Source organism: Populus nigra, chromosome 1 (genome assembly GCF_951802175.1).
Source record: "Populus nigra chromosome 1, ddPopNigr1.1, whole genome shotgun sequence".
Lineage (NCBI taxonomy): Eukaryota > Viridiplantae > Streptophyta > Magnoliopsida > Malpighiales > Salicaceae > Populus > Populus nigra.
In genome coordinates, this window is record NC_084852.1 from 20,509,881 (window position 1) to 20,570,828 (window position 60,948).

The 60,948-nt window shown below is 34.5% G+C and overlaps 8 protein-coding genes across 10 annotated transcripts in view; 4 read left to right on the top strand and 4 right to left on the bottom strand.

Annotated features, from left to right (window-relative positions):
• LOC133669159 (proline iminopeptidase) overlaps window positions 1-2,050 on the bottom strand; it is a 5,516-nt gene extending 3,466 nt beyond the window's left edge. The window contains exons 1-6 of the mRNA XM_062089203.1: window positions 1,895-2,050; window positions 1,598-1,806; window positions 1,175-1,273; window positions 975-1,085; window positions 812-874; window positions 578-671 (exon numbers count right to left, since the gene is read on the bottom strand). Coding sequence (XP_061945187.1) covers window positions 578-671; window positions 812-874; window positions 975-1,085; window positions 1,175-1,273; window positions 1,598-1,806; window positions 1,895-2,009 — 691 coding nt within the window. The 5' untranslated portion in view covers window positions 2,010-2,050. The remainder of the gene's footprint in view (window positions 1-577; window positions 672-811; window positions 875-974; window positions 1,086-1,174; window positions 1,274-1,597; window positions 1,807-1,894) is intronic.
• Window positions 2,051-9,621: 7,571 nt separating this feature from the next.
• Window positions 9,622-15,751, top strand: LOC133686152 (uncharacterized). The gene is made up of 5 exons (XM_062106953.1): window positions 9,622-9,787; window positions 10,465-10,634; window positions 10,781-10,938; window positions 11,027-11,093; window positions 15,529-15,751. The coding sequence occupies exons 2-5, from the start codon at window positions 10,497-10,499 to the stop codon at window positions 15,625-15,627; spliced, it is 462 nt and encodes a 153-aa protein (XP_061962937.1). The 5' UTR covers window positions 9,622-9,787; window positions 10,465-10,496; the 3' UTR covers window positions 15,628-15,751.
• A 3,057-nt stretch (window positions 15,752-18,808) lies between these two features.
• On the top strand, window positions 18,809-21,817 carry LOC133672924 (malate dehydrogenase, glyoxysomal-like). Its single transcript, XM_062093502.1, has 9 exons — window positions 18,809-18,993; window positions 19,128-19,343; window positions 19,567-19,881; window positions 20,019-20,108; window positions 20,213-20,296; window positions 21,105-21,140; window positions 21,273-21,362; window positions 21,448-21,542; window positions 21,638-21,817. The coding sequence occupies exons 1-9, from the start codon at window positions 18,922-18,924 to the stop codon at window positions 21,708-21,710; spliced, it is 1,071 nt and encodes a 356-aa protein (XP_061949486.1). The 5' UTR covers window positions 18,809-18,921; the 3' UTR covers window positions 21,711-21,817.
• A 652-nt stretch (window positions 21,818-22,469) lies between these two features.
• LOC133674839 (protein TUNICAMYCIN INDUCED 1-like) lies at window positions 22,470-24,367 on the bottom strand. The gene is made up of 3 exons (XM_062096150.1): window positions 24,301-24,367; window positions 23,753-23,874; window positions 22,470-23,504 (listed from the first exon to the last, which is right to left on the bottom strand). The coding sequence occupies exons 1-3, from the start codon at window positions 24,365-24,367 to the stop codon at window positions 22,635-22,637; spliced, it is 1,059 nt and encodes a 352-aa protein (XP_061952134.1). The 3' UTR covers window positions 22,470-22,634.
• A 12,151-nt stretch (window positions 24,368-36,518) lies between these two features.
• Window positions 36,519-38,836, bottom strand: LOC133699238 (transcription factor bHLH18-like). 3 transcript variants are annotated; one of them, XM_062122428.1, is made up of 5 exons: window positions 38,734-38,836; window positions 38,326-38,376; window positions 37,697-38,206; window positions 37,214-37,588; window positions 36,519-37,105 (listed from the first exon to the last, which is right to left on the bottom strand). In XM_062122428.1, the coding sequence occupies exons 2-5, from the start codon at window positions 38,359-38,361 to the stop codon at window positions 37,031-37,033; spliced, it is 996 nt and encodes a 331-aa protein (XP_061978412.1). In that variant the 5' UTR covers window positions 38,362-38,376; window positions 38,734-38,836; the 3' UTR covers window positions 36,519-37,030. The 3 variants fall into 3 exon arrangements, with proteins under 3 accessions (XP_061978412.1, XP_061978404.1, XP_061978393.1); XM_062122420.1 differs by having other exon boundaries at window positions 38,660-38,828; XM_062122409.1 differs by having other exon boundaries at window positions 38,326-38,828.
• A 3,600-nt stretch (window positions 38,837-42,436) lies between these two features.
• On the top strand, window positions 42,437-45,229 carry LOC133680934 (L-galactose dehydrogenase-like). The gene is made up of 5 exons (XM_062103983.1): window positions 42,437-42,723; window positions 42,843-43,071; window positions 43,220-43,519; window positions 44,180-44,308; window positions 44,740-45,229. The coding sequence occupies exons 1-5, from the start codon at window positions 42,539-42,541 to the stop codon at window positions 44,869-44,871; spliced, it is 975 nt and encodes a 324-aa protein (XP_061959967.1). The 5' UTR covers window positions 42,437-42,538; the 3' UTR covers window positions 44,872-45,229.
• Window positions 45,230-48,333: 3,104 nt separating this feature from the next.
• Window positions 48,334-54,668, bottom strand: LOC133692198 (probable protein S-acyltransferase 23). The gene is made up of 13 exons (XM_062113001.1): window positions 54,244-54,668; window positions 53,966-54,106; window positions 53,724-53,836; window positions 53,331-53,410; window positions 52,364-52,527; window positions 51,178-51,316; window positions 50,994-51,093; window positions 50,460-50,517; window positions 50,111-50,188; window positions 49,916-50,014; window positions 49,359-49,437; window positions 49,062-49,210; window positions 48,334-48,747 (listed from the first exon to the last, which is right to left on the bottom strand). Exons 1-13 carry the CDS (start codon window positions 54,475-54,477, stop codon window positions 48,559-48,561), a joined length of 1,623 nt encoding a protein of 540 aa, XP_061968985.1. The 5' UTR covers window positions 54,478-54,668; the 3' UTR covers window positions 48,334-48,558.
• A 1,897-nt stretch (window positions 54,669-56,565) lies between these two features.
• Window positions 56,566-59,861, top strand: LOC133699670 (soluble inorganic pyrophosphatase 6, chloroplastic-like). The gene is made up of 6 exons (XM_062123028.1): window positions 56,566-56,947; window positions 57,500-57,660; window positions 57,854-57,954; window positions 58,069-58,250; window positions 58,819-58,917; window positions 59,481-59,861. Exons 1-6 carry the CDS (start codon window positions 56,693-56,695, stop codon window positions 59,571-59,573), a joined length of 891 nt encoding a protein of 296 aa, XP_061979012.1. The 5' UTR covers window positions 56,566-56,692; the 3' UTR covers window positions 59,574-59,861.
• Window positions 59,862-60,948: the final 1,087 nt, after the last annotated feature.

Sequence of the window (60,948 nt, forward strand, 5' to 3'; positions counted from 1 at the left end):
ATGCTCAATAAAAAGAACCAGAGTTTTAAATTACTGGGCACAAATCAACAAAGCATTTCAAAGCAAGCTAATAAACATTCTTGTGCATGGTTTCTGAAACAAAGACCAGCCACAGCAGTTCCACAGTCCTCCTAATAATCATTGAAATTACCTTAAATTATAAAATATAGTATCTAAGAATTGGAGGAATGCAATCACAACCTCCCTGCATGTACTGTAGGATGGAATAATAAGAGAAATAATCATCATAATGACAAGTATTTAAAAAAAAAATCATGAATTAGGCTATCTACGAATTTAATAACATTATCTACATCTCAAAGCATACAGAGATGGAAATGCCAGCTTAAATTACTTATAGCATCTGAGCATGGTCATTTTTTTATAAGAATGTGAAAGCTTATTAATGCCAGCGAAAAACTGCTGGCGCACTTTTTCTTGAACACCACAATCCTCTTGCCCTTTGCTACCGCCAGCTAGCCCTTGGGCCTTTTTATTATCTCAACCAATCTATAATGCATATGTTTATGGTTTATCTTGTTATAATAGATCATATATAGAATAGTATCTAGCATACCATCAGGAAATATAGCAGCAGCACCACCTTCATAAAACCAGTCAATCTCTTTCTTTCGCAAAAGAAAAATCCCTCGAAGGACCAGTCCAGTAACCTTAAAAAAAACACAGAAAAAAATATCAAAATATGAATCAGTTCTGCTCCAAACAAAAGTTTATGAAATTTCAATGCCTGGTTCCTGTTGTTTACGAGTTCCCACCAAAGAAACAGTGTCAGGTTAAAGTAATTATGCACCTTTTCAGGATGTGATTGGCTGTACGCAAGTGCCAGTGTACTTCCCCATGATCCACCAAAAACCTGCACAGTAAGAGAATATAAACATCCAGTTCAACAATTTCACCCCCATTATAGAAAATAGAGTTTTCTTTCCGGATCAACAACTGGACAAAATTTTGACCTGCCATTCCGGAATTTTCAAGTGTTCCCTTAGCTTTTCAATGTCAGCAATGAGATCCCAAGTGGTATTTTCCTCCAAGCAAGCATGGGGTGTGCTCTTTCCGGCACCTCGCTAAGGAAACAAAACGAGAAATTAAATTTCAAATTGTAGAGATTAAATGGAGGCTCATAATTTATCATAGTGGATACTAGAATAACAACCTGATCAAACAAAATGATTCTGTAAAATTCAGGATCAAAAAATCTTCGGTTACTCGGTGCAGTTCCTCCTCCTGGGCCCCCATGAAGAAAGACAACAGGCTGCAAAAGGGTAAGGAAATTCCTTTGTTCAAATATTCAGATACCTTTTCATCTACAATTTCTTAAGAGAAACATAGACTCATTCAACCGACTTTTAATAAACTGATCAACTACAACACTACGGAAAAGACTCAAACATATTGCAAAAACTAACATTAGGACAAGGGAAAGACTGCTACTTTCAACATGCATATTCAGCCATGCTAGTGTGTACAGTTTCAATTATCAAAACCCAACAAACGAAAAAACCCAGATCCAAAAAAATACATGAACATGAGAGTTGTATGAATAAAAGAGTAAATTTTAGAGACCACGGCTACTTACATGCCCAGAGGGACTTCCTGATTGTTCATAGTAGATTGAGTGAAGATCAGAGACCTTCAAAAAACCAGTCTCATAAGGCTCTATATTTGCATAAAGATTCCTATTTAATTCCACTGACTCCTTGACTGGTTCCATGTACAACCCACTTGCCTGTGATTCACACTTGTAACCAAGATTTCTCACACTAAACAGTAAAGGATTCCTTCTTCCTGCAAAGTTGCACGAAACATTACTAGGATTACAGGTGTTTTCTGTATATAAAAAGTAAAACCTAACGCACACAGAGAGAGTACTTACTGATGGAAAGACAGGAGAGTGAAGGGAGAAGAGGAGTGAGGGAAGGAAGGGGAGGAGGAGGTGCGAAAGAGACGAGTGAACTAGTGAAGCCTAATAAACTCATGATATTGGGCATATAATAGCAGCGTGGGTTTTTTGGATTAGCTTTAGCTTACAAAGGTATCATGTTCAGATTCCAAGCCCAATTTTTTAAATGAAATATGCCCTCTCTTATTTTAACTCTTTCGGTGATTCTTTTATTATTATATTATTATTATTATTTTAAGTTTAATGTAGATACCCGAGCTAGCTTACGCGCACCTCAACTAATCCCATGGATCCTGAAGTTAACGACCATGTAAGCCTCTAGTGGCCATCATATGAGCAACCACAAGGCTCGAACCTAAGACCATAAAGAAAACAAATCTCTTAATCTCAAACTCTTCTCACTAGTTAACCATCTAGATAGTTTTCTTTTACATCTTATAAGAGGAATCCCAAGTAAAATGTTATTTTATATTTTTTTTATAAAAAAAGTTATTCCCATGGATCTTGTAAAAATACTATTTATTATAATAATATTTTTTTCATTAACTTTTTTTCTTTGATTTTTCTAAAATTTATGTTTTTTTATTTGTTTTTTATAAGATTATTCTGATCTTATAACTCATATCATGAGTTTGACGAGTTTACCCGGGTTGACTTGGATAATTTTTTTAATTAATATTTTTTCAATTACTTCATTTAATAATTGGTTAATTAAGAATCGTCTTGGTTACTTTTAAACCCGTCAAGTCAATCAGGTTATATTAAGTTGTTAAAATAGTTGTGTATCAAATATATTAAAATACATTTAACCCTTTTAAATGACTTTTTACTATTAAAGTGCACATTAAAAAAAACATGTTTACATTATTTAAAAAACCATATTATTAAATTAACTCTTCTAAACAGCATCTCCTTTAGAGATGCTCTAACACCCTGCATATGTCTTTTCTTCTTGTTATTATTCTTATTCTTAGTTTTGATCTTTTGTATGAAAAGACTATTAGGCATCTTCAAGGAAAGAGTTAGAAGAAAAGCTCAAAGAAAAGAAAAATAAATTTTGGCTTTCATCTTTTATTTTTATAGCTCTAAGGGAATAGCTGTATTAAAGAGTCAAAATAACATTTATAAATTAGAGAGTTATTCCTACTTGTTGATCAAAAGAGTTAAAAGTTTATTTAATATATTTTTATATATAGATAAAAAGTTTTGATTAGATTTGTATTAATTAGTTACTATTAATAAATAGCTTTATAAATATCAAATTTATTAAAATACAATTAGTTTTTCTAAATGATTTTTTTTTATTGAAGTGCATATATTAAAAAAATGTTATATTAACACTATTTAAAAAGCTATATTACCAATTTAGTTCATCCAAATGACTTCTCACCTTGAATTCTCACCTTGAATAAGCTTTACTATACCAAAGAAAATTTAATTGTAGTTGTCACTGCTATTGTGATGGTTCAAATGCTTGAACTCTGGACCTTCAAACCACAATATTAAACCATGAGATTCAAAAGTAACATTGGTCTAATAGTATAACTAGCTTAGAGGCCCACACCATGCTATGGATTTGATCAAAAAAATTAAACATGAAAAAAAAATATCTAAATCACATGAAACTAATCAGTATTATTATTTAATTTATCGAATAGATTAACCTTGAAATTTTTCAATTCGTCTACTTGTTTGGCTTATATTTAGTGGTCGTTTGGTAACGTGGCTACGGGTGAGGTTCACCCGCAGCCACACCAAATGTCGTTTAGTTAAGAAGAAAAAATTGATTTCTGATGGTAGGACCCACCAAAATCGAAAGTCGGACCGCATGTTTTGGAGAAGCAGCATTTGCTGCTTCTCGTGGGGGAAAAAGCAGAACAGTGGAGCATGTCATACTCCACTGTTCAGCACTATTCACCAAAGTGAACAATTTTTTTTTTTTTGAAAAACAGTTTGAAAATTTTAGTCTTTTTTTTCTTCGAAAAACCAGTGCAGTTAATTGATTTCACTCGCATTGTTCATGTGGCCATGAACAATATTGTTTTTTTTAAAAAAATTAGTTTAAGGTGAATTAAATTTACTCGTACTGTAATCTCAATTTTATTCCTGATAATATTTTACCTAATTTTATTGCACGCTAAAAAAAAATGGATGAAACTGTAGTTCTTGTCGAATGACTTTTGTACACAATGAAATTGTAAATTTTTTAATAAAATTGTGTTTTACTTGAAAAACTAGTATTTAATATTATTTAATAACACTACATAAATTAGAAAGATATCGCATGATGACGTAGTATTTGTGGAATTTGATCGCAATTTCAATTATGTTCTTACCGGGTCCGACCCAGTTTATAAAAAATTCAATTTTTATTTTTATTTTAATTGTGTTTTATTCAAAAAATTAAAAGGAGATCGCTTGATAACGTAACAAAAAATTCAGTTTTTGTTGTTACGCGCTTAAAAAACCATAGAAAATATAGTTATTGTTTGATAGATTTCGTATGTGATGACATTGCACATAGTTTAATGGAATAATAAAAAATATTTAATATCAATATTATTTATTTCATGATGTAATAACAATAGTTAAATCTACAATATTTAAATTAAAAATCATTAATATATATATATATATATATATATATATATATATATATATATATATATAATTTTATAACCTCAATTTAAAAAGCATTTTTTTAACCGAACACATTAAACTACTTTTTATTCAACCTCAATTTCAACCACAGTTTTAACCAAATATATATTTTTCCAAACCAACTTCAACTAAAAGTACTTTTTATAAAACAACTTTTTTAAAACCACAACCACAACAGCAACCTCAATACCAAACACACTCTTAAAATTAATTGATATAAAAGTTATTTTGACATGACTAAGTCAACTTGATGGATCTAAAAACAACCTAAATAATTAGTAAGAAATGGTTCGACTTTTTAAAAAAACCAAGATGACATTTTTTTTTAATTTTAATATTAAAATATAGCATATCAAATCAACTTGAGTTTCGCTACTTAACTTGTTAAACCGCAACCTAGATCATGGACTCGATTGGGTCTGACAACTTTATTTTTTAAACTATTTTTTTATTTAATGATATGATAACAAAAATAGACACTCGTGAAATTAAATACTAATGAAACACTGGGACATTTATTTGAGAATGTGATAACTTCAAAAAAAAACAAACTAAACAAATTACAAAGACCAATTCAAAATGAAGTTGAATGATGTTAATGGAAAACGAAAACACAATAAAGGATTCGATCAAAATGAAAGATGGAATTTAAAAAGAAAAAAGGACAAAAAAAAAAAGACCCCAACCCAGTAGGTCGAGCTTGAAATCTCTCAATCCATTTCATTACTTAACATGAGTTTAAAATTAACTCATGTTAGAGTTGCTGATAATATGACGTAATTGACTTGCAAGGTTTAAAGACAACTTGGACAATTGTTAAAAAACACAATTTAACTAAAAAAAATAAGATGATATTTTTTTTAATATTAAAATGATGACATATTGAATCGATTCAGGTTTTGTTATTTGGCATGTAAAACATGTCATCCAAATCTGGATGCCCTGGGTTTAACAACTCTATTTTTTTTAACTATCTTTTACTTAATAATATGATAACAAAAATAGATACTCACAAAATTAAATATAAATAAAATACTAGGATGTTTATTTGAGTATGTGATAAGAAGCCAACATAATATTGAATTATGTTTAAGAACTTTGATTCTATATTTTTACTTAATTATATGATAACAAACATAGGTGCTCACAAATTAAGTATCAACCAAATATCGAGATATTTATTTGAAATTGTGATAACCTCATAAAAACAATCATAAATAAATTATGAAGACCAATTCAAAATCAACATATTATTAAAGGATAAGATTAAAAAAAATAAAAGAATTAAATTAAAAAAAAATTAAAAGATATATTTTTTGTAAAGAAAAATGGGGGTAACATGAGTTAGGGTTTATCCCAATTTGTTTAGTATAGTAGATAATAATGTTATTGTCCATGTTACGCTACTTGTTTCTATCTTAGTCTATTAAGTATTACTCTAAAGCATGAGTTTTTCACTATGCAAGGCTCTACTGTTCATCATTTCAAACATTATTGTGGATAGTTTGTGTAAAATTTTAAGTTTTTTCAATTTGGTCCTTAAATATTTTTTTGATGATTTGGTCCTAATTAAAGACCAATTGATTTTGATTTCTCATGAAAAGGTGAGATTAAAAGTAAAGTGACCAAAATGAAAAAGATACCAAACATGGATGTCATGCTATAAGTTTTCTAAAATATGCGCTTTGATCCTTAAAACTTTTAAAATCACGCAAATTATACAATTTTAGTACCTCAATATTTTTCCAATTTAATTTTGATATAAAATTTTATTTTTGTTTTTTTAGTCCCTAATTGAGAGAGAATAGAGAGAGGTTACTGGATTTTATTGGTAGATAAAGAAAAATATCATTGACATAGATTTAGACCACCAAAACAGATGATATGTGTGTCAAATCGTTTCATTTGATGAAAAGAGTTCATATTAAGTATTTTTTTTATCCTTAAAGTTCATGAAAAAACATATGTGAACTCGGGTTGATTTTGGTTTTTGAGGCGGTTTTATAGGTTTTTTAAAGTCATAGATAGATTTATCACAGTTTCTACAATGTTTTTAGGTGTTTTAGGTCAAAAATAGATTGAAAATGAGTGTTTTGGGTAAAACAATTTAAACCCTAATTTTTTAGCCACCATAGTGGCCGGAATTAGGATAAATCAAACAACAAGTTATTTGATTTTTTTCAAAAAATTTAAGTGTTGGAAAAAGAAATTAAGGGCCCAATCGCGCGGGTCTTGACAAAATGGCTCAGGCAACCAAGTCCAACAACGCCTGCCTTTTGCTACTTTTTTTTTTCTAATTCTTTTTTTTATATATATAAAAAATTCATGATTTTTTATGGCTTTTTCTCTATTTTTTAAATTTATATTTAAATTAGTATCCTTTTTCTCTTTCATTTTATTTAAAGAACATTTCTAAATGGCTATTATTTTTTTAGTTACACATTTAAATTTGAAGAGTTTTTCAGATTCATCTATAATTTTTTTTATCTTTTAAATAGATGAACTCTATTTTTTAAAAATATTTTTTTATTCTCAAATAATATTTCTAATATGTACAACTTTGCATAATATTTTTTTCTTCTATTATCATCATTTGTTTAAATAAAAAAAATTTAATAAACAAATTTAGCTAATATAATCGGGTAAAAGTCCCGTCTTTCAAGATTAAATATATTGATTTGTACATGTCTCTCGGTTTTTGAAATTTTATTTTTAGATATCGCTAATGTTTTTTTATTTTTTATTCACATACATAGTTCTTGATTTATTTAATTACATGTATGCATAAATTTTTTAATTTTTAATTAGATTTTTAAACTATAGAAATGTTTTGAAAAAACCTATATATATAATTGTTTTTATAAAAAATAAAAATATCAGGCCCATAATAAAGCGTGCATCATATAACTAGTGAATATATAGAAGAAGTAGATGAAAAAAATGATATATATTTTTTTAATTTAGATTTTTTTATCGGAAAAAAATTGATGTATGTGTATTTTTTTTTACTTTATTTACTTGGAAAGTTAATTACAGTACATAATGACAATTTCTTTTATGACAGAGTAAGGAAGAAAACATCTTTCACATAAAAAGACCTTTGTTTTTAATAAACTATCGAGACATCATTATGTCAGACAATTTTGTTTTTTGTTTTTTTTTTATTTTCTAAAATTCTATCTAGTAAAAAACACCTTTCCTTGTTTATGTATTTTTTTTATTAAAAAAATACCCTTTTTACTCATAATATGATTTTTTGAATACAAATTTATAATGATTTGAAAAACAATTCTTAATAAAAAAGAAAAAAAACATGTCTTGATAAGTTTTATGTTACAATGTGAGAAAATAATGAATAATTAAATTGAGAGAATTGTAATAAACATCACAATTAAAAATAAAAAATAAATATTTTATTCTAATTGAATATTCATGAATCTTTTTTTAATACACATATTGAATTCATATATGATATCATTATATGACTATTAAAATATCATTATAAATATTTTATTTAAAAATAATTTAATTTTAAAATATAAAAAATAAAACAATTATAAGAGGGAAGGCCAAGAGAGTCCAGCCAAGCCCTACATAGAATTAAAAGGACGGATCAGGCACGCTTAGCTTTGCAAACTTCGAGTCCCTTAATTGAGAAAATTATAAAGATAAGCTCATCTTTTAACAGAAGTTTGCTGGAAATCTATGAAAAGAGAAAATTATTCTCTTAATCATAATTTTTAAACCCGACCCGATGGTCGATCCGGTATAATGACCGGGTTACAGATCAGATAGGTTGACCCGGATCAAACCAAAAAAAGGCTTAGATTATAACCTTTACTTCCCAGTAGTTTTGTCTCCGCCTTTTTTTAACAAATTGAATAATGAAGAAATTAACTTCAACTTCAATCGTCCTATTTTTCCTTCCTTCCCCTGTCCTGATTTCCCTTTCTTTTCCTCTCTCCCTTTTCTTCTAAAGCCAAACTCAATGGTCCTTGACATAAAAACTTTCGAAACCATAATCCCCTCTTGTTTCCTCTCTTTCACAATCCTCAACCTTGTACCACCAACTCACCTCCTCCGAGTTGCCGTCCTCGACTCTCCAATCCAACTCACCAAGTCTCCTCAAATCGCGGCTCTCTTTGTCTCTCAAACCCGTGAACCAGACTGGATTTTCTCAACCGAATCAGGTCACCTCCAGCTCCTCTTATTCTCTCCTGGAATCTCACAGCTCATATTAATTGGCAACAATCGAATCAACGGCTCTGATTCATCTCCATTGACTTACCACAAAAGAGACGATGCCAAGTATGTAAAAAGTCTTGAAAATAGTTTAAAGCCTTTGTTTTTTGCTTTATCTCCTAAAGTTAGTGTTAAAGATGCGATTTTTGATGGCTCTGTTTTGGACGATGCTTTGATTCATCTTCATTGAAGATAATTTGATTGTAGTGTGGTTTTAATCGTAAACGACGCCGTTACATATATATATATATATAAATCAGCCGGGTCTCACCAGGGTTTGACCGGGTGGACCGGGTCCCGGGTCGACCGGGTTTCGCCGGGCCAATTCCCAAACGGGTTTTTGCCTCCACCCGGACCGGTCCCAGGCCCGGGTCGACCCGCCGGGCCGGTCCGGGTTTTAAAACTCTGCTCTTAATGACTAAAAACACACCAACAAATCTCTCTCTCTAAATATATAAAATTAATTATAATTTATGAAATTTTATATTATTATCAACTTCAAAACCCGTAAAATTAATTAAAACACTTTATTATTTTCACTTATATTGTTTTTTTTTTCATACAATATAAATAAAATAATTTTCAAACTACTTTCAAATACAAATAAGTTATAAAAAATAAAAATTATTCAAGGAATTTTTTCATGTGTTTTATGCAAAATATTTTTAAGAAAATCACTTATTTTCAACAAAACAATTGAAACTTTAAACTTTGGGCCCCTTTACTTAAGAAAATTATTTTCTATGAACATATTTTCATACAGAAATTAGTTTACAGTAGACATGAAAATATTTGAGAAAATTATTTTCTACTGACATGTTTATAAGAAACACATGGGATGTGATTGTCTCCTCCCTCTCTGCTCACTCGATCTCCCCCGCCCGCTGCCCACCCTCCCTCTCCGACTCTCTGATACCAGTTCTCTACTCTATCTGCTCTCTCCCGCAGCTGTCCCTCTCTCAGGCAAGTCTCTATTTCTCTCTCTTCTATTTTTTTATCGCACTGGATGCATGTGCACGGGTCTGTTTGTTTGAGCTACTGTTTTTAGTTTCGATACCTTTTGCTTTATTTTCTTATATCCCTCTCTATTATTCCTCCGTTTCCAAAAAAGACCGTTGGTTAGGGTTTCGAATTTCTCGACTTTTGTTTGCAGCATTGTTACTCCTTTAGTGACATATAGGGTTTAATTGTTTTATTGTATTTGGATTATTAGGTTTTAATAAATACATTTATTAAGATTTTCACATGGACTAGAGTGGAAAACTTGTAATTATTTAATGAGTTTTGGCTTCCGAAGAAGCTGTTAGCAATTCATGATTTAGCACTGCTTTGTGTGTGTGGTGAAGTTGCAATCTTGTTAGTTTTTAATTTAACTTAGAGTGCTGATTGATCACACCGTGAGTATTTTGCTTATGCTGAATTAGATGGATTCCTAGAATTGGGGAAAGTAGATCCCTGCAAGAATTGGGCTCCATATAATGCATTTTTTTCTATGACGAGGAGTGTGTTTCCAGCTGAATGCATTCTGTTTTTTCAAGATTGTTTCTTGTACAATATCATTATTAAATTTCTAGCCTCAATGAAAACCATGGATAATAGGATTGTTAGTCAAAGTTTTGATTCTTTGGATGTTCATACAGCGTATTTTCCTTTGACCCATCAATAAAGAAAGATGAGTGATTACCTATCAACAACGCTGCTTACAAAGAAGAAAGAGATCGACTGCGTTATCAGAGATGCCATCGACAAGGTCCTTGTCCTCCGCTTCGGCCGCGCCTCTGATCCCGTTTGTCTCCATCTCGATGACATTGTATGATCCCCCTCTCCCTTGCTTTCAGCACTCCGCTCTCTCTCTCTCTCTCTCTCTCTCACACACACACACACACACACACACACACACACACACACACACACACACACACACACACAAATTAAACTATTGTTTCCAAGTTGCAGTTATCGAAATCAGCTCGTGAGGTTTCAAAATTCGCAACAATAGCCTTGGTAGACATTGATTCGGAGGATGTTCAAGTTTATGTCAACTATTTTGACATAACTTTGGTTCCTTCTACTGTTTTCTTCTTCAACGCTCATCATATGAAAATGGATTCTGGGTACAATTTCCCCCCTCCCTATAAGGGAAATTTAATTTTTCATTTCCATTTTGTAATGATAATTAGTGTATCTGCATCGTTGATTCAGGACTGCAGATCACACTAAATGGGTTGGTGCTTTTCACAGAAAACAAGATTTTATTGATGTAGTTGAGGTATGCTTGTTTTCTTATTTAATTTCCCTTTATTTTTTCACCACTTTGAGTTTGTGTATCCAACATGCACTTGTGAGAACTGAAAGTCACGCACCGGTATAAATATTTTGATTTAAACGAATAATGAAATAGCTGATTTAATCTCTACTTGAGGACATACCATGGAATTTGATTTACCTTTCAGTTGCGTTCACTAGTTTCTTGTATTGGATCTTTTGATTATTATAGGTTATATATTATGATTGATAATTGCCACTTGGTACTGGACTAGGTTAGGGGCAAACCGGCAAGGTGCTAATTGTTCCCACCTGGTTGTAACCCATTTACAGCTGCACAATTTTTACCCTTTGGCAAAAGTTGTGAATTTCTTACTGTGTGAAAAAGGATACTAATTGATTTCTACAAGGACTTTGTCGCTGTTGGACATAATTGCTTGCTCGTTAGACATAGAAGACTAGGGTTGAATGAAGCGTTTTCGAGGAAAAAAAAAGGCAAGACAGTGTCAGCAATGGCTACTGGATAAAAAAATGAAGATGCAGACAGAATCTCGTCAAGAAATCGAGTTAGGACCCTTAGCCTAAAGCTATGATACCATATTGAAATATAGAATTAGGTTGGATGATTTTTTTTTCATATCACTAAGGGGTCTTTATACAATATACATATCACTCATTTAGATAAGTCAACTATACAATTGAATAGGCTACAATCTAGGAGCTAAAAGTTAGGCAAAAAATCAACTAACTAATTGACAGCTATATACAACTAATATATGTCAACTCAACTAACACTCTTTAGCTCTTTATCCTCAAATCAATAGATGAACTGAAGTTGTTAATTGAAGCCTTGGAATTCTATTACGAGGCCTAATTATGATCATCTAGCATCATGAGACAGAATCCTACGACGAGCTGGATTTGATTTTAATAGCTCCTTTAACTGCTTTACTAGAAGAACAACTGAGGTTATGAATTGGTAGAAACCAAGACAGCCTATACACCTTCTTTGCCTACATTTTCTCCTATTAGTGAAGACGGTGACTCCTTTGCTAAGCACATTCAAGAGATACATGCTGATGTGTGGAAAAGGATACAAGACAACAATGAAAGGTATAAAATGGCAGTTGATTTGCGTAGAAGATTTGTTGAATTTAAAGAGTGATTTAGTTATGGTTTCGCCAAGGGGTGCATATCAATAGCTTCATTTGAGAAAGCCGAGGGCATTTCAAGTATTTAAGTAGTCAGGTGAGAATGTTTATCTCTTGGATCTTCCCTTGGAATTACACATCAATCCTATATTCCATTTTTTGTGGATCTAAGTATTTATGATGGACATCAAGATGGTGGTGGTGAAACTTCTAATCATTTATCTTCAAGAAATTGAGCGTGTTATTCAAGACCAGCATGTACATGGGGGATACCAAAAATACTTGTTTAAATGGAGAGGTATACAGGTATTTTGAAGCATTTGGTTTACTGCTCAAGAATTCCAAAAGATGAATTGAGTACTATGCACAATGCACCAATCAACGAACATGTTGGAGCTGAGTTTTTCAAAGTCAAGTGGAATTGATGAAGAAGAGTCCCTTTACAGGTGTATTTCTGTCATTTTACAGAGCAAAGATTTTTAGCAGTAGTTATTGATTAGTAGTCTTTTCCTTGATAGTTTAGGAGTTCACTTTAGTTTTTCTTGTGCTAGTTGGTTTTCCTTCTTAGATTAGGATTTCTCTAAAGTTTATAGATATAAGCATTGTCATACCTGGATCATATTTGTGAATAGCTTTGTTAAATATTCTTTTCAGGACCATTCCTATTATAAAGGTATTAAGCTTGATGGTAGGCGCTTTTGTGGAGAACAATCCTAAGGTGTTTCTTGATAGTTTATCTGGTCTGGAAAGTTTCTTTAAATGGTATCACTTGAGGGATGGGCAATTTTTTTTTTTGTGGAGCTAAAGGAACAACTAATGTTTGGTGGGAAATATTTCAACTGTTGTGTAATTGACACGCACACTAACATTTTTTTCTGCCTAACAAGGTTAGAACTTCAACTGGAATGAAGATGTCATGATTTCTATTGTATCTAGAAGGGCAATATTTCACAAATTCCTTCAGTTTAGCTGCTTGTAGGCTTTTATTCAATGGCTGATGCAGCTCAAGTTGCTTTTAAGATTGAGGAAGAAGACTTCCATGAGATTCCAGCCACGTCCCCTGGTAGGAATGAAAAGTTAGCTATTGGCTTCATTACGGAGAATTCTGTTGATAAATCTCAAGGAATTTCCCACTCTATTCACAAGTCCACTCACCCTAATACTCCTTATTCATCTCAAGGAAGCAGTTGATCAAATTCCAAGGGAAAGAAAGAAGTGTAAAATACCGTTTTCTATTGCCTTAAGGCATCAAAAATAGAAACGAATCTGGTTGATGTTTCAAGTGTAGGGGCTTCGGCAGCTTTTCTTTTGAATGTCCTAGTAAGGCACTTTCACTTCCTAATAAAGGACAAGCCTTAGAAGCCATCAATGAGGAAGAATTTGAAGAAGTTATTTGTTGAGATGGATGCAGATAAACATTCAAAATTGGAAATCAGATTCCAATGTTGAAGAAGATACAATCAAAGTTGGAAATTGGATTCCAATGTTTAGTGTTTTTACCCATGCTTGCAACTTATGAGGTTGTTGAAGATAATGACAATTGGAGACATATTTCTATATTCAACTTGAGAGTTAACACTATGATCATATGGATTGGGGTACTTGTGCAAACATCATATCTGAAGAGGCTGTCAAGAAGTTATAGGTTTGAAGACAGAACCTCACCCTCAACCATATAAAGTTGCATATGTCGCTTGGGTGGATAACACTAATTGGAAAATTGAAGAAAGATGCTTAGTTACTCATAAACCTGGTGGATTAGTCAATGAAGTGCAATGTGATGTCTTTCCTCTTAGGGTTTGCCATATTCTTTTGGGTCGTCCATGGTTATTTGATTGAAGGATGCAGCATGATTCCTTACTAAATCAAAAGAAATTTAAGCTCAGGCCACAGAATGATCTTTAGTTGTCAAAGTTGAAGAGGTTGCCAGGTCATTCATTCTTCATCAAGCGCGTTGATTAATGGGTGATGTATTCCTAGGTCCTGCTCCAAACTCAACAGAGTTGAGGTTTTCAAAGAGAACTGTGGAGCAGCTATGCTATGCTTAGAGAAACACTCCACTTTTGAAACTCAACATTAAGTGATTTTTAATTAAACAAGAAGTCTTTTTGGTTAAAAAATTAAGTGTCCTTGTGGATTTTTAATGTTTGGGTTTTATAGCTTTGAGTCATCAGTTATTTTGTAAGCAGGATTACTCAAAGTCTATTCTTATTTAGGAAGTTGGTGTTTTAGTTTTTAATAGTTTATTTCTGTTTTTCTTTCCAATTCAAGGATTAGTAATCCTAGTTTTTTAAGGAGTCCTAATCTCTACATAGAAATGCTATTGTTTTTAGCATAGTTGAGTTATTATGAAATAAATTGAGAATTTGAAGGCTTGTTGCCTACGGTTTGTCAGTTTCTTCTCCTCTCTCTTGCTTATCTATTTTCTCATAATTCTTCTCCATTGCTTTGAAGTTCTGCCGCTACAGTGCTGCAACTTACACAATTCACAGCTTGATTTCTCGTTATTTCTTTCTAAACAAGCTCTATTCTACTCTAATTTTACAAATAACAAACCATAGCCACCACCATGAATCCTTTGTAGGACGCAAATACCAAATCTGTCCTACATTATTAGGTTATGATATATTAAGAATAATAGGTAACTTAGTTACCAAATCAAAAGACCAATAAAGTTAATGCAATGCAACTAGCAGGAAGGAAAAAAAAACTCAGAGTGGCCGAGGTTTCTTCAGGGTTTGTGTAGTTGTCTTCCCAAATTTTAAGAACCTTTCACGTGAAGAGTACTGAGAACCAATATTATTTTCTCAGGTTTTGTTATTCAATTCCTTGGTTTTAATTTGGTGTGAAGTGATGCAAATATTAGATGTTTTACTTGGATGATCTAGCAGCTATTTTTGACAAGACTCTTTTAATTAACGATGCTCTCTCCTCCTTGGATGTGTCAGAGTTTGTTAATTGATGGGAGACTGTTTTTAAGTATTGAAACTTTGAGGAATAAATGTTCCGTTACAGAGGAGACCTACATAATGAAATTACAATGGAGGCAACGGACTAGTCCCCAAACTTGGTTATTGTCGAGCTATACTGCAATTGCACCGTGTCGGCTGCAGTGTGCTGTATTCATTTTTATGTCTGTACAAGTTCTTCTGCAGTTGGTCACACATGAAACCGGTTTCTTTTTTCAGAAATGATATTTGATCTATAAATCTTTTCTTGTATATGATGGGATCAGTTGCAGACTGTACTTGATATTATCTTATAAAAACTTGTTTCCTGCTCATACAGGCCATATTCAGAGCAGCCATGAAAGGCAAGCTGATCGCGAATTGCCCCCTGCCACCAGAGCGGATACCAAAATATGAGTTGTTGTACAAAAACTTGTAAAGGTGGCCTCTTTAGGTCTTGTATAATTTCTATACTCTTACTATCCTGCCACTCTAGTGTTTTAACAGCCAGTGAAATGCTGTCAATGATAGTAGGCTTTTATCATGGAAGGATTTTTCTACTATTCGCTGTTCACTGTCCTCTATTTCTCATCTAGCTCCCTTGACAATAAAGGTGACCTTCAGGCCAAAGGACTTCGAACTGTACGAGGAAAGCTACCTATAAAATAGAGTAACCTTCTTTTGAACCGAGAATCATGAACCTCAACTGCTTGTCTGAAAAACTGTCAAATAACAACGTAGAGGAAGTTATTAAAAGATGAAAACCAATCATCTGCAGATGTGGTACAGCTGGTCAGCACACTCAACCAAGTAATTATTTATGGCTCCAATTTGACAAAGTGAAAACCATCGTCGAAAATAACTTAAGAAGCGACAATTTGAGGGGTTTTCAAGTAAAGACACCAAGAAAAGCAGAAACTGAAACTATTGTACTCACGGGAGTGGTTAGCGTTTCAGTTTGTCATCATCACGACTACCATTTTTATTCCCACTTTTGTTAGTAACCAAATACCAGCATGTTTCTATCATAGTAAGCATCTAGTCCAAATTGCAGAAACGCAGTTCTCCAATGGGGTTGCTTAAAAGTCTGCCACATCATAGCAATACCGCAGGTCACCCATCAAATAATTACAACTTGGAGGATTAGGGATTGCTTCGGTTGATCCCCAAAAATGGATTGGGATGCAAGAGCATGAGAGCATGTTTTAGCTTGGAAGATGGGATCGATGCAGCACTTTTTAAGAGCAGCTTGCACACACACCTGAAGGAAGCATCACTGACTTGTTTTTTCATTAACCTATCTCTGTTACAGAACTCAATTCAGCATGAGTTACGTTGTTTGTACCCCCAGAATTCCTTTTTGTAGAACAGGACAGGAAGCGGATTCCTTTTTCTTTAAGCACGCAAGAATTATTTTTTTTTCATTTATCATCACATTTATTTGATGAGGAAGTTAACAAAAATCTTATGATATAATCTAGATAAATAATGGTTCCCTTCCTAAAACTGAAGGATCAAATTGACTATTTTTATGTCATTGAATTTGAATAAAATAGTAAAAAGAGATTTAATGGATTCAAATCCAATGGCCATCAAAACACAGGCAATGCACAGATGCAGAAAAAAACAAAAAGGGTAGGGCAGCAACCCTGAAATTGCGAGCGAAGTTGAGCAGAGTGACATCAAGCTGAATCTGATGCCTTGTTGCTTAGGTGAAGTCTTCAAACGTCAGCATGTATCATTATCCGAATGTGTGGAACAGCTAGAAAGTCTTAAAATCCCTGGAGTTTTAGTCAGATTCTAGCTTTACAGATAGAAAAAAAAGAGAGGGGAATATGATTCCTCACCATCACATCATTTTGAAAATCCCAGAAAGTTGTTTGTCTTTCTAATTGATAGGAATCTTTGGTTGTAATGCCCCCCATCAAATAATCTAACAAGCACAGCTGATTTTCACACTAGATCACAGGGATGGGCTCTAAATATTATTATTTGCAGACCAAAATAAAGTGCTTCGGGCCCTAGATTTCTCCTCCATATTCCAGTTTATGCTAAAATAAAATCCAAGCCCTTCAGCCCCCCTGAATTACAGTTGCATCAAGATATTTTCACTCATATCTCTGAACAGAAAGAAACCATATTCTTCATTTGGTATCTTTCACCATGGAAAGGAATAGCAGTAGCTACCCCAAGGATGTGTGTGAAAAAATCTACAAAGTACTTTCTGTCTCTCCAGCTTTCCGAGCAATTCGCCGTGTCTCAACTCGCCCACAAGATCCTAGGCCTGCTAGACCTGCTCCAAATTCCTCACAACCACCCTCTCGTTCTAAGAAAATCATTGATACCCAATCCCAAACATATTCTCCAAGAAAACATCGCAAGTCTGCAGAGGGTGCCAAAAGCCATGATACTCTTAGGAATAGAGAAGCAGCAGAAATGGTTCCTGTCATCTTCGATTTTTCAAGCCAGGGTGTTCCAGCAAATGGTAAATCCAAGTTAGCTACTACTCCACTTCCTTCCATTCCAAAGAACACCCAAGTTGCTTCCAGGATGGAACCTGGAGCTAAAGCATCAAGCATGGCTGTGCTGCAAAGTCCTAGCCAAGGAAACAAAGCCAATAATCCCAAGGTTGAATCACCTCAGCATAACAAGTTGGAAGAAGGTAGCAACAAGCTAGGGATGCACATTGAAGATATATTCACTGACTACATCAATCGTACAAAGATTAAGCTTAGGAGGACTTTGTAAGGTGCTGGACATGAAAACCAACATGCTAGCTCAGGAAAAGATAAGTTTACGGATTACATTGACTGTGCCAAGGTTAAGCTTAGAACTACTTCAAGTATTGGCGGTGGAAAGTCTTAAACTCCTTTCAAGTGAAGATCAAGAGGGAACTTGGGCAACTCGACTTTCGTTTAAAAGTATAATTTGGATGAATAAATGCAATTGCTTTTCGTCATTGTGAGAGACCTATATATGTTGTGGAGCTTCTTTTTTTTTTTGCATATTTATCCTATGTATGCCATGTTTATTATTTATTTTACAATTAAAGACTCAATTTTTCATTAACTTCTTGTTTCTCCTTTCTTTGTCCCCAAGAATTGATGGAATCCCCAACAGTGCTTGGTGGCTTCGGGAACCTAATTTCTTGTGTGTTGGAAGCATTAATGGAAGTATAACATACAATGATCGGTTCTCTGAGATTTCCACACAACGTTACAATAAAGAGGGATCTCATAAAAAAAAACCATAATAGAAAATATCTCGTGAACTGTTCACTAGTAGTGGATATATTTTTTTCCCATCACATTAAGCAATTAGCCAGTTTGAAACAATAGAATTCAGAATTTAGTAATATTTTATCACAAACCATCACCAAGAGAAAATTGAATGCATTCTCTGGTCATAAGAAATAATGATCTATTCAATAAATCTTTCAACACTTAGAAAATAAAAAAAGAAGAAAAATATTACAGCCACAGGCAGACAATCTGAGACATCCAGAGGATAAGGGTCCAAAAACTTGTTTCTACGAATACAATAGCATTTAAAACAAAAAACATGTCACCTTCTTGCCTCCCTTTCCTCAAAAATTATATCTGCCAATTATGACATTATCTCCAAAAATTAATTTATTGGAGTTATAAATCCATTCATTGATCATATAGGTAGTGTGTCCTGTGACGCCAAAACAACTCCTGACCTCCCAGTCTTGCAAAACACGCTGATAGCTATGGAGTCCATCAGAGAGGCTAGCCAAAGGATTGCAAGGATATCAGCTCATCTCCAACCTCCAAATTCCCAGGTCCTTCTTTTTGTTTCATCTTTTCACTTGTTTTATAGTTAATATAATTGTTATATGTGCATATCCCTATATATGATTTTCAAGAAAGTTAGATATTTTTTTTTGAGAAATATTTGTGGTTTGTGTTTCGATAGACGGAGGAAAGCTGTGTTTTGAAGAGAGCTGATTGCAGAGCGAAAGGAGGGGCACCAGGGTTCAAAGTCGCTATCTTGGGTGCTGCTGGAGGAATTGGCCAGCCTCTTGCGATGCTTATGAAGATGAATCCTTTGGTCTCTGTTCTTCATCTTTATGATGTTGTCAATACTCCTGGTGTCACTGCTGATATTGGTCACATGGACACTGGCGCTGTGGTAATTTATTAACGCATCATTAACTATGTTTTTCATTTTTTTATCTTGCATATGTGTAGTCATGTCTAATTGTGAAGTAAGGTAATCCTTGTATCTCTGAATTGTAATGTTCTTGATTTGGAATTGGGATTCATTATTAACAGATGTTTTATTCATGAATTCAAACTTCATCATGTAGGCTAGAAAGTATTTGATAGTTACAGTCCACTATTTGGTTTTCTAGGTTCGGGGTTTCCTAGGGCAGCCGCAGCTTGAGAATGCTCTTACAGGGATGGACCTTGTGATCATACCTGCTGGCGTGCCAAGGAAGCCTGGAATGACTAGAGATGATCTATTCAACATCAATGCTGGGATCGTCAGAACTCTTTGCGAAGGAATTGCAAAGTGCTGCCCGAATGCAATTGTCAACTTGATCAGTAATCCGGTCAATTCTACAGTTCCAATTGCAGCAGAGGTTTTCAAGAAAGCTGGAACTTATGATCCAAAGCGACTTCTAGGAGTTACAATGCTTGATGTTGTGAGAGCAAACACATTCGTGGTATCCAATCTGAAAATTGGACTAACTAATAGTTTCTTGCACATATAGTCCTGCTGGAAAAGCGCCAGGTGGAGCTTTTGTGCTTTCTATTACAGTCATTTATAAGTTTTCTACTTTCTCCTGTGATTTCCTCGCAGGCAGAAGTTCTGGGACTTCATCCTAAGGAAGTTGATGTTCCAGTTGTTGGAGGCCATGCTGGAGTCACAATTTTGCCTCTTCTGTCACAGGTTTCGTAGATTGTTTTGCCAAACATTTCGATGTAAATTAGATGTTTAAAGCTACTGCTAAAAAATGTGGCACATTTTGAAATGAATTGATTCATTCTTTGCAGGTTAAGCCTCCTTCCTCCTTCACCCCTGAAGAAACTGAATACCTGACCAAACGAATTCAAGATGGTGGAACAGAGGTTGTTCAGGTAATTTTTTTTCTTCCTTTCCTTTTCTTGGAGCACGTGGGATTGCAATACTGGGTGTTATGAGACCACCCTTCCAAGCGTTTTGTTGAAGTCATCTGCTTGGACAAAGAAAGAGAATCAGCCAATGTTTAAGATACAAATTGTTACCACCTTTCTGGTAACATTTCGGTGATCTGATATAGATAAGCATGTCCTATAGCAGCTTGTTATTGTAGATTGAGCGTAAAATCCCAGGAGGGACATGGACAAGGATGGTGGTTTCTTTAATTGAACTTGCTAGAATTAATATTTTTATTGAAGAACAGTTTTGTTAATTTCATCTATTGCATCGTTTCTGATCAAGAAGTCCAATGCTTCCAAACTTCACCATTTCATTCTCCTTTCATTAACTGCTAAACATTTTGAAGTACATTCCTAGATGGCATCCAATCTCACAGCTGCACATTTTTGCGAATTTTTAAAGCTATAATTGTACTTCGCAATATCATTCTCAGCAATGATTTCTCTGCTTTTTTTTAGATTTTGATTTCTTATATGGCACTGCATGTTTTTGTCATGATGTTCGCTAAATCATGATTTCCAACTCAATGCAAAGTGCCACAGTGTCTGTGCAGGAATTGAGTTCTCTTTTTCATGCTGACACGTGTATCATCTCTCTGCATCCTATTTTCACCAATTTTTTAATGCAATTGCTCTTAAGTTCATGGTTCCCAACATACAAGTTCCTCAAACATCTTGTATGCTTCCTTTCCATTTGGATTTAATAGATTGGTTAAACTACATTAAACAATGTCCCTGTTATTGGCAGGCGAAAGCTGGGGCTGGCTCTGCAACACTGTCAATGGTTAGCCAATCTATCTCCTCCTTTCTTTTCTTTTTTTATTCTGCAACTTTGATTACAAAAGTGAATTATAAAATTCCAAACCTAGTGGACTTATTGAACCAAAAATTTGACAAGGGATATGCAATTGTACAGGCGTATGCAGCTGTTAAATTTGCAGATGCCTGCCTTCGTGGCTTGAGGGGAGATGCTGGTGTTGTCGAATGTGCATTTGTAGCTTCTGAGGTATTTTTTTGGAAGCCTTTCTTTGTAAGAATCTTCACACTTGCTATTTTAACCTTTCAATAATGAAGCATATTGTTTATAATAGGTGACAGAACTCCCATTCTTCGCAACCAAGGTACGACTTGGCCGCAGAGGAGCCGAGGAAGTCTATCAACTTGGTCCCCTAAACGAATATGAGAGGTATGAAGAAAGCATTTTACCACTCGACTGGCTTTCCTTTGTTGGTAAAAGACAATCAACAAAAATATTCACCGTTTTAACTATATTTTTAACAGGGTGGGGTTGGAAAGGGCTAAAAAAGAGTTGGCAGAGAGCATTCAGAAGGGGGTTTCCTTCATCAGGAAATAGTTTCAATCCAAGTAAAGCAAATTACGCAGAGTTAAATTAGTTTCTTGTATCCGGACCAGTTGGAAATCAACTCTACTGAAAAATGATATTAGCCGATACGAAACCCACCAAGAGTCATCATTTTTTTACATCTTTTATGGCTTGAGAGAGTACTTGCAATTATGCCGTCAAGTCTGAGTTCAGTATTTTGAACACCCAGAATCGATCTTTTACCACAGAGACATGTCATCTGACCAATCTATTGCCCAAAATAACATACCCGTCTCTCCACAAAAGTGGTTATAAAGGGGTAAACTGACTCCACCGGCTTGTTTGAAGAACCGACAACAAATGGCATTGTTTCCCCATAACACGAAAGCTTCATCTTAAATCCCGTCCAGCTGTTTTATTCCACGCATGGGGAAAGCAACAGATGGCTGGATTTAGTGCTCAAATGCCTTAATCCTCACATTAATTCGATTGGTAAAGATTGTTTTGTCTACTGCAATGGTTTCCATCTTGATACTGCCTTAAAAATAATGAATTTCACCGGAAAAAAGTATGATCGGCTCGTTCTCTCTTGACCTGATATATAACCTACACTTTCTGAATTGATTTTACAGCAGATATTTCCAGAAAGTTATCAGAAATGACTAGCTATAAATGATAGTTATTTGTAACCTGTTGGACTAGCTCCTGAAAAAGATTTCCAGGTGCTGCCAAGAAAATGTTGGCAACACAAATAATTAATAAGAAACACCAAAAGATTGAAGGCTATCATTTTATCACTCATAGAACAGACAATATGAACCTTTTCATCATATCTTCTTCGTTCAATAGTTTTTACAACGTCCATCTCTACTATCTCATTACGTGTAACTGGAAAAAAAGAAAATATGTACAGCTTCTCCAGCAACTTTGACAAAATTAGTCCCCACCAAGGATTTACAAGGTGAAGGGATTGGAAGGAGGGTGGACAACAGGAGTTCTGGACGTGCTCACATTCCCTGCAAGCACATGAGGAGCCACTGTATCCTCCACGATCACAGGGTTAGCCTGCACCACTCTCTCCGGTACTATCTTCTGGCCATCAACCTTAGCCAATACCTCAAAATGCATCCTCACACTCACAGGCTTTGGCCTCCATTTAGGAATAGCCTCCAGACCAAGCCCATCTACTTCTTTCAATTTCTTCTCAACGCCAAACCCTATCTTAACAAATGTCTGAGCTGGCACATCTGCCTTCAACAACTTGAAGGAACCTTTCTTATTAGCCTTGGGACCCAACATAGAGGTAAACAATTTCTCAAAACCAACCAAGTTCGAGTTTGAGCCATTCACAGAAGCGAATGGCCACATTGTAGTGAAATGTTTAGGAGTTAGAACAGTAGTAGCTTGTTCCAAATCAACGGTGGAGAGGGCATCAACAGGTTGAGATTTTGCAGACAAGGATAGCTCCACAAGTCCAGGAGCAAGGTCCTCCAGCTTGAGTCTGTTATTAGAAGAAGGTGATGATGATGGAGATGTGAGCGAGGTGGGCCCAACAATCCTCGGAGAGAGGAGCGGAGCCCCTTCAGAACGAACAGCATGACGCAGCTGTTCAGCTAAGGTTAGAAGCCCAGAAGCAAAACCAGATCGAGTTCGATTTAGAGGCAATGGAAGATCAATCGGGTGACGCAGACTAACTGATCTCGCACCCTTCACCGGGACAACAGCACCATCTGCTAAAATGACTTTCTTCAAGACACCAGCATCCACATCATGCTGCAGATTAAAAAATAACAATAAAATCTTTTCAGATCCCGAAGAAATTTCCTATGGTAAACTAGGGGTGAAAATGTAGCCGAAATCATGGTAGCAAAAATAAATTCTACCATTGAAAAGAACCCGGAATGAATTAGAATGAACCGATTAAAATGGAAATCAATCACATTCCGGCAATGAAAAGCGCATATCTTTGGCATCCTGAACCCATATCTCGATGGGCCCAGCAAGATGAAACGGAGCTAAAACAGGCAACCCATTACCATCCTTTTTTTGTTCCATCAACCCGTTTTCATCACCGGGTGTAACAGGGTCTCAACTCTAAAAATAGGCAAATCAACAAACTCCCAGCGTTTCACGTCCTCCAATAACATGAACGGAACCACCTTATTATCAACCTCCACATCAAATTCATAAGCCACTGAATGACTCACGAGTGTTTTAAGCTATCAGCTTAACAAGAGAAGAGTTATAGGATTAAAGAGAAGAGTTATAGAAGAAAAGTAGAGAAAAGAAGAATTACTGTATTTGCTATTGTTATTTCTTACCCTTTACGTTTCCAGTACACCAACTTATATTCTAGTGTTTTCCCTTTCCAGTTACAATTGTTCCTACTACTTTATTCCAACTATTAACGGTTAACTACCTTAAAAACTAACTACCTCAGAACTAACTTATCTCACATGATCAAATCAGCAAGTTGTACAACTATTTTCTTCACATGCCTTCCACATTCTGCACATGCTTAAATCTCCATCCTTTTTTTATTGAAGACTGGTAACAATTCCCCCTTCTTAAAATGATTCTTGCCCTCAAGAATCTTGACAGAAGCCTGAAAACTGCTTACTAAGCTCATCTAAATCTTCCCAGATAGCGTTTTCATCGAACAGATTAGACCACTGCACCATCCCCATTTTGGCGGCCGTGTTACCTTTCTTCATTAGCTTTCGTTCTAGAATTTTCTACTAGAGTCACCTTAATCTTCCCATATCCATCCATTGCAGGTAATGTAGTTGATACCGCCACATTACTTCCCACCTTCTTATTAAGTACTGAGACGTTGAAGATTGAATAAATTAAAACTCCTTCTGGAAGTTGTAATTTATAAGCTAGCTACAGCACTAATCTTCTAGATCACTTTATAAGGACCATAAAATCTAGGGTTAAGCTTGAAGTCTTTCCTCAAAGCCAAACTTTTCTGTCTATATGTTTGTAGTTTAAGGTAGAAGAATTAAATCTCGCACGCTGAACTCTCTCTTAGTCCTTCCCCTGCCAGCCACATGTTTCATCCTGTCTCTTACCATTCCTAACTACTGTCTTTGAAGAACCTGATCCATGCATGTCCAACCTTAACTGCAACATAGCATCCACTGCAACCACTAGAGATATATGTCTTGTGGCACTATTCCCCTACTGGGAGGTTGGTATCCATACAGTGGCTGAAAGGGGCACATTTTAATGGATGAATGATAGCTGGTGTTATACAATCATTGGACCAAGGACAACCGTAAAAGCCATTTCTTAGGATTATACATCGTCATACTTCTTCAGCACTTTTCCAAACACCGATTCACCCTCTCAGATTGTCCATCTGTGTGGGGGTGATATATTGAGCTCAAGTAACTTAAATCCCAACTTTTTAAATAATTCCCTCCAGAACAAACTTGTTAGTGAAAACTGAAGCTGGAGGTCCATGAAACTTACAGAAATGATCTAAGAATATTGGAGCAACATCCTGAGCTGTAAAAGGATGGGACGGTGTAATGAAATGAGCATATTTGATGAATCTATCATTTATCACCATAATTGTATTATTTCCCTTAGATTTAGGTAGAGGTTCAATTAACCATTTGTTTCGCTGCATGCCAATAGAAAAATGCCTTCAACCTTTTATAAGAGTTCTGAACCCCAGCATGTCCTCTTGTGTAGGAATCACGTGCAGCACCCACCAATCTGTTTCTTAAGTCATCATTATTCTCAATCACAATTATGTTTTTGTATTTTAATACTCCATGGGAAAGATTGTAGTCGGGCCAACAAGCAGCTTTGATTAGTTACTCAGCCACAACATTTCTCCATTTTGGGATCATTGTTGTCATGACCAATGTTTGGGTTATTCCCTAAATTTTTATTTTTTTTATTTTTAAAATAAAAAAATAAAAAATAAAATAATAATAGTAAAGAGACCAGTGATGTTTAAAAAGCTGGAAAGAAATGATTTTAAATATAGAAAAATCAAGTTGTAATTTTAAACGGAATTAGAAATATAATTGTACCTCATTATATCTAAAACTGGAGAAACAATGCAGATTCAAGATTAAATTAAATAATTATTGGAAGAATCTGCAAAAAAAATTAATTTCAGGAATATAATTCAATTTTTAATAGGTCAATTTGATTTAATCATGAATCAAATTAAAAGTTTAATTATGTTCAAGAATTAATTTGGATCCAATTAAAGGATTTAATTAGGTGCAAAGACTTAATTATACTTTAAATGGGTCAAATTAATGTTATTAGGGGCTTAATTGGTGAAAAAATAAGTTTGGAAGCCTAATTTGGACTTAATTAAGAAGATTGAAATTTTAGAAGACCAAACTTAATTTTCACAAAGTCATTTGGTTCAAATCAGGGGTAAAATCACAGTAAATCAAAGTTTTGGGGTCAATTAAGAGCTAAATTAAAAAAATTCACAATCAATGATCATTTTAAAAAAGACGCCAAATTATAAGGGTTCAATTGATTAAAATCATGAGTGAAATTAAAAAAAATTAAAATTTTAATGGTCAATTGAAGGTAAAATTAAAGAAATCCATGAACAAAATACAAAAATGAAAAAGCTGTTAAAATCCAAGGCTGACATTGAAGTTCACCAGGGGCAAAATTATATAAAATTAGAAGTTGAGGATCGATTAGGGGTGTAATTGATAGAAATTACAAATCGAAGGACTAAATTGAACTTTACCAAAACAATTTCGTTTTGGTTACTGTTCATCTTTTTCTTTTTCTTCATTTTTCAATGAAAAGACTGCTCAGGAGGTACTTTTCAGGAGCATTACTTCACCTCTCCACCAAATATAACAAAACTTGCACAAAAATGATCACTTGACATTTGACTACACTCTGGTACGACCTTTTTTTGATCGATTAACACCACAACAATCATGGCGCCAACCCAAAGAGGCTAACTCAAACAGCCTTCATTTGACAATTCATGATACCCACTTTAAGCCAATTGTTGGGATCCTTCGAGGCTAAATCAAGGGCCAAGATTTGGTATCATTAAAGAAAAAATATCTATCTTCTACTCCCTATAAATAAGGGTGGATTTCATGGCCTGAGCATGAAGAAAATCAGGTGCAAAGTTGACAAAAAATCAGTCTCCCTCCCTAGTTTTTTTTTATGTCGCCAATTTTCTCTATTCCCTCTATCTCCACAGTGATCTCAGCCACTCTAACCTCACCCACACCGTGACCAATGGTGACTCAACCTTCTCTACTAACTCATCCTCTCACCAATAATAGTAACAGTCGCCGCCACCACCCATTTCTTCTTTTTTTTCCATCGTCGGCTTCTTCTTCCTCCCACAGCTAATACTGGCCACCATTTCTTCCACTAACGCCTCTTGAGCCACCTGCTAGACCTCCTAATCACAGTTGAAACTCTTGCGCCGGGTGAGCTTCTTCTTCTTCCATCCCTCATTTCCCCCTGAAACCTTTTTAGTTGCATGCAGAATGTGAATATTGATTCATATTTTGCAAAATAATTAAATCTTGAGATGGGTTGGATCTGCTTCAGCCCAACCTATATGGCTATGTCGATTCTAGCCCAACCCAAAAGAAGAAGAAGAAGATGGGTCTGTTGGCTCGATAGGTGGCCCAACCCAACTGAGTCAGGTGAGACCAATTTCGGTTCAGCCCAATATATATATATATATATATATATATATATATATATATATATATATATATAATTCCAATGGTCATTTCAAAATATTTGTGATTTTCTCGTATGTTTTTTCAATAATTTTGCATAATATCGAGTTGTAGACTTCACTGTAAGATATAAATCTGGTATTAAAAATACCCAGTTTTCTCCAAAACTTTTCTTAAAAAAATTGAAAATTAATTTCCTTTTACAAAAAAAATGTTTTGCTTTCGTGCATACAGTAAAATTCTAAAAATTTTCCAAACATATTTTCTAAAAATTAGAACATTTTTATCATGCCTTGTTTTTTTAAGAAAAAACGAATATCATAACCAGTTAATGATTATTCATTAGGGTTTGGCCAAAATACAAAAAACTCATAACAATTATTCTATTCGGAATGTTAAGAATTAGTTATATTTAGAAAATAAATGTGATGCTATAATTTGGACTTTTGAACGGTTAGGATTTCACCCAACATGGTAGAGATTCTCTCATGAAAGGAGATTTGCCTTGGACTTTAAAAAAAGACCAATGGATAGAGACACAACTTAGAAAAATAATAGAATAACAATGCAACTTACCTTAGGTAGGGTGCACTAAGGGTGATGCATCTTTCCCTTGCACAACTAGTTCCTTACTTAGACTCTCACAACCATAGGTTTCCTAGTAATCATAATATTATGTGGGGACTCTTGAACCTTATAATCATAATTTTATGATTTTATGATTATACTCAAACCCCTTTCCTTTCCCAATACCTCTCACGAGGTTACCAACATCATTTGACGTCGCCCCATGATAATTGTTATAGGAGTAATTGATTTCCATATACTAAGATGGAACCACTACTGCCACACCATAATTCCTACCTTGTTGGTCCTCACTTAACTCTTTTGAATTCAAGATTAAGTCAACCTTCCTTGACAAGGTATTAGCCATAATATTTTTCCTTCCCTTCCTGTATTATATGACATATCCCAGCTCAATCAATTTAGTTTCTCCTTTTCTCTATAATGAAATGTGTTTCTTCTACTCTAGCAGGTATTTCAAATTTGCATGATTAGTTTTGATGAGGTATTGGTCACGTTCCAAATAATGTCTCCATCTTTCTGCAACCATCAAAATAATCGTGATTTCCTTCTTATAAATCGATAATCCCATATGCTTCACACTTAATGCCTTACTAATACAGGTTATAGGTCATCCTTTTTGGCTTAATACATCTCCCAACCTCGTAGTACATGCATTAGTCTCCAAGATGAACATCTTATGAAAATTTGATAAGGCCAAAACAAGAGTTTGATACGAAGCCCTTTTGAGTTGTTCAAATATTTTTTGAGCATTAACATTCCATTTGAAACTATTCTTTTTTAGCAAGTCAGTGAGTGGTTTGCTAATGATGCCAAAGTTCTTAATAAATTTTCTATAATAGTTTGCTAGTCCCAATAAGCCTTTTAATCCTTTTAAATTTTTTTTGGAACAAGCCAGTTTTTCATATCTTTAGTATTTCTTGGATAAGTTCCAACTTATTTAGAACAAATAATGTGTCAAAGATACTTTACTTTGTCTTCACAAAATGTGCACTTAGATCATTTGACAAACAATTAATTATTATGTAATGCTTCCAAAACAATTCTATGATGAGTAATGTGTAAGTCTAATGTTGAATTATAGATCAATATGTCATAAAAAAATAATCTTCATAAATAAGTTTCCAATATATTATTCATTAAAGCTTGAAAAGTAGCAAGGGTATTTGTTAAACTGAAATGCATTAACTTTAACTCATAATGTTCATAATGAGTTTTAAAGATTGTTTTCTCTACATATTCATCACACATCCTTAACATGAGATAGCTTGACCTCAAGTCCAATTTTAAGAACTTTGATCCATTCAACTCGTCCATCAATTCATCAATGAGAGGTATTTGAATTTTTTTTTTGTATTATGATGTTGTTCAGCTGCTTGTAATCCATGTGGAACCTCTATGTTCCATCCTTCCTTTTAACCAGTATAACTGGTGATGTAAAAGGGCATTAATTGTGCTAGATAATGCCATTTGACAATATTTCCTTTACCAACCTCAATTTCCTCTTTATGAATGAAAGAACTCTTGTAAGGTTTGATGTTAACTAGTTACACCCTTGGAACAAGAGGAATTTTATGATCTAGTCTCTTTACTGATGGTAATTGCTTAGGTTCATCGAAGATAGACTGAAATTCTTTCGACAATGCCTTTACTTTTGTATTTTCAATCTTCTTGTTTGGTTTTTTTGAGACTGTTATTGAAAACAATTGTTAAACAAAACCAAACAAAGCTTTATTTAAATTTTTATGAACATTAATTGTTTTATCATCTTTAATATAGCTTCTTCCACTATCCCTTTTAACTCTATTGGTCTTCTTTCTTTTCTAAAAGAGATCTTCATCTTGATAAAATCTAATAAAATAGAAGAATACCTTCTTAATTGATCTACTTCTATTATCATGTCACACCTTCCACTATAATAACTTCAAATAAGCTTGAAGTTGATATCCTTGCATGAACCATGATTGTATTTGCTATTGTTATTTCTTTCACTTTATATTTCCAATACACCAGTTTATATTCTAATGTTTTCCCTCCAATTACAATTGTTATAACTATTGTATTCCAACTACGAACGACTAACCACCTTAATAATTAACTATCTCACAACTAACTAATCTCACACGATCAAATTAGCTAGTTTGTTACAACTATTATCTTCACATGTCTTTCATATTCTGCACAAGTTTAAATCTCCATCCTTTTTTTTTTTATTGAAGATTGGTAATAGAGTGTCTCTCAAATCAAAACTCAAAATCTTAAAATCACCTGTTTGAAACCTTAAACCCTTCACTATTGCTTCCTTTAAATCCTACAACATGAAAAAAATTATTATTTAAAATAAGGGAAGGAAAGATGCGGCTAGAGGAATTAACAGTTTATGAAGTTAATTACAGACCAAGATCACTTTTGAATGGAAAGGGGAATTGATGTCTAGTATGGAGATCAAAGCTTCAGTTAGGTATAAAATTGTAAATATTAGTGATATTAGGGTTAGGTATCGGTTTGATGATTTCATAGTCACTAATATGCGTACCAGATGAGGGGATCAAACTAAGAGGGGAAATCAATATATTGAGAATTGGATTTTAGAGAGGAGGATTTCTTAATTTTCAAGGTTTATAAAAGGGAGAAGGTTTTAGATTAATAGAGGGTTTATGAAATGGTGACATGGAATAAAAAGGGCTAATGAGAAGATAGAAAATGATACAAAGATGAAAGATGATTGGTTAAGATCTGTTGGTGTTCAGAGAAGGAATAAGCTTTATATTGACGTGGAAGAAATGGAGGAGGGTGGGGTACAAAGATATTTACAGTTGTTTTTGCATTGAATGTTCGGTTGATGTTAAATAAATGACTTGTCATTAAAAGAAGTAAGTGGAAGGTCGAATCAAAACCAAGGATCTTTCCATACATTATAGCCAAATACAGCATGACACGACACTTTATAGCAAATTTGAATTCAAAAATAACATTCTCAAACCATGATACTTTCTGTTAATGTAAATGATTAAGAGGATAAACATAATAACATCACCGACCAGTAACTATATGTTTAATATGAAGCAATAAGGTTTAATATGAAACATGTCCCATGAATTTGGTTCTCTAAAAAACAGAAGGAAATAAAGTTAAATGTGTGATTTCAACAATACTATAAACAATAAGTAAAAATTTTTTTTACTGTAAAGACTCACAATAATAAGAAAAATCAAGAAAACAATCTTGTACTCACAGAGTCTTGACCCATTCCTTTTCCCTCGTTGCTTGATTAACCAGGTTTAGAAACCCTTAATAGCATCAGTTGCTAACGATATCAGAGGTTTTTTTTTTCCAAAGAAAACGCTGTTGTAAATTGGAAAGGATAAGTTAGTTATGTTAAATTAATTTTTGGAAAGACTCGCGAGGGTTTGTTCATTTGTTTGTATAGCATTACTTAGTGTAATTTTAGTTTAGCAGGTCTCACGCCACTCATTAGATGAATTTAGAGACTTAATAGGTAACTTCATGATGTCTTAAAAAATCCAAATAGTCTAGGACAAGGGATCCCGGGTTGGTTAATCAGTTAATCAATTAGTCATAGCAATCTCATCCACTCTTTTTAACCAAGGTAGTTGATAACTTATACTTAATACTTGGTAGACTAAGGTGCTTGTGGCTGGTACCTGCAAAAGATCCCTTTTAATGAAGGTGGAGACTCTCCGACGCTTAAATAAATATCTTTACAGAGAAATAAAATACAATGATATTCTAGAGAGAAGTGCTTTGAAAATATATATGTAGTAGAGAATGAAGATTATAAATCTCTATTCTGAAGGTCTCATAGTATATTTATAACTTATGAGTTTTGTCCTTTTATAAAGATGAGTGACTAGATTATAATTTCATCTTTGTGATATTTTAGTTGTATTCCACTTATTTTATCCAACAAAAAGATGTCAGAGACATGACGAGCCATAAAAGATTTTAATACACCTAATGGTGTTGACGAAATGTAGATTTGTTTAATTAAGCTTATTTGTTGAGAAATAAATTCTCTAAGATTTTAGGAAAAAATCTATGGAATTAATGGTGTTAGATTCATGTATTATGTTTGAATCTGTGGGTGTAGCGAGTTTGGCCATGCTCGGGCTATGACAACAAAAATCTTCAGGCTCGACACTTTCAGAAAACACGTGTCAGACCCATTCTATTGGCCTAAAAGTGCATCAAGCTAAGCTACTAGGCTTGGCAACACCTATTGGACCCAAGAGTTAGGTTTAGCAGGCGTCAGACTTAGGTTGTGTCTGGGTCTAGTGTACTACTAGACCTAAATGTTGGGTCTGGCGCCATCTACCATACCCAAGTGTTGGGTTTGATAGATGTTGTCACACCCAAACATGAAATTGGTGTTGTCAGTCTCTAATATGAGTTTAGCATTGGTTAAACCCGGTGTTTTAGGGACTTAATACACTGTCAAGCCTAAACATGACTAGGTTTGGCTAGTGCCAAATTTAACATGTTTGAGCTTGACATATTGTTAAGTCTGGCATTTGCCAAACCCAATATGCTCAAAGTTTAATACACTGTCAAATTTAATCATGAGTAAGTTTAGTTAGCACCAGACACCATCAGTTATTGAATCTGATTTTGGTCAGATTTTTAAACGTGTCTCTGTTAGAGTATGTTTATATTCACGCATGCTAGTTCATTGCACCAGTAATTCAAAAAAATTATATCCATATATTTTTTTTATTCGATATTTTTTAATAAAAATATATAAAGATAAAGACAAAATCTTGTTTCATCGTAACGCAGCCGGTCGGTAAGAATACCTTTTCCCAAAAAGTAAAAGATAACAACTTTATCACTTAATTTTTCAAAGGAATGAAGCGGTGGCCGCTAGCACTGTACTTTTCTTAGCTTCTTCTTACTATTAATTTGACGCGCTTTCAGGGTTAAGACCACCACGATCACAATCGAAGGGGTACAGGGCCACATCCACACGTCCGGTAAAACATTCCAGAACCCATCATAATTGTCGGTGCCAATATTTGCCACCTTCATGGCATTTGGAATGGCTGCATTCAGTCTCTTGTCCCCCATTTCTCCGTGTGTAAACAGGTGGACTCTCATATTCATCCTCGCTTCCAATAAATCCGGCATGTAGAATTCTAGTTTCAAGCGATCAACCTGATCGGAAAAAAGGGGTTTGAAAACAATCTTTTTTCTTGAACTATCAATGGCTATTACTTCATGAGAATATATATATATGAAATTGTAGCAGAACTGAATATTCAAAAGTGAGAATTTGTTGGCCTCTGAAAAGTGGGTTGGGTTCCTCGAGTCAATCTAGGTACATTAGTTGGTCCAGCCTGTCCGTACTCCGCACAGTGGCAAGCGATGAAGATGGTTCCGAGATGCTGAAAAATATGAAAAGGATTTATGATTTCCAAGATTCCAGGAGATGGGTTGAAATTTTGTAGTCGGGACGCCCACTTGTGCTTCATATGTTTTTAATTCCTTGTATATCGCTTTATGGAATGAAGATAGGCTTCCCCAATGCGGAAGTAGCATATAATTTTTTTTTTGGTTAAGAAGTAGCATATAATTAATTGAGGTTGTCGATTAAGAAAGAGGTGTCTGTCTCTCAGTACTGATTATAATAATTGAGTAAAAAATTATCAACCAATCACCTCTTCACGGCCCTTTACGTTACATCAGCTTTTCTTTAGTCGTATTCAGAACTCGCATTTCCTCTGTAAGATTCTGGGGGGGGGGGGGGGGGGGGGGAACACGCACCGGCACTCAATGTTTCTCCATCTTCAAGAGGTTTCAAGCTCGAGCTTCCTCGCTATTATCCATCTCGAAGTCAGCAATATTTGCAAGTTAATGATGAATTGCAGAGAATACCTTCTATGTTTATGATAATAAATAGTTTGAAATAACCACCTAACTATACATTGAACATGAACCGGAGCTTGATTTCATTGAGAAGGAGCCTTTCTCAGAGGAAACTCACCGGTATAATCCTTGTAAGAGTAGATTTTCAAAGCCTAGTACGCAGTATAGCTTATCTGTCATCTGTATTTTCCTGGCTATCAAATGAACACCTTTAGACCAAATATCAAACGATAATTCATATCAGGTGATAGTCAGGTCATGGTATTTAATTATCATTGTACTGTGAGATGTGAAATCTTGTCGATAGGTTTGTCACCTTTTTCTTTTCTTTTTGATCGACATGGTCTGTCACTTTTGGACACTGATCGATTTTGCAAGCGATGTTTTGCAAGCGATGTTTCTCCATTTTGATGTGCGTATCTGCTGCTTGATTTTCATTTTCTTCTTTTATTTTTTAATGGGAACAATTAATCCATAGCTATCTTCAATGTGACAGAGAGAGAGAGAGAGAGAGAGAGATGAAAGTCATTGCAAGATCACAATCTTTTGTGGGGACTAAGGTTATAATGATTCCTTTCAATAATTCAATTAATATTAGATTAGTCAGATTCATGTCTTGGACGACACTTTTATTACTGTCTACACGATCCACTGTGATGCGAAAACTTTTGCGGACTGTCAATTCTTGGAAGTCATCATTAAGCACCAAAAAAGCTCGTCGGTTATGGAGCTACATCAATCATGCGCTCCATAGCCATTTAATTAGTGTAACGTCCTCGATCCTGCAAAACTTGACAAGGGATGGGAGCTTTCCTTGATTTCAACGCTGCCCTGCCTTATCTCCTGGTGAGACTGCAACAATGGCGATATTAAAATTAATCTTATGCCGATTTTTTGTTCTGATTCTGATTTTTGGAGAATCTTGAGGGTTATATACAAATGTTAACGTCCAAGTAGCGACTTTCTATGATCATGGATTCATGATGGAGGTAATTCAATTTTGAAGTGTGCTCAATTGAACCAAATATAATAAATTAAATATACGATACCATCTTTTTTATATCTCTTGAGCTTTAACATAATCTTCTAAAATCTCCAATAAAGATTGTTATTGTGTTTGCGTGCGACACATTCTCACGTCTAGATTTAAATCGGACTAGTTATATATCCCGTGCGATGCCGCGGATCAATTATTTTTTATATTTCAAAAAAAGCTAAGATTTAAAAATATTAGGTTTTTTTGCAAAGTTATACCTAAAAATCTTAGGTTTGGTTGCAACGCCTAATCCAAGAGTAATATTTATAATATTAATAATAATATTAAACTTGGGTTAACCCTTAGTATAAAAGTGTCTGGACTGCAATACCAGACCCAATAGCATTGGACGTGGGTCTGACTGCAAGGTCGTGTCATAAAAGTGTGATAATTAAATAGATTAGTTAAAAAGAAAAAAACAAAGAAAAAAACCAACAGGAAGAAAAAAACTAATGAAGAAAAAGAAAAAAAATATGAATTAATTGGGTTAACCTGTCATACCTTGAATTCGCATCGTGAAAGTTTGATAATTAAAAATAAAAAAACAAATTAATGGGTTAATCCAGAATTAACTGAGCTAACTCGTTAAACCAGGTTAACCTGTCAAACCTGGAATCCGTGTCATAAAAGTTTGATAACTAAATAGAAAAAAAATTTAACATCAACAATTTAAATTAAACGAAAAAAATTAATTTAAAAGAAAAAAAAGCAAAAAAAAAATTCAGGTTAACTTGTCAAACCAAGTTAACTCGTTAAACCTCGGATCCGTGTCATGAATGTCTGGCAACTAAATAAAAAAAAAGTGAACATTAACAAACTGAACTAAATGAAAAAAATTAATTAAAAAGAAAAAATAAAAAACAAATTCGGGTTAACTCGTCAAACCATGTTAACCTGTTAAACGCAGGATTTGTGTCATGAAAGTTTGATAACTAAATAAAAAAAATTGACATTAACAAACTAAATTAAACAAAAAAATTTATAAAAAAAAAATAAAAAAAAAAATTGACGGGTCAACCCAGAATTAATTGGGTTTATAAAACATTAATAAACTAAATTAAAGAAAAAAAATTTGCTAAAAAAAACAAAAAAAAAGCAAAAAATAATTTTCCAAAAGGCATAAAAAAACAGCCAAAAGAAACAACAACAAAAAAAACAGTAAAACAGCAAGGACAATAAATCAGTGTTTTACCGTGGACTCTTTTAGCTATTTATAATACTGCGCTAAATTCCCAACTCACTTTCCGGGAAGCTTAACATGGTTGTTGGCACTGTATCGGTTCCACAAGCCATTCCCAGCAATCAAGTAACTCTAGGGAACAGAAAGAGCATCTGATTAAAATTACATTTCCTTTTAAGTTAGAAGGGAAAACTTTCCTTGGAACCAATTTAAGCCAGAGTCAGGCATGAGAAGGTGATTTTCCATGCAATAGGGGCTGATCATCCAATCTGATCATGACTTATAACCCATTTGGCTCCATGATATGTAGCTGCTGAAAATCCATATGGTGATTTCAAGGTACATGAGAAGCGTACCAGCGACACCCATTCAGGCGCGCCATTCCGTAGGTAATCGTGTTTATGGGCGGATAGAGATTTTTTGTAGTAATTATTATTCAATTGGTGTGAACGAAATTGTTACAAATCATTATTAGAACATTACAAAGAGAAAAGAGGACACAGACTGCCTCTTAAAACATTGACCAAACAAACTACAACAACAAAGCATGTTGTCTACACACCTAAAAAACCATCTTCCCTATTCAACCACCTTAGTAGGTAAGAAAGGGACTGAACATGTTCAGTTGAATAATCAACCTCACAGTAAAAAAAAAGGCCTGAACAAGCATGAGATCACTCTTTCGATACAGATGGGTCTTGAACATAGCTTAGGATTTAATAAGCATGCAAAAACTGATTAGAAAAAACCCTCCTGCAAAATGAACATCGCAGCAAATAAGCTTATATGTAAGGATAGAAGGTGGTGGTGCCTTCCAAGCCTTGTCTACTTTTGGAAAGATGGCTTTGAGCTGTGTGTGTGTCTATATATTCTGATTATTTATGGTGTCTTCAAAGTTTCCACCAGCAGCAAAGAAACTAATGGGACCACCGTATGAACTGAAGTCGGAGCTTATTTTTCACATGAAATACTGGAAAGCTGAGCGTAAAGTCTTCACTAGATCCTTCACTGACATGTTGAAGTCTATATCCATCTGCAAAATTTGAATATGTTTTTTTATTAGCATTTGACAAAAGAGAAGACGCATACATAAACATGTTAAACTGGATGTTTAAAAGGAATGGTTGAGGACAGAACTTACCTGTGCAATAATAGTAACATCAAGAGCACAAGTCCCAAATGTAAGGACACTGCTATTGATAACTGATAGGTGGAGTTTCTCAACTTCAGCCACTGTTTTCTCCAAAACTCCTTTGTTTTTCTTGCAGTGAATTCTTATGAGGACATGTTTGTCGCAGAATCTTGCTTCAAGTTCTGGCAATGTCTCATGAATAGGTCCTTTAGACACATCTGATGAAGAGTTTTCACTACCCTCATCAACATAGACATGAGATTTCTTCACAATAACCACTGATTCCATGGTTTTCCTTTTTGTTTGTTCCTCAAGTGTCTTAACTCTCTCTTGCAATTGTTTCAAGTACTTGATAGCATCTCCTAGAACAGAAGCTTTATCCATCTAAAGACAAACATGCTCCCATATATAAGTTACCGCAGACGCCAAGATTGGAAATCATAAAGTTATCAGGAATGGTAAATAAAGGATTATCTAAAATAAATTTGATACCTTTTTTAGTCCAGGAACTACAGCAGATAAAGCTATGAATCGTTGACTGAGCTTCTCCCGCCGCTTCCTTTCTGCTATAATGTGATCTTGACTTTGAGAAAGTCTAGTACCGTTCGCGCTAATCATCTTAGGTCCTTGGGAGGCCTTGAATGCATAGTTTTGGTTCCCAAAGGAATCTTGAGAAACTACCATGTCAGAAGGGAGATTGTTGATGCTCTTAGAACACACTGCCTCCTCTTTAGGCTTCATCAATCCCAATTGATTTGCGTGGTTGGAATTGACAAAGGAAAGAATGTTAGGAGAAAAAGCAGGTTGTGGGTTTGACAAATGATCAGTTCTCAGTTGTTTTGTTGGTCTAACACTATCCATGGAGGTTTTGAGGTTGAAGTTTTGGTGAGAGAAAGAGTGATGTATGTTCTCTCCAAATGCAGCAGCAAATGGTAGTAAGCTGGTATCATCAAGAGAGTTCATGAACCACTGGTGGTTGGTGAAGCTTGAATCCTCCATTCCCTATGGGCCAATATTATTTAAATTTCAGAATCTGAAGAAATTCCTGAATTACTAACAAAAAGCTTCCAAATTCCTATACCTGATAATTAAAGTTCAACAGTCATCACAAGTGCTCTTACCAGTTCACATAAAGCTGTAATTGATGAAGTCTCCATGGAAGAAGCTCCTTTCTGATGATGGGAAGAGAACAGGAGAAAATCAATACTGGTGTGGTGGGGCGGTCACCGAAACAGCTGAATTAATTCGATCTAATGAATTATACACAAATCCAAAACTATGCAAATCAACAAACATAAATCGCACTCACACAGGCAAAAGGAGGAGAGGACAACAGTTTCGAATAAAAATATAAGTGTTAATTACAGCCTGTACTTATAAGATACAATTACTTCAGAACTATGATTATATGAGCATTATAAAACCCTGAAGGCTTTATCAGATAAAGATACATACAGAGACCAAAAAACCAGGAATTGGAACAAATGTACAGTCGCATGAACTGTCAGCCTTCGATAGGAAGTGCTCACCAAGCTTTCTATGTCAAACCTCCACTAAAGCAGGAGAGATCCTGCCCTCTTAACTCAACTTTTATAGCTTGTCCACCTCGTGTGTAATAAGCGATGTGAAAAAGGCCTTGGGGTTTTGATCACTTTAGGCTGTATTAATTTAATAATTCGATGGCTACATCATCGCAAATTGGAATATTTTAACTTAGTGGGTCGTTTTTGCTGACAAACCAATCAGCCTCTATGAAATCATTTTTGTTGTTTTGCAGACTTTATGAGATTGATTACCAACTAGCCGTTGAAATTTTCATTCAGGGTTTGCTAATTAGAAATCATTGATCCAAAAGGAATGTGGCCCTCTTTGATATTATAATAATAGATATATTATTTAAAAAGTATATTAAAATAATATATTTTTTATTTGTTAAAATTTATATGTGATATCAATATCAATCTAAAAATATAAAATAATATTAATTTGAAACAAAAAAATAAAAAAAATAATTTTTTTAAAAAATACTTTTAAAACTGAAAATCAAACAGGCTTCATATTTTAATAAAACCAGATAAGTCGATGTTGATTTTTTAAAAAATTTTAGAACAAAGCCAATATTTTTTTTATTGATCCATACATATAATTTTTTAAATGCAATTAAACATTAATTAATTAGCCTGATTTTTATTTTTAGAGTTATTAAAGAAGTGGACTTCCATTGCATTTAAAATATCAACAGTTTATTATATGGTTTTCAGAAGATGCTTATAAATATGTAGCCATATTAAATTCACGAAAAAAAATGTGTAACTTTAATAAAACCTAGAAAAAAAAAATAGTCTTTGGATATTTACTTACGAAATGATCCAAGTAAGCGACCATGCAAACAGTTAGAAACCCGTGTGAAGGAAACGTGCAAGTATTTGCTTAAAAATGTCATAAATGGTAGGTAGGTTCCGCTTGGAACTTTCCTTTGACTTTTTTATTGATTTATTTTTAAGCCAATAAGACAACGACGCCTGTTGCCATATTGGGCCTGTGAAAAAACGACCCCCAAAGAGGTAGGCTCATGATTACGAGTGAGGACCCCTAACGATGTGCCGTAAAGTACTGAGAGTTTTTGACTGGTGACTGTTTGCTGCACGAAACGCTGTGGGGTTAAAATTTAAATATATATTTTATAAAATATTATTTAAATATATATCTAAATAAAAAATACTTTTAAAAACAATTCCCGTAGAAAAAACAAACAGCTATGGTGTATGAACTTAAAGAATTAATTAAGGGCAACATGGGTTAATGAAATAATAATTAATTAAATGTGGAAAAGCTTGAAATGGATCTGCAAAAATCTCTAATTCCCAGCGGATCAATGGTTGGGTCCAGGCCTTGAAATGCTGGTGGTAGCAAATATTGGCTATGGGGTTTCGATTTCTGCTTGCTCTTGCCAACCTGTGAAAATGATCTGAGAACCTTCACACGGCTTGTACATTGACTATGCGATCTCCTTTGTCCTTTCTTTCTGCGAGGATATATATATTGAAGGAAGTGTGTGTGTGTGTGTGTGTGTGTGTGTGTGTGTGTGTCTATATATATATATAAACAAAACAAAGAAGTAGTCGGTGCTTGCTTGTTTTGAAAAAAGTGTCATTTTTTAAAACTGCCAGCGCCAAATGTGATAGTTGAAACTCAAAACATTAATTTTTTTAAAAATATTTTATTTTATTTTTATTTTGTTATTACTTATGTTAAAAATAATTTTTTAATGAAATATTATTTTTAAATAAAAAATAATTTTAAAAAATAACCTTCGTCATAATCCCAATCACGAATTTAATACAATAAAACATGTTATAATATATTCATCATGACTTTAGTGCATTTCACGAGTATAAAATAACTTATAAATAAATTGATGGTTGCACAAGCATTGTCTAATTTTTTTTTTATTTTGTAGAAAATAAAACATCGAGATTTATTACAAGGGAAAAAAACAAACGCATGTACAAGATTACTGATAAATAAAGTTGTAGTTTGGTTGGTTTAAGTTTGAGATACATTTATGAATGTTATCAATTAAATGTTAATTTAGGATCGATGATGAAAAGAAACGACCACTACCTAATTTTTTATTTAATAATTTTATTTTATTTGGTTAGAAAATAATAAACTACTTCGCCTGCAAAAGGAAGTGCTCAGAATATTCCAAATGGAGAATAATATATCTAGCACCTAAAACTATGCTTAATGAAGCCGTGAACGACGCATCATCGTTCCTCTTCTGCTGCATGCATCGATTCGTGACCCGTGAGAATTCGGGTTAGCATGCAAATTGGCTCCACTTTTTAGTGCTGGTTGGTCCTTATTGTTTCTTGAAGACACGAATTGGTCCTTGGAAATAACAGGTGGGGGCATCAATAGTTGCGAATGCCTTCTCCAAGACTAAGAACATGTTTACGCGGTATGAACCGTGTTATTAAAAAATTTAATTTAATTTTTTTATTAAAATTTAATATGATTTTTATATTTTGAATCGTTTTGATGTACTGATATCAAAAATAATTTTTTAAAAATAAAAAAAATCATTAATATGCATTTCAACATAAAAAATTATTTGAAAAACAACCGCTACCATACCGCGAACCAACTTCTAAAATTGTGTGCTTGGCCCCTGTTTAAATCCATATCTTGGGCTCTGCAGGGCCGCTCTTCTATTGACAGGCCTTTCAAGAGACTGCAGCTCAGGCCCAAAGCATGTAGAAGACAGGTTTGCGTTCAAGCACATTTTGCATTCAATTGGATAAGGCAAATAAAATGGGCCACGATAATGCACAAAGGAAAGCACGGTGTAATCATTATTTTTAATATTAGTAAATTAAAATATTAAAAATTTAAAAATATTTTTTAAATACAAAACAAAACAAAAAAGAGCGGAGGGGACTGGGGAGGTTTCCTGCCGGTTTCTTTGTTCTTGTCATTTTGTCGGCCGCTTTTGTTTTGAATATGTAATATTTTACTGTGTAACGGGGGAAAGGGTTTGCTTTTCTACTCGGATTTGTTCTTCATAAACTAATTCAAGTTATATTTCTAATTTAAATGATTTTATTAACAATATAGTATAAGAATTCATTATTAAATTACCTGATGTATGAATTTTACAATTAAACTACCAAATCAAACAAACTATTAACAAAAATGAGGTCTGCCGATCTATTTTAATATTTTGTTAATGTAGCTCTTTTATTTTTATTTTTTTGAATTGATTAGTTAGTTTTTTTATATATAAAAAATAATTTAGTTTAATACAAATAATATGTAACACTTGAACTAGTAATTTGTAATATTTAAACTAGTAATTTTTAGAAATAAATTTAAAATCTAATCATTTAACATATATTTCTAATTAAATTCTTGTACTTATTATACGTTGCAAACAAAAAAAAAAATTAAATTCAAGGCAAATCTCTTGCTTCCAAATAGAGGGATTTAAGTTTGAGAATTGAATGGAAAGTAAAGGATGAAATTTAACATAAAGATTAGTATTATCAATCAAAATTTTGAATTGAATTTTGAAAGTACCAGTCACTTTTAATTAAGTGTTCTTCGTTTAAAATAATTTTTTTATTTTTTAAAAAATATTTTTAATATTAATATATCAAAATAATTAAAAATTATATTAAAAAAAACATTAATTTAAAAAACAAATCTTTACAACCAAAAAAACGAAATTACTCCTCACCTTCCACACTTCCCTTCTCTCTCACCCTTTTCCAAATTCTCTCTTTTTTCTTATTTCATTTCTCGCTCTCCAAACGTTAACAAATCAATCAGATGGCATCTCCTCCACACCCAAACCTTGAGCTCCGACCCTTAGGAAACACGGGTCTCAAACTTAGCTGCGTCGGTTTTGGAGCTTCCCCCCTTGGCAGTGTCTTCGGCCCTGTCTCTGAACACGACGCCATCTCCTCTGTCCGCGAAGCCTTCGACCTCGGCATCAATTTCTTTGACACTTCTCCGTATGTCTCTGTTTTTTTTTCCTCAACAAACATTCTTCTGATTCTCACCGCTACTCTCTGTTTGCCAGTTTTTCATTATGTTCTTGTTCTCGATAATGATTGATTCTGCCATTTGATAGGTATTATGGAGGGACATTGTCAGAGAAGATGCTTGGTAAGGGACTTAAAGCTCTAGGAGTTCCGAGAAATGAATATATTGTGTCCACAAAGTGTGGGAGGTACGTGGAGGGCTTTGATTTTAGTGCTGAGAGAGTGACTAAGAGTATTGATGAGAGCTTGGCAAGATTGCAGTTGGATTATGTTGATATACTCCAATGCCATGATATTGAATTTGGGTCTCTTGATCAGGTTCTTAATTTTATTTTATTTTTCTATCTGGGTCTGCAATATCCACGTTTTTTTAGCTTTGCGTAGATTTTAAAGTTCACATCTTTTTAGAAAAGCATGAGGATGTGATGGCCAAGAATGACCTGGGCTGGTTTGGTTTCAATGACAGATTGTGAATGAAACAATTCCTGCGTTACAGAAACTAAGGGAAGCAGGGAAGATTCGTTTTATCGGTATAACCGGGCTGCCATTGAGTGTATTTACATATGTTCTTGATCGAGTGCCACCAGGCACTGTTGATGTTATTCTGTCATATTGCCGCTACAGTGTTAATGATTCTACATTGGTGGATTTATTGCCTTACTTGAAGAGCAAAGGTGTAGGTGTAATTAGTGCTTCTCCACTTGCAATGGGGTTACTTACAGAGAATGGTCCTCCAGAGTGGCATCCAGCTTCTGCTGAACTTAAGGTCTGCCCTTTTTCCCCTTAAATAATATATGGTGTTTTCTTTCCATATCATTTGTCCTTTTTATTAAATTACTGCTTAGATCAAAGCAAATGTTGCCTGCAAAGTTGTTTAGCCCCACCTTATCTCAACAAGATTTGTGTTCAGGTTTGTTGAGTATAGTTAACATCCATCCTAGCATGCACAGCACCCACCATCCAGACTCTGGCATGTATACAGTCCTTTTAAGATCACTGATCATATTTTAGAGGGTTGGATTAATCTGCAGGGGCTATTATCAAACTTGGAGCTCTCTTGATAAGATGGAAGAGTGGTACATCATGATAACGAAAATCAAATTTTAAGTTGAAATAAATATCTGTCAAATCATGGTCCTTTTCCACTATGAATTTGTTGAGGATTCCAGCTAGCACCCATGTTTCTTGATGGGATTGAGAACTGTTGCTTTCATTATGGATGTAATCAATCACACTGGTACATGCAAACTTTGATACTCCTATTAGGAATTCTGATCAGACAATCTGAACAGGATATTTAATATGGCTGTCTCATGCATATAATCGTGAAAATCTTGGAGATGCTTGCACTGTCTGCCTAGTTGAAAATGGATTACAGCTTTTTGAAATTTATTTGATTTGTTTATGTATGCTTATTTTCCCTCAGTCTGCATGTCAAGCTGCTGCTGCCTTCTGTAAAGCGAAGGGGAAGAATATTTCAAAGTTAGCAATGCAATACAGTTTGGCAAATAAAGATATATCCTCGGTGCTGGTTGGCATGAACTCTGTTAGACAGGTTCTCTTTCATTATATTGTGCCTTGCTTTCATTATTTTATTTGTTGTGGAAGTGTTAGGCTCAATTTGTTTGTCACAGTATCTGAAAGCTTTTTATCATTGTATTGTTTGATCAATTCCTCTGGCACGGTCCTGTTAGCTCAGATACATAAATATGACCACATCTGCATTTTGTGTGAGGTTTTTGTTTGCACATCATCTGTTTGTAAGTCAGCTATATAGGAGTAAGTCCAGAATTTTGCCATACAGCATCGATTCTAAAAGCTGAAAAAGTAATCTAGAGGAAGATAGCAGCTATTTCGTTGAACTAGTACTCATTTTAACGTGCAATGTATCTGAGTTGTCATTTTTTCCATGGCAATGATGTCAAAAATATACGTACACCATGCACATCATAATTGTGTGAGTGATATACCTTATTTGATGATCAGGTCAAGGAGAATGTTTATGCCGCTACGGAACTTGCTACATTTGGCAAGGATCAGGAAACTTTATCAGAAGTTGAAGCAATTCTGAGCCCTGTGAAGAATCAGACTTGGCCTAGTGGAATCCAAGAGAGCTGATTCTTTGCTGTCCTATGACCACTCCACCTTTGTACTTCGTGCAGTTCAAATTGCCATTAGCAGTTCGCCTAATCCATAGTAGTTGCATTGGAGGGCCCATTCTATTATAATCCCACCCAGCCAGGTAAAGAAAATAATATTTTGAAATGAAAAGAGAGGGTTCGTCATTGTGCTGATGGATCCAAAGTTCAATATATGTAAGACATCCTCGATTATCCCAGGATAGTTACTAAAAGTGTGATTAAATTATTGACATTAAAACTTTGGTCATTTCAAAGTTGTATAAAGTCTGCTAGTCAATCCTTCATTTTCCGCATCTGACATTATAATGCTCAAATTATTTTGTTGCATGATTTAATGTTGTGCCAAACTCAAACCCTTTAATTTGCTATGCAGTGTATTCTTGATTATTTTAAATAAATTTAATAAATCTGCACTCAATCAATTCCTACTAGGATGCATTATTATGATGATTTTTGTTTTCTTTGTTTTTTCCTTCTTAATTATAAATTATGATTCTCTTGATTGCGCATGTTTTATTATCAGATGGTAAGATAACACAGGTAGGGTTGGCCATGTTTAGTAGAATGGCGGCTGTGAAAAATTCATTGTTGCTGTTAAGTCTCTGAAGTCGGTCAGTTATATAGGAAAGATTTCTGCTACCAGGTTTTTCCCCCCTTTTTTAAGTATTCATAGGTTCTACGGAAACCGACCTATAGACACTGAAATTGGAACAATTACTGTGTCTAGAAGCTTTAGCCATATTGCGATTCCTCTAGAACCAGGGTGGCTACAAAAGGAGAGGCTGCTAGGCTGCTGTGGACAAAAAGAGTATAGGAAGATGTCATGCTATAGCCATATGCCGCGTGAAATTGTGGAAGAAATACTGCAAAAATTACCTGTTAAATCACTCTTACGATTCAGGTGTGTTTCAAAATCATGGTGCTTTTAATTACTTGCCCTGCTTTTATTTCTATGCACACCAGCATTGCCATGAAGAACAAAAGGAAGTCGCAGTTTCTGATGGAAATCATATATAATGATGAGAAGCGAAATTCAAAAACTGAATTCATATTACATGATGAGGATGATGGGTTTTTTGTTAAAATAAAATAAAAAAATCGACTTCCCCCTCATGGCAGATGATGTTAACTTCAAAAAATTTAATGTTGTTGATTCATGTAATGGCTTGAGATGTTTAGAAGATTTGCTTAGCTGAACCTTTGTTATTTGGAATCCTATACTGAGAAAGCATGCGGCCCTTCCCTTTCCTTGTATTGCTAAAACTGAAGATCTTTATTCTAGGGCTGTAGGGTTTTTGGTTTGATGTCAGAACTCAGAACTAGTGACTACAAGCTTGTCGATATTGTGCGTCTTCAAGATAATCTTCAGCCTCTGGTAAAAGTCTACGAGCTAAATAGAAACACGTGAAGGGAAATTGGCAGCCCTCCCCATCTATTTGTAAACCGATCTTCCGCTTTCTTGAATGCAGCTCTCCATTGGCTTGGATATCGTAAAAAAGATGATCCATTTGACAATGTAGGCTATGTGAGGGTGGTATTGCTCGATACGGCCAGCAAAGTATTCAGGGAGACGTAATTTCCAGAAGCTGTTGGTTCCAAGTCAGTAGTCATTGTGCATGGAAAATTGGATTAAAGTACAATTCACAATTATCTGCACAAATATGAAAAGGTTCTAGAGTTCAGGGAGAACGGGAAACTTCTCTTACTGCAAATTCGCCGATTGGTTTTGTATGATCTTTCAAACTGTGAAAGAAAACTTGCTATCTGTTTTCCTCAGTCTGTACTGTTTTGGGGAGGGAATTAAGAGACTCTAGCCTTGCTGGATGGTTCTCAAGGGAGCTGTAACTCTTTGCAATATAATATTAACTCAGAAGAGGCCACTTCTCAACAACCGAAGAAGGAGAGAGTGATCCAATTGAACCGAACATATCTGAAGAAAACACATGTAAAAACACACAGATACATGGTTACACAAACATATCTTTTAAGAGATCCAGAAGACTTGGCAGAGAATAGCCATCTGAAGAAAACTAGGTTTTCTACTAAAAGGCTGAAGCTAGAGGGAGAGTCGGAGAAGATGGAGAGGTTAACGTTAATGTTTGACGAGGTTAATATTTGGATTTTGGAGTCAAGATTTTGGCTCCAATATCCATCCCTTAATCCCTATTAGTTGGGTTGATTTCAATTTTAAAACCAAATCTAGAGGTTGGATTTAGAGAGCTTAGAGGCCATTCTTAACACACACACACACACAGTTTTTATCTTCTTCATAAGAAATTAAGAGAGCAGCCATTATCATGTGTCAGCTCACCCGTATTAAAAAATAATGCTATGTGCCCTGAAATATCTGTTTCGAATCAGTTAGCATATCAATTGAGATCACGTCCATTGATCTTTAATGATATTTTCATGCATTAAATGGAATTTAATAAGTTCCACGAAGTGTTCATCTTAAAATTTGAATATAAAAGGTTAAGAAATTGAGTAAATCTCACTAACCAGTAGACCGATCCCTTGAATTTATGTTTGATACTCAGTTATAGGGATATTTACTGAAGAAAATTGGAGGAGGCCTAAAAGGAAAGAAAAAACAACATTTACAACGTTCATTAAAGGAAAAAAAAATAAAGTTTTAATATTTCATATGAAAAAATGTTGTTTACTAATTGATATCACATGGATTAAATTAGGTTGATATAACAAATCTCCTAATTTTGACTAAACTAATTGCAACATTGATTACTTTATAAAACCAAGCCAAGATCCTAGGTCATCCAGGTCCTGGTTCAATTTCAGGCTCGACTGGGTTTTACAACAATGGTTTAGGGAGAATGGAAAACTTTTCTTGCTTTTCTATATTTCATCTATGCTGGTTGGCATGAACTCTATTAGACAGATGCAATTCTGTTTCATTTTCTTCCCTTGATTTCACACTTTACTTGGCTTGTCGCTCTTTTTCGAAAGCTTTACCGTTGCATGTTGTTCAACTAATGCTGCTGGGAAGGTTCCAGAGATTCATTTGACTCTGGACACGCACTATTATTTGTAATATCATCTGTCTGCGAGTTAGCTATAGCATAAATGCACAGCCAAGACCTCCATTAAGCCAATTAGTCCATTGAGAGAGAGAAATATACGCAAAATCCATTGAAATAGATAGTTACTTATAATAGAGAGAGCGGAAGCCATGGCTAGAGAGGAGAAAAGGCCTGCTTCCAGTAACTTACCACTCCTATGTTCAGGGAATTTTATTTCGAGGTTGAAGTAATTCGGAGACAAATGAGGAATCAACTTCGCCAAGCCTGTTAAGATGGACCAGGTTCATTAAACTAAGACAGTTCGATTTGTTAGTGCAGTAGACTCTCAGTGTTTGGATTGGGGAATAACCTAGTATCAAGAACTCCTAAATAAGTCGATGACATTAACATGACAAAAAGGATAAAAAAGAAGAAGGGCAGTATTTCATTTCTTATCTAATTCATGGCATTGAATGTACATTCTTTCATCTCTATCACCAAATTTATATAACATGAATGGCAGCAAAAGCTGGACAAGGATCTTGGCATCTGCAATGATAGTTTAACCAAGTATCATCGGAAACTAAGATACTTGCAAAACACTTAATCAGCCTCAACTGGCCCTGCTGCGTATCTTTACATTACATCTAACTGGCAACCTGCTGCAATGGTGGCCAAGCAATCTCATTATCATCTGTGTAACCCTGAACAAGGAAATCTGCACAGTTCTTTCGGCACCCATGGTTATAGGGGTTTCGGAAACGCCCATCTGGACCACGAAGATATCCATAACGAATAGCATTCGCAAGTTCATTGGTTGTGATATTCCGAGCTATCTGTAATATCCATGAAAAGTCTCCATTACACTTGAAACTTCAACCCAAAACTAGTTTCCAATAATGCATGAGCAATAATCAATTCATCTTCTCCCACCCCAAAAACACGAAACACGACAAGGAAAAAGAAGAAAAATTGAAAAAGTCTTATCCCAAACTAATTGTAGTATCCATAATGGTTTAATTATCATGTCTGCCAAAACTTTGAGCAACAGTGGCAATTGAAGAATGCGACTGACATGTCTTCAGCCCATGGCAAAAGCACTAATAGGCGAAGACAAACTTTGCTAGCAAACAGGGTTTTAGTCCATTACCTGAGATGCCTGAGCTGTTGTTAAAGTAGTGGCAGCAATAAAAACAATCACGTCCAAAAACAAAAATGCAACAACACCAGGATGCTGAACCACCACATAACGAATCCAACTTTCTTCATTATGCAATGACTGTGCAGCTGTCCAAATCCCTGTCATGACACAGAAATGGCAGTCATAAACTCCGCAATGAAATAACAGATATGGAATAGCAAAATAAAAGAATCCAAGAAATTGGAGATTAGTTGCCTTTCACCCAACAGGAAAGAATTAAAAGTAAATTTTTAGCAACCCACGCACTTTGAACTGCGATGATGCCAGCAAGAAACGATGATGAAGTTGCCAAGCATATAAAGATGAAAAAGTCTCGTTTGTTCCTCTGCAAGATACATGATGAAGACAACTGATGAGGTAATGAAGAGACAAAAGGAAATTATACTTCAGTGCAAAGCCATGCAAAGCATCTTACTTGCTGATTAGCCAAAAATGTACAGAATGGAGAGATAACATTGAAGGGCTCTTCTAATAACTACTAGAAGAGATCCTAATGATTGAAAATGGGCATACACCCAGAGAACAAAAGCTCATAGACTTTCTTGTCATCTTTGGAATGTAGAATAGTGATGTCACAAAATATTGTATGATGAATTAGTGACATCAATTGTGGTATTTCCAAAGGCTGTATTAAGATAAGCGAAGGGACATCAAGTGGCCTTATTTGTTATAGATATCCAAGCAAATGACATCATACAGAGAAACCAAATATTTCAATCAGAGATTCCAATAAAAGGCATCTCATGAATCCACATTATATGCCATAATTACCAGGACTGATACAGTAAAGCTCAATTTCTCACCTTGCCAACACAATTAGATATCCATGGGCAATGATGGTCAAACTGCTCTATGCAGTGTTTGCACGTAGGGCAGTGCTTACTGCGAACAGGTCTTATTATCTGAAAAGTTAATTGAAAAAATACTTCTTTAGTTGAGATAGCATTTCAACCCTCTTAAACATAAAAATTAGAAAATTAAAGGTCCAACTACTTGACCTTGCATGTAGGGCAAAGCTGAGACCAATTCCCTGTCCATACTGAGGAGTTGTTCAAATCAATATTCAACAAGGGATCCTGCAAAACATCAGATAATGATCAACAAAAAGAGAGTGAAAAAATGATAGAAATGAACCTAGCCATGAACTTGGACAGCTTTGACCATAATCTTGTAACCATTGACCGACTGGTAACAAAAGCCAGCCCACCAAAAGAGGAATACAGCACAGCAGAGCAATCAAGTTTTTGCCTAGCTAACAGTTACCATAAACTAGCAATAGACCTTCAGTAGACAAAACACTTTACTAAACGAGCAATGACAAAAAATCTAAACAGAGATACTGCATACCTCTGAATCAGTATCTTTATTCAAATCTCCAAGTCTTTTGATGAAACCCGGGTCTTTACTGCAGAGAAAGAACATGAAAAAAGTAATTCCTGGAATAAAAATTTTGAGGAAGTGAAAGGGTAGCTGCGTACATTCTACGATAAGTGTTTGCAAGTTGTAAAACCACAAATTTAAACAAGCAGATTCCAGTGTAACTGCAATTTAGCTTTTAAACAGGATAGTTAAATAGACAGTCTGCAGCAAACTTCAGGTTAATGCTTCAGCAAAGGATGCCAGGCATAAGGGTTAATTGCACAGAACGTATTTTGTTAATAACATCTTGTGATCACAAAGATTTGATCAGCAGAATGTGAAAGATGTGGAGGATCTTGGAAAGCAAAATATGCATGCTGACTGTGTTGGGAAGGAAACCAAGTTCAAGGTATCAGCGGCAAAAGTCAAAGCCAACTAAATTTTTATGGCTCTACAAAATCCACAAAAGAAACAAATATTCCAAGCAAAACCCAACCAGTATCAGTAGCAGAGAAATATTACCTACTGCACCTGTAGAACATAATAATCGAAACAAAAGCTAGAGAAAGAGCAGTCCATCCCCAAAGTCCAACAACAGCAGTTACCTTTGGAAGGTTTGAAGCTACCATGCAAGTGAGGTGAATCATGATTAGAACAGAATTTATGCCCATCGCGACATAAAATTGAAGTACAACAACTCACTTACCTGCAATAACTGAGTTGATGAAGAGGACCATGAGAATGAGTATAATGGACAGTAAGATAGGAGCAAAACCAACATCTCCCATCTTCCCGCTACGAATTTTGTCTTTCCAGTGGTTGCTTTGCGCCCGCTGTGCATTTGACTGAATAAAATCAAGGGAAAATATATGAAAACTTTCCCATTATTTTTTAAGATCTAGATGCTCTAAAGACACAATCTTTCAGAACATGGTGAAACTAAATCTCAGACAGCAGTTGATTAACACTGAATTTAAGACAAAGAGGAAGAAAGTTTTTTAAATGTACCAATTCAATAGCTACAGCAAATGACATTCTATTAATAATCATTTTCAAGACATCTGTGCAGATATAAAGTCACCCATTTGAGCCAAAAAGATTCTATCTTTCATGAAAAAAATTGTATTACTCAGATTGGTGGTGGATTCTTCCATCTTTGCTTGCCTTTTCTTCAAAGAATTATAGCCCCACCACAAAATGTCAACACACAATATACATGACATGATCTCACCTGATGAAAAAAAATAATGTATGGTTTGTATAGGTCCATCCTAATACAGTAATTAGACCAAAGACAGTAATGCACAAGACACTTCAAAAGGTGTCCGGCACTTCCTCTCAAACAGAATAAAATAAAGAAAGGACATCAAAGAAGGTGGTGCAATGATTCAAACTACTAGATGACTCCTCCAGTATAATGCAACACAGCACAAAATTTTCAACTGCAAGATACATTGTTCAGTAACATGGTTAAGTTAATATTTAAGAGGGTTAAGACTCATAACAACTAAGTGCAAGCAAATTCCAGCAACTCATCCCAATTTCACCACGATCAATCATAGCAATTTATTCCCAATATCCACTATAACAAAATGTTCTGCATATTTTGTTCAGTAACATGCAAAAGTTGACATTTAGGAGGGTTAAGACTTATGAGAACCAAGTGCAAGCAAATCCCAAAAACTTCCAACTTTCACCATAGAAAATCACAGCATGTTATCTCATAAAGTTCACCAAAAAAAAAAACTTTCATAGATGGCTGAATCAGACCATTTTCCCCAATAGGACACCAACAGGTCTCACATCCCTATAGATGCTCACAATGGCAGCTATTGGTTTAAAGTTATCTGCATGTCATTCTACCGATGGTAACATCGATATAAAGTACGTACGAGGAAAAGGGCGACATGCCGATGACCTTTATCAGATGCAATCTGGGCAGGAGTAAATCCAGCTTTATCTTTCACAGCAAGTTCCTGCTTTGTGCCAGCATGTACAAGAATAGTGCATGCCTCTATATTTCCTCTTAATGCAGCCCAGTGTAAAGGGGTACAACCTGATACAATTGGACATTCAACGTCAGCACGGTTCTATAGATGTATAGTAAAATGGTTGATTATTGTCAAGAGTAATAAAATTGAAAATGCCAAAATGGGATACAATTCTAAGGAATTTAACGTAAGTTAATAATCTTCATGAATATGTGTTATAGTTTTTAATCGCCAAGAAAAAAAAGGTCATATACCATTAAATCTTAAAATATGAATATACCAAGAACCATAAAGCTAACAATAAAGTTTGAGTGCAATAACAGTTCCAGAACTCCAGCAACTGCATGTGACAAAATTATGTCGTTCAACTTAGCTCCACTCCCCCTCCTCTACAAAACTTTGACAACAATTGTGAGGAATCATTGCAGCTATCCTCAGCCTATGAGTATATCAGAATAGAAATGTGTTTGTCTATATTAATCCTGCAAAACTCATCTCCAGATATATTTATTAAAAGGATCCACATCTTGGTTTATCATTTAGAGAACATGTATGATTAGCATATTGAATGATGAGTACGTAATTGCTTCCTGTTTTCCTTCTCAGGAACATGCTCCTGCTGACTTGAAAAACATGTTCATCATTTCATTTTTTTGATGTCCCTAAGTATTTCTTTCCACTGGAATATATACTTGAGCAAATAATATTTGTTAAATTCACAAAATTGTCCTAGAAGGAAATAACAAGAAATTTGAGAGAGCAAGCATATGACAACTGAGTAAAATAGTGATCATCACAGCCAATACTAGGTGAATTCCAAAGGAGATGAAGAATTACAAGATAGGATTCTAGTGTGTTCTGACAATACCTTCTCGATCTTGTCTCCCTTGGTATGCGTCTCGAAATAGAAGTAGTCTAATTGTATCTGCATAACCCTTATAAGCAGCCCTGGTTAATTATAACACAAAAATTAGTTTTCCACTAGCTCACACATTTTCAATAGAAATATACTCCACATGACACCATTAACTCTGAGTTGCTAAGTCAGGAAATACCATTAAAACTTATTATCTCTTTGACACTAAAAATACCGTTTGCAAAACTAGAATTTCAGTTACAAACAGATCTCGTCTTATCTGTTTGCATACACACGCACACACAAACCAATTCAACTAGCACTATATCATTGGCATGCATCACCAGAACAAAAAGCTGTAGGTTTTAAATATAAACTCCCCACACTTGTGTCCTTAAAACATACCAATGAAGAGGGCTCCTCCCTTCATTATCAACTGCATCGAAATCAGCACGATATTTTGCTCCAATGTGATTCAAAAAGCCTGTTTGTCCGTACTGAGCAGCTACATGAACTGCCTACAGCACAAAGTGGCATACATTAAAACAATACAAAAAAAATCAGAATACTGCCTGAAATCAGTCACAAAAATATCAGCCGAACAGGTTACAAAAACAGGATAATAACAAAATGCAAAACATTTTTACCCGATACCCATTAACATCAGCTGCTTCCACTCGTCCTCCATTCTGCAAAAGCACATCTGCCACCGCAATTGAACCTCTAACTGCCGCCCAATGCAGTGCTGTTTGCCCCACATTATCATTTTGATTTACATCTCCCCCGTGCTTCAAAAACAAACAAATGAGATTGCCAAAAATAATAATAGTAAACACACCAATCAAATGCAATTATACACTGAACACATACTCACTAATTACATCAATTTAAATAAAAAAAAATGAAAACTTTACTCTTGCAATACCTCAATTATGTATTGGGCAACGTCGGGGAAATTGTTAAGAGAGGCCCATTGAAGAGCGTAATAACCATTACCGTCAGGGGTAGAGAGAGAAGCTTTATCTTCTTCGACAAATTTGCGTAATTTATCGAGATCACCGTAAGCAGAAGCAGAGAAAACATCGATCACGTTGACCGCGACGCCGTTTGGGATTTGTTTGGATTCTGATGAAACTATCTCGATCTCTGAAGATGCCATTGGAGAATATCAGAGCTTTAGGGTTTAGTTTTGGATTTGATAAATAAATTAGGGTTTCTAGATTGGGGATTTAGGGTTTATGGTTCCCGATTTGAACTCGGAAATGACAGCATTGCATAGTTGCTCGTGTTCAGGGGATGATAATTAGGTTTACCTAGGTTTTTAACGCGCCAAATATTCGACCCAGTGATGGAAAATGTTGTGTTTATTAAATGACTAGGTTGTTCTGTTCTTGGTCGTCCGATCAAAAATCCGACGGTTTGTAATTAAGGTGTGTCCTTGAGCAGATTTTAGAATTTTGAATTATTAATTAATGTTGTTTACTTTGAAATATATAATATTGTATGTAGAATAAATTCAAGAGTGTGGATTAGTGTAGAAGATTTGCACCCTTTTTTCAGCTTACAGCGCCTAAAAATATTGTTAAATTATATTGCATCTACTTGAGGGTGAGTTTTTAAGAGTGTTTAAAAAGTAATTTAATTGAAATAAAAAGTAATTTAATAATATAAAAATATTGTTAAATTGTTTTGAATACGAGGGTGAGTTTTTAAGATTGTTTGAAAAAATAATTTAATTTTTATTGATATAAAAACTAATTTAATAATATAAAAATATATACATATCATTTTAAGTTTATTAGGTAATTTTGAGTAGTGTTATTAGTAGGTGGTAAAAGGTAAGAGTTTGTGACCAAAAGGTTTGTCCCATGTGTGGTCTTAAGTTCAAGTTATGTGGTTGCTAATATAATGGTCACTAGAGGTTTATATGGTCGTTAATTTCAAGGCTAGTAAAATTAATCGAGGTGCATACAAACTGACATAGACATCCATGTTAATAAAAAAAAAATTCATTTACAAAAATCTTACATAACTTTCAAAGTAAAACTTGATCAATCATCGGTAGTTGATAAAAAAATTAAATAATAATAAAATAATAATGGTGTATTGATCTAGCTAGAAAACGCATGATTTTTAGGATTTGTTTGAAAATATAATTATTGTTATTTTTTAAAGTAGTTTTTACTTGAAAGTATATTAAAATAATGTTTTATTTTATTTTAAAAAAATTATTCTTGATATCTACGTATCAAAATAATTTTAAAAAATAAAAAATTAATTATAAAAATTAAATTTTAAAAAAAGACAATTTTAACTATATTTCCAAATAATATTTTAAAGGATACTAGTAATGGTTTTGAGAAGAAAACGAGTGCAATTGAAAGGGATTTGTCTTCTTGTCTCTTAATAATTATTATCTTCTATTATTTGAGACTTTTACTGTGTAGACAAATACTAAATTTTAGTTTTTTAGTCGTGAAAATCAACGAGATGTGTCCTTTTGTCTCCCCTGGTTTCCTTTACCTATCACATATATATTCTTTTTTATATATATTATGTTTGATATAAGATTAAAAATTTATTAAAAAAAGAATATTTTAAAAAAATTAAAATTAGTTTGGATTGTGATTGAATGCTAATTCCTTCTTGATCATTTTTTTTTTAAGGGGAGGGTGGTGGAGGGGTTAAGAAGACTTGATAAGTGTTTGTTTTTATGAAAAAATCTGATTTTTTTAAAATTATTTTTATTTATTTTTTAATTGTTTAGATGTATTGATTTTAAAAATAAATTAATATTATTTTAATATATTTTAAAATAAAAAATATTTAAAAAACAACAATTAATATAATTCAGCTGCTTTCATTTTTCATGTTTTTTAATACACATTTAGTAAATGAATCTCGCCATTGCAAATAATTTTTATATGAAAATCAAATATATCTTTAATAATATATCATCCTTCAGCTATTTCCTCGCATCTTCAACACTTCATAATTTATATTTTAATATTCAACTCATTAATATACATATACATATATATATATACATACATATATATATATATATACATATATATATGAAATAAGGAAAAAAATCAAGTTACAAACAAAATTAATAATATAGAGATTAATTAATTATTTTCAAAATTAGAGAAATTATTTAACTCATTTTATAAAACTAGGGACTGATTGATAATTTACTCAAGAGTGAAAGACAGCCAATCAATATCAAGGTTAAACAACTTGTTCTCAATCTGTGGCTCAAAAACTTGAAAAATCGCCACCTTTTAAGCGAGAGCCCTGAAGCCACAAGAAGTACTCTCTCAGTGAATTTAACCAAGAAAAGGGTGGTATCAGCGAATCTAGCAGCAGAAATGGCGACTGCAAGAATGATGTCAGCTGCAAGCAACACATCAGCATCCTGTTTGCCCCATAAAAGACCATTCTTCAGTTTAAGTCAAAAAGTTCCCAACTTTAACAGCCTCTGCTTCAACAACACCACCAAAAGAGTTTCAAAGAGGTTGTTTTCTTGCAAGTCTATTTACAACCCTGATGTTCGAATCAAGGAAGAAGGCCAGCCTGAGACCCTTGATTACCGAGTCTACTTCCTTGACAGTTCTGACAAAAAGGTTATAACTTTCACTCTCTATCTATTAAAAAGCTTCTCTTTTTTATGCAATCTGTTTTGTTTGGTGATAAAATGAGAGGAATGAAAGTAATTTGCTAAACCCAGAAGAAAATTATTTGGAAAACTAATTCCTGTCTCGAATGATATTGATTTCAGTGTATATCCGTGCTTAAATTTATGTTTGTTTCGGAAAATAAGAATACATTGTTTTCGATAGTTGAGTTTTTCTTGCGAGGATTAATGTTAGATTCTGGTGTTTCTATGTTTTAATTTTGAGGTCTCGATGTTTATTTTAGTTCTGGCTATCTGAATTTGAAACTTGAAATGAAAGGTTTTTATAGTGAAGATAAGATTATGTATATCCCATTTTGCATTGCAGGCGACTTTGTCTTCCACATGCCTGAAACCAGTCGTCTGTTAGTTCTTTAAGAAAACTGACATGCTGCTCCCTTAGAGACCACCTATGATTCGGATTTTCTTCAACAATTTAGAACAGCATTCTTCTGGTTTTGTATCTGCTTACTGGTAATGTAAGTGTTGTTTGCTATTACAGGTTTCGCCCTGGCATGGCATACCACTGCACTTGGGAGACGGGGCTTTCAACTATGTTGTTGAAATTCCAAAAGAATCAAGTGCAAAGATGGAGGTTGCTACCGATGAGCAATTCACTCCCATTAAGCAAGATACTAAAAAGGGGAAACTAAGATACTATCCGTAAGATTTGCTAGTTTCTTCCTTTATGATTCATTCATTGGTTTTTTTTGAGATATTTGATTTTTTTTTCTCGGCATTTGCACTTTTAGTGTTAGCCCATTGTAGTTAAACATTCAGTTCCATTTCCCCTTCTTATATCATCACCTGAGTATGTTGCATTGGATTTTAACTCGTTTCTCTGCCTTATTTTCAGCTACAATATAAACTGGAACTATGGATTGCTTCCACAAACATGGGAAGACCCATCTCTTGCAAACGCTGAAGTTGAAGGAGCATTCGGAGATAATGATCCTGGTATTTATCAACATATATTCTATATTGATACTTGCCTTTCTTGTGGATTCTAGCATTTGTTTGTTCCAGTTAAGTAGCATTTCACTTCTGTAAAATGGTTGTCTCTGTTTGTAGTTGATGTCGTTGAGATTGGTGAAAGACGGGGAAAAATTGGTGAAATTCTTAAGATCAAGCCCTTGGCTGCCTTGGCCATGATTGATGAAGGGGAACTTGACTGGAAAATTGTTGCAATCTCTTTGGATGATCCACGAGCATCTCTTGTAAATGATATTGATGATGTAGAGAAACATTTCCCTGTAAGTCCTCTTCTATCACCAAGCAGCCAAACAATACTGCACCGCAATCACTTGAAAATTCCATTATATGTTCTTTTACCAGCTAATCAGATATCTGCTATTAAATAGTTAGATTGTGTTCACAAAAGATAAGGGTGTATTTGTGCCTTCTCTTAATCTGCTTAAAGGGATGTAAATGATTAAACAGTTGTAAGCATAATGTGCTAATCTATTGTAATAAGCGCACAAATGTGTGAAAAATCTGGAATGCTAAGTTAGGGATGTGGAATCGCCAAAGATGTCAGTTATGTATCACATCCAATTTCGCTGGCATTGTATTAGACGATTACTGGTGTGGATTTTGAAAAGGCTAGGGTGTGATGAAAGTGCTTTTTGTTAGTATTTCTTCATGGACTTTGAATTAAGTGAAAAACGTTGTCCTAAAACAAGCAAGGACATTGATTAAATCTGGAAATTATGCTAATACCAACAAGCAAATAGCAGAATCATTTGTATTTTTAATTTGGAAATGAAAGAATGTAATATAAATAGGAATACATAAACTAAGTATCTGGTGGTTTATTTTCAGGGCACTCTCACTGCAATCAGGGATTGGTTCAGAGACTATAAGATCCCTGATGGGAAACCTGCCAACAAGTTTGGTCTTGGCAACAAGGCAGCAAACAAGGTATTTTATTAATTTGTTAGAAAAAAAGGTGATTTATTTAATATAATCTTTACATGTATGTTACAGCTTTGTGGGGTGTTGATTTCGCCTCATTTTCTTTTACTTTTTTTCCCTGTTGTGAATTTTGGGTTTGGCTAACCATGCTGTAAAAGGTTTTTATGCAGAAAAAAGATTGCATTATTTAGATATACAACTATCTACAACATCATTTCATTTTGAACGCTTTTGACCTCCTAAGGTGATAAATGAATTGAATGCCATAATTCTTCAACAATGTACAGATATCAATTTTACCGTTAATGGCGGTTACTTTAGTGAGGGCCTTTATGTCATGTGGCAGAACACCATGGACAGCGTTGTCATTGATGGATAATTGAATAAATTGATAGCCATCCTTGTTCTGTTCTGATCCTCTGATAGCCAGTTCCAATTTGGTATAATAATATAGAACAGCATGCCTTAGCTTTATCCTCTTCTTTTTTTTTATGTATGTTTATTGCTACTTGTTCTATTCTATAATCTTCCGTGTCTTCTGTGATTTATGGTTTCCGTGTGATGGATAGGACTATGCTCTCAAGGTCATCATGGAGACCAATGAATCTTGGGCTAAACTCGTCAAGAGATCTGTCCCTGCTGGAGAGCTCTCTCTTGTATAAAAGCCACTGGTAGACTAGAGTCGGAGCCGAAAGTATTATTATTGAGATGGAGCTGAAAGTCGTATTGTTTTTGGCTTTACTTGCCAGGATTTTACCTTCTGGCAAGCAAGCCCCGCGTTGTCTTGCACATTGACGATATCAATGACATTTTTTCCTCGGTAATGAGTTTGAATAAGCCGTTGTTCCTGTGTTTCTTTGTGAGATTCAGAATACATTTCTGCTACTTGTGAATGGGTGGTGTAAGAAGCCAAGGCTTTATAATGAAGTAAGAACTTCACATTCCTGTTATCATGGTCAGTATCACTGTCACATAGGATGGTGGTTGGCATATAATCCTCACTTCATCACCCTTCATTTTCGAAATACCAAGCACTAAACATAACCTTTCCTGCACCAAATAATTAGATGTTTTCCTTTAATATTATAGAGGTGAGTTGATGGTATGCATCTTGAAAAGTCCCGTCGCCTCCAACAATACATAGGATGGGCTAAGCTGGGGATTGGCCATTTAACTGTATAAGCTATTATAAGCGTCCATCCACTGTCTGGCAGTTGGAATATGTAACCATTAGGGCAGAATAAGACTTTCAACGCGTGCGGGATCTAAGGAACTGGATTCATTAAGCCTCCATGTACAATAAACAACGTTGAAGAACTATTATACTAACAACTGATTGATCATTGATGGTAAGATGGTAACCTTGGATGTGCTTGGTTGTTGAGTTCTGGTGTAATTTATCCAGAATTGATTAAAACCCAACATTTAATCAAAGCAACAAGTCCCTTCTGATTCTCCCATTTGATCAAAGAAAAATCCATCCAAAGCCAGTGCAAACAGCTATATATACAAGCAGTTTTCATCACATGATCCATGGCATTACATGTACAAATACTGGATCATTTTGCCTTACAACCACCCCTAACCAGACTTTTTACACTAGTTGAAAATAAAGAAGAAAATGGAAGGACCGCAAAACCATAAAGCCATCCTAGCACCAGAAGCTGTGTTCAAGCGCTTCTTCAAACCTCATTACCTTGTCAGAATCATTAGCGGGCGAGGAAGGACCAGCCATGAAGGATCTTTGCCCTGAGATTTTCCTTTGAAGATTGGTTTGTCTTGCCTAACCCATGTCATAACAGAGAACTTAGCCCCAGAGAAATAAGTAGGTGATGGTGTTGAAGATAGAGGAGATGGTGGAGACGAAGATTTGTTATGGTACAGAAGTAGGAGCATCGAAGCTGTAGGAGCCATGGCAAATATAGACAGGAAATAGTGAAAGGCTCTATATATATATAGCGAATAGCGCGAGGTAGGTTTGCCTAAAACAGGCAAACGAAAACTGTGGGCCTTAAAAATGAAAACAATGAACCAAAA

What these genes read in the sequence shown, in the direction of transcription:
- LOC133674839 (XM_062096150.1), bottom strand. Translation starts at nt 24,367, where the DNA reads ATGGGGATGGTGCAGTGGTCTAATCTGTTCGATGAAAACGCTATCTGG. An exon ending in GGAAGATTTAGATGAGCTTA is followed by an intron (nt 23,875 to 24,300) that starts GTAAGCAGTTTT and finishes TGAGTCATTCAG; the next exon opens with TGGCTTATGAATTTGATGTG. An exon ending in TTGAGACCCTGTTACACCCG is followed by an intron (nt 23,505 to 23,752) that starts GTGATGAAAACG and finishes AGTTTACCATAG; the next exon opens with GAAATTTCTTCGGGATCTGA.
- LOC133699670 (XM_062123028.1), top strand. Translation starts at nt 56,693, where the DNA reads ATGGCGACTGCAAGAATGATGTCAGCTGCAAGCAACACATCAGCATCC. An exon ending in ATTCGGAGATAATGATCCTG is followed by an intron (nt 57,955 to 58,068) that starts GTATTTATCAAC and finishes CTCTGTTTGTAG; the next exon opens with TTGATGTCGTTGAGATTGGT. An exon ending in ATGTAGAGAAACATTTCCCT is followed by an intron (nt 58,251 to 58,818) that starts GTAAGTCCTCTT and finishes GTTTATTTTCAG; the next exon opens with GGCACTCTCACTGCAATCAG.
- LOC133686152 (XM_062106953.1), top strand. Translation starts at nt 10,497, where the DNA reads ATGAGTGATTACCTATCAACAACGCTGCTTACAAAGAAGAAAGAGATC. An exon ending in GTCTCCATCTCGATGACATT is followed by an intron (nt 10,635 to 10,780) that starts GTATGATCCCCC and finishes TCCAAGTTGCAG; the next exon opens with TTATCGAAATCAGCTCGTGA. An exon ending in ATTTTATTGATGTAGTTGAG is followed by an intron (nt 11,094 to 15,528) that starts GTATGCTTGTTT and finishes CTGCTCATACAG; the next exon opens with GCCATATTCAGAGCAGCCAT.
- LOC133699238 (XM_062122428.1), bottom strand. Translation starts at nt 38,361, where the DNA reads ATGGAGACTTCATCAATTACAGCTTTATGTGAACTG. An exon ending in TTACAGCTTTATGTGAACTG is followed by an intron (nt 38,207 to 38,325) that starts GTAAGAGCACTT and finishes ATTGGCCCATAG; the next exon opens with GGAATGGAGGATTCAAGCTT. An exon ending in TAGTTCCTGGACTAAAAAAG is followed by an intron (nt 37,589 to 37,696) that starts GTATCAAATTTA and finishes GTTTGTCTTTAG; the next exon opens with ATGGATAAAGCTTCTGTTCT.
- LOC133680934 (XM_062103983.1), top strand. Translation starts at nt 42,539, where the DNA reads ATGGCATCTCCTCCACACCCAAACCTTGAGCTCCGACCCTTAGGAAAC. An exon ending in AATTTCTTTGACACTTCTCC is followed by an intron (nt 42,724 to 42,842) that starts GTATGTCTCTGT and finishes GCCATTTGATAG; the next exon opens with GTATTATGGAGGGACATTGT. An exon ending in AATTTGGGTCTCTTGATCAG is followed by an intron (nt 43,072 to 43,219) that starts GTTCTTAATTTT and finishes TTTCAATGACAG; the next exon opens with ATTGTGAATGAAACAATTCC.
- LOC133692198 (XM_062113001.1), bottom strand. Translation starts at nt 54,477, where the DNA reads ATGGCATCTTCAGAGATCGAGATAGTTTCATCAGAATCCAAACAAATC. An exon ending in GGGAGGAGCCCTCTTCATTG is followed by an intron (nt 53,411 to 53,723) that starts GTATGTTTTAAG and finishes ATAATTAACCAG; the next exon opens with GGCTGCTTATAAGGGTTATG. An exon ending in CAACAGCTCAGGCATCTCAG is followed by an intron (nt 48,748 to 49,061) that starts GTAATGGACTAA and finishes TGGATATTACAG; the next exon opens with ATAGCTCGGAATATCACAAC.
- LOC133672924 (XM_062093502.1), top strand. Translation starts at nt 18,922, where the DNA reads ATGGAGTCCATCAGAGAGGCTAGCCAAAGGATTGCAAGGATATCAGCT. An exon ending in TGAGAGCAAACACATTCGTG is followed by an intron (nt 19,882 to 20,018) that starts GTATCCAATCTG and finishes ATTTCCTCGCAG; the next exon opens with GCAGAAGTTCTGGGACTTCA. An exon ending in TTTTGCCTCTTCTGTCACAG is followed by an intron (nt 20,109 to 20,212) that starts GTTTCGTAGATT and finishes CATTCTTTGCAG; the next exon opens with GTTAAGCCTCCTTCCTCCTT.